Source organism: Xenia sp. Carnegie-2017, unplaced genomic scaffold (assembly GCF_021976095.1).
Source record: "Xenia sp. Carnegie-2017 unplaced genomic scaffold, XeniaSp_v1 HiC_scaffold_3, whole genome shotgun sequence".
Lineage (NCBI taxonomy): Eukaryota > Metazoa > Cnidaria > Anthozoa > Malacalcyonacea > Xeniidae > Xenia > Xenia sp. Carnegie-2017.
In genome coordinates, this window is record NW_025813493.1 from 3,206,027 (window position 1) to 3,278,115 (window position 72,089).

Here is a 72,089-nt window from a genome sequence, read left to right on the forward strand (position 1 = left end):
CGAACCAGTTGCCTGTAAGCCACATGTCTTTGTCTTTTGTGTTCAGGTCCTTCTTCAGCTCTTGAACCATAGTGTTGTTTGTACTCACTCCATGCCAGTCGTAATACCCAATAATTTAAACAAAGATTTCGAAAAACAGGATTATCTGTAATACAGTCCGGAGTATCTATTCCCTCAAATTGTGCTGAGTCTTCATTCATTGTTACAACAGCTGAACTTCGTCGGAGTCGTCCATAGGCTCGTCGCTAGAGTCTGTTTCAATCGGCTCATAAGCATATGGTTGAATCATGTTTTGATCGTTAATCATTTCTTCGTAGTTTGAAACACTGCTTCCAGAATAATTACTAGAGGAATCGTACGAGTAATCCGTATCCATTGCGCAAAATAATTTAAAAACTTAGAAAATAAAATGCAACGATGAATATGCTTATGCGTAATTTCTACTTTTGCTAGTATATTTTGTCTTATGTTGACAACGATCACCGCGCAGTGACGTCACGACGAAAAACCACTGCTGGACTGAGGCTTCGCTTGCATGTACACAATGGCGATCGAAAAATACACACATTTAAGGCAGTATTTCTCGAGTTAAATTTGAATTGGAAACCTAGGATTTCGCGAGAGAGGTAAGAACAATATATACTTTCATATGAGCGAAAGTTGTGTTAAGGTCAGACTACCCCTTTAAACTAGCATCTTGCAGTTAATGTAATATTTACTAACATTTCCTATTTAAGTAGAGGTTCGCATTTCTCTAGATATTTTCTGACGTTTTTAAATACGTTGTATGTGAGACTAATACGTTGTATGTGAGATCCTTAGTTTAATAATACAGCTGGGAATTATTTTATAATGATTTGATTCTTAAGAGAAATCCGTGCAAAGTATTACGTTGTTTTAACGTTTGTCCACAGTAAGAGATGCTCATTATGTACAAATTACTAAGACAATGAGATGCGTAACGTATGAGAGAATATTGAATGGTAACCTCTGTTCTGAACAAATCCACATGTAGAGAACTTAGTGCAAAAGACCATGCATTTACACAAATGTTTGTGAAGAAATAACGCACACTATATGCAAAAAGTTGATGAAGTGGTGGTGCACATTTCGAAGATTGTTCGATGTAGAATGTTCCTTATAAGATATTGTATTTCAAAAATAGCAAATGGTGTTTAGGATACAATACCACGGTACGACAATACAACAAGAAAAAAGCCAAATTCAGTCACGTGATGTAAATCTAACGGTAAACAACACAATTTATCTGTTCATCTACTTACGAGGTAACCAAAATTGATGGATGATTTATAACTCTGAAGAATTGAAAACATCGCCCAAAAGAAATGAGAAAGAAGAGACAATCTATAGAAAAAAAGGAAAACAAAGCTGATGTTATTTCATAAATATTTTTAAAACATACGTAAAATTAAAACATTTATTCGCAGAAAAACAAAACCGACGCCAATATGTAAGCACATGCGTGCAATATGTAAAACGTTACTTGAATAGGCTGTGTAATAAAAGCCTATAAAGGTATACATAAAACCGACCTAAATTAAATGGCGTCATCAAACCCTAAACTGACGTATTCCAAAAACTGAACCTTAAATTAACGAGAACTACGGCAGTGAAAATAAATCTGTCAAGACATACGTTCTCATAGAAATTCTCAAAGAATTTCCAAAATTTATCTTGCGCTATACTAATACAAGAGGACAATTGTTAAAAATATATACCTATCCGCTTCGTCGATAACTTTTTCAATCTCGTCTAACGTGACGTCAGTCGTTTCATTGTAAGCTTGTAAATACGCACGGACAAAAAATACCTGAAATTTCGAAGAGTTTAAGTGATATAAAAACAGTTTTTATGCAAATTTTGCATACACTAAACCTCCAGCAGCTAAACACCGAGGGAAAACCTCTACGGTAAAACACCGGGGGGGAGAACCCCTACGGCAAAACACCGAGGGAACCTCTACGGCAAAATACCGGAGGGGGAAACCTCTACGGCAAAACACCGGGGAACCTCTACGGCAAAACACCGGAGGGGAGAAACCTCTACGGCAAATCACCGGAAGGGGGAAACTTCTACGGCAAAACACAGAGGAAATACCTCTACAGCAAATCACCGAGGGAAATATCCCAACGGCTAAACATCGGGGGGGGAACCTCTACGGCAAAACACCGAGGGAATACCTCTACGGCAAAACACCGGGGAAAACTCTACAGCAAAACACAGAGGAAATACCTCTACGGCAAAACACCGACGACAAAAATCTCTACGGCAAAACACCGACGACAAAACCTCTACGGCAAAACACCGACGACAAAAAACCTCTACGGAAAAACACCGACGACAAAAATCTCTACGGCAAAACACCGACGACAAAAACCTCTACGGCAAAACACCGACGACAAAAACCTCTACGGAAAACACCGACGACAAAAACCTCTACGGCAAAACACCGACGACAAAAAATCTCTGCGGCAAAACACCGACGACAAAAAACCTCTACGGCAAAACACCGACGACAAAACCTCTACGGCAAAACACCGACGACAAAAAAACTCTATGGCAAAACACCGACGACAAAAAACCTCTACGGCAAAACACCGACGACAAAAAACCTCTACGGTAAAACACCGAGAGGAAAAAGCATTACTTTTACTAGTGAATTACCTTTTGATCATAAGAAGGATATTTGGTGACGTCTCCAGTAAAAAAGGGATAATGTGGATGATTATAATCAAATATCCATTCACTGAAATGATTACCAATATCGTATCCTCTGAATAAAAAAATAACAAATATTATAAAAATGTTAGACAAGGTAAACAATGTTTAAAATAAGAAAAGTTGAAAAGTTTTGATGAAATAAATAATTTAAAATGTTCCAAAAGAAAGATAAGCAGCCGGTTGAAAAGTATTATGGGTACAATATGGTTGTTTTGTTGCCAGCTCTCCCCTCTTGCTCAAGTGTTGACTGCTTTAAGTGAACAAACAAAACCCTTGCTATCATAATATTTGACAACTGTACGCAGCGCAAACATGAAGTAGTATTCCAGATATAGAACAAAATGTCTCCTTTCTTCCTTCCTCATTTGCAGTTTAAACGAAAATTATCCTTCTCTCTTTTTTTTCACCTGTAGTTATAACAAGAATATTCGAAATCAATCACACGAATTTTCGCCTCATCGAGATCTTCATTTGCTTTCACCAACAAGTTTCCTGTAGGTATTTAAATTATATTTAACCTTTATTAAAAACCCATAATATTCACAATAACCTAGTTGGAAATCTTTACCTGGTTGTACGTCATTATGGCAGAAGAAAACTGGTGATTGGCTGTTTTCAACCACGTGCCTAACACATCAACAACAAAATAACAATAATGTAAGCAACACTTAAATTCATTGATCCTAAAACATCTTTTGGCACATAAGTATTTTCAGTTTAATTAACTTTGTACATGGTTTGTGCATAGCATTTCAGCAGTTAATGTCTCATATTATATCATTCAATAAATTAATGATTTGTAATTATGTGAATATAAAGTACTCAAAAATCTATTGTTTTTATTCATTTAGAACTGTGTGGTTGATTGACTGTGTGTCCAAATAAGTAAGTACGTCATACAATTGCTTCCATATAACGTTCTTCTTTGTAAAAATTCTTAAGTAAAGGCTACGTAGTCCAAAGGCAGCATAATGAAAATAAACCGCAGAAAAATAAGAAGCCATTATTATTCTATCATGACGTTGATATTTGATCTTCATCTGGCATGAAGCATACATTTTTTAACATCACTGTCAGACTACTGACTAGCAGTAGTAGTAGCTAAAACAGACAAAGACAACCTAATGCATATGTATAAAAATAAGAATTCATTTATCACGTAAGTAATAAAAAAAATTTACTGTGTTTCTAAACGCGGGAAAGTTTGGAAGAAAAAATAAATTATGTGCCAAGCACGAGCACGAATTGAGTACTTTCAATGAATTTCGAGTTGCTACAAAACTTTCACAAGCATGTATTTCATTCATAAATTAAAACCAACATTAAAAAGACAAATTTAACGACATATTGTTTAAATTTTCCGTGTCCACGCAAACTACGCAATCTGCGATACTTTTGCGAGACTGAAAAAGAGTTTCTGAAACACGGGGTTTGCGAGCATTCAACCAATCAGCGCCAATCATAAATTTATTTTCAACATACCAGAAAATCAAAGACTAAGACAACTTTAAAGAGAGAAAACCGTCAGTATCATCTACTTTTCTAGCTAATCCTACATCGTACGTACGCTCAGTCAGTCACAATGTATGATCTCAATTATAATCACAAAATCATTTAAATAACCCACCTGTAGACACACTAGTTTCCCAACAAGCTCCCCCCCACACGTGACCTGTCTCCCTAGTCCCCATGACCGTTCTGTTTTTGAGTAGCTGACTATTTTCGATACCTGATATATTTGAGAATTTCATCAATGTCAAATTTATGAAAAATTTCATCCAAGATCTTTAATTTATCAACATTGGACAATTTAAGATCTTTAATTTCCTTCACAAATCTATCAAAGAAAATGTAAACTATGTACAATCGACATATTATATACTGCACAATGTGATAAAATAATAATATAAGGAGATGGTGAGGTCATTTTGAACAATATGAATTCTTGAGTATTTCTTAAAAAAAGTTTACTTCAAAACTATTTCAGATTGGTGCAAAAGATTCAAAAAGTCAAACTCACATTTGAAGTGAATCCAAAAACCAAGTTCCTTCCTTGGAGAGAGGAAGTTTTAGCTTATGAAACGCAGCAACATGCTCAGCTATTTGTTGTGATAAACGAGGATACTGGACTTCCCGACTAGTCAATGCTCGAACCTTTAACAAATTACAACACAAGTAAATTAAACTTTGGTAAACAATGCAAAAATTAATGTTGCAAAAATTTTAACTATTTAACAGTTTAATTCAAAAATTATAAATTCTTTCCAACACAAATGAGAATGAATTTACAATTTTTCTATACAGACTGTATAGTTAGTGTGAAATAATCAATATTGATTATACTACTATCAGTGGAATACAAACTCAACTGTGCTAGAACAGATAGATTTAGTTTGATATTAAAGCTGGAAAGCTAGGGCACGTTCTTTCCATACAAGCAGGTGATATATTCACTATAAAAAGATAAACTTTCCTTACATTAATCGCTGATTTTCTTTGCTACTTACATTAGGAATAAACTGTTCAAGTCTTCCTTCAGGAAATATACCATACAACTCTGGGGCCATCTTTTTTTCAGCTAAAAGGCCACAAATGATGCATTCCTCCATCATGCGAACATTGTTGTCAGACAAATCTGCATAGAATGCGCCATATAGCCAAAGCAGTGCTTTGTTCACACCATCAGGATTTGAATTTGCATATTCATATGGCAGAGAGCACAGAAACAAATGATTCGTTAATCCACCACTGTAATTGTTAAAAGCGTATTGGTTAAAACAATCACTAAAACAAACAAAACTATGATTTCATCACTTCTGAGAGGTAAGTTTATCAACAAAAGAGCAAAGATAGACAAGCAAGAGGCAAGATAGAGGCAAGATTAGAGCATTAGTTAAATAAATATACAAAATAACCCCATTCTTAGATTAATCTTATCTTACAAGATTTTTTCTTCCGGAAATTAATTTCTAAATCAAAGGCACTATTATGAAGGTATACTTTGCATATTAAACAAGAATGCTTATTTTATACTACCGTGAAATTGGCACCACATTGGGCACGACATTCAACACAACATTCATCACAACATTCAACACCACATTCAACTAAAATTTATCATTCAAAATGATAAATCGAAAAATCGTCTTTAAAACACGTTTTCCATCAAATACAACCGTAAAAAACAATTCTTAACTGTTTATTACTATTTTACAGTCCTTAACCATCACAATAAATGTATAAAAGTCAAGAAATTGAAGAAAACACTAAGATATATATTACAGTGTACTTTCCATTTCTCTTAATTAGCCTATAATTTAAAAACTACACGGTAGAATTTTTTTAAACTTGGCCAGAATATAGATAATTATATTGTCTAAAATATATCCAAAATCTGGAGGTGGCACAAAAAAATAAGTTGTAGAAAATCATCGACAAAAGTCGGATGACACGAATGCGCGTAATATAATCTTGCATATTTAAGTTAAGAATTCCTGTTCTTTAACAAACAAAGGCCTATAAATAAAAAACTACATGGTAGAATTTTTTTAAATTTGGCCATATTGTAGATATTCTTACTGTCTAAAATATATCCAAAATCTGGAGGTGGCACAAAAAAATAAGTTGTAGAAAATCATCGACAAAAGTCGGATGACACGAATGCGCGTAATATAATCTTGCATATTTAAGTTAAGAATTCCTGTTCTTTAACAAACAAAAGCCTTATAAATAAAAAACTACACGGTAGAATTTTTTTAAACTTGGCCAGAATATAGATAATTATATTGTCTATGACATATCCAAAATCTGGAGGTGGCACAAAAAATAAAAGAAATAAAATTCCTTGAGAATGTACTCTGGTATTAACTGTGAAGTTGGCACCACATTCGACAAACAGCTCTATAGTTAAAAACTACACGGTAGAATTTTTTTAAATTTGGCCATATTGTAGATATTCTTACTGTCTAAAATATATCCAAAATCTGGAGGTGGCACAAAAAAATAAGTTGTAGAAAATCATCGACAAAAGTCGGATGACACGAATGCGCGTAATATAATCTTGCATATTTAAGTTAAGAATTCCGGTTCTTTAACAAACAAAGCCTTATAAATAAAAAACTACACGGTAGAATTTTTTTAAACTTGGCCAGAATATAGATAATTATATTGTCTAAAATATATCCAAAATCTGGAGGTGGCACAAAAAAATAAGTTGTAGAAAATCATCGACAAAGTCGGATGACACGAATGCGCGTAATATAATCTTACATAATTATGTTGAGAATTTCAAGTCATTGAAAACAAAGGCCTGTAAATAAAAAACTACACGGTAGAATTTTTTTAAATTTGGCCATATTGTAGATATTCTTACTGTCTCAAATATATCCAAAATCTGGAGGTGGCACAAAAAATAAGTTGTAGAAAATCATCGACAAAGTCGGATAACACGAATGCGCGTAATATAATCTTATATAATTAGGTTGAGAATTTCAAGTCATTAAAAACAAAGGCCTGTAAATAAAAAACTACACGGTAGAATTTTTTTAAACTTGGCCAGAATATAGATAATTATATTGTCTATAACATATCCAAAATCTGGAGGTGGCACAAAAAATAAAAGAAATAAAATTCCTTGAGAATGTACTCTGGTATTAACTGTGAAGTTGGCACCACATTCGACAAACAGCTCTATAGTTAAAAAACTACACGGTAGAATTTTTTTAAATTTGGCCATATTGTAGATATTCTTACTGTCTAAAATATATCCAAAATCTGGAGGTGGCACAAAAAATAAGTTGTAGAAAATCATCGACAAAGTCGGATGACACGAATGCGCGAAATATAATCTTGCATATTTAAGTTAAGAATTCCGGTTCTTTAACAAACAAAGCCTTATAAATAAAAACTACACGGTAGAATTTTTTTAAACTTGGCCAGAATATAGATAATTATATTGTCTAAAATATATCCAAAATCTGGAGGTGGCACAAAAAAATAAGTTGTAGAAAATCATCGACAAAGTCGGATGACACGAATGCGCGTAATATAATCTTACATAATTAAGAAATTTCAAGTCATTGAAAACAAAGGCCTATAAATAAAAACTACACGGTAGAATTTTTTAAATTTGGCCATATTGTAGATATTCTTATTGTCTAAATATATCCAAAATCTGGAGGTGGCACAAAAAAAGTTGTAGAAAATCATCGACAAAGTCGGATGACACGAATGCGCATAATATAATCTTATATAATTATGTTGAGAATTTCAAGTCATTGAAAACAAAGGCCTGTAAATAAAAAACTACACGGTAGAATTTTTTTAAACTTGGCCAGAATATAGATAATTATATTGTCTATAACATATCCAAAATCTGGAGGTGGCACAAAAAATAAAAGAAATAAAATTCCTTGAGAATGTACTCTGGTATTAACTGTGAAGTTGGCACCACATTCGACAAACAGCTCTATAGTTAAAAAACTACACGGTAGAATTTTTTTAAATTTGGCCATATTGTAGATATTCTTACTGTCTAAAATATATCCAAAATCTGGAGGTGGCACAAAAAAATAAGTTGTAGAAAATCATCGACAAAGTCGGATGACACGAATGCGCGTAATATAATCTTGCATATTTAAGTTAAGAATTCCGGTTCTTTAACAAACAAAGCCTTATAAATAAAAAACTACACGGTAGAATTTTTTTAAACTTGGCCAGAATATAGATATTATATTGTCTAAAATATATCCAAAATCTGGAGGTGGCACAAAAATAAATTATAGAAAATCATCGACAAAGTCGGATGACACGAATGCGCGTAATATAATCTTGCATGTGATGAACAGTTGTTTTATTTTGTTTTGTTGTGACGTAGCGCGTGCATTTCACGTGATTGACATTTTGGGATTATCACAGAAGGAGTGTTGTTGAAAATAAAAGAATTCGAGATGTTGTTGTTGTTTAATAACGTAGTGTTTTCTTTTGACGACTTCGTTGTAAAAATAACGATTTTATCATGCAACGTGCATGACATTGCATATTTAAGTTAAGAATTCCTGTTCTTTAACAAACAAAGCCTTATAAATAAAAACTACACGGTAGAATTTTTAAACTTTGCCATATTGTAGATATTCTTATTGTCTATAACATATCCAAAATCTGGAGGTGGCACAAAAACAAATGATAGAAAATTATCTTATAATTAGAAAACGGCTATTATTTACCACAGTATTTTTCTTTCTATCGCATTTTTTACGTTGTTGACACGATCAGAATATCGATTAACGATTTCAATTTTTCTGAAAATGTTCCTCTTGCATTCTGAACCTATATGAAGTTACTTTTCTTCGACGATGAATAGTGAATTGAACGTGACTTTTGGCAGATTTTAGTTACTACGCTCTTGCCCGTTTGCTTTCTTAACACGTCATCATCATCATCATCATCATCATCAGCCGTTCACGCCACTGCTGGCAGATGGCCTCCACAACTTCTTCCACTATATTCGGTCTTTAGCTCTCCTCATCCAGGTCTTTCCAGTTTCCTCTTCGATCTCGTCTCTCCATCTTCTCTTTGGCTTTCCTCTTCCTCTGGTGCAGTTTCTTGGGTACCATTCTGTTGTCAATTTGGCCCATCTGTTGTTTTCCATTCTTGCCACATGTCCTGCCCATCTGCCTTTCATTTCTTTTGCTGTTTGGATGACATCTTTCACCCTAGTTCTCTCTCTGATTACTTCATTCCTGATCTTGTCTTTTAGCTTGATATTTAGTATGCTCCTCTCCATGCTCCTTTGTGTGACTGCCAGCTTCCTTGATTGGTGTTTTGTAAGCGCCCATGTTTCTGCTCCGTATGTCATAGATGGTAAAATGACAGTGTCCATTATTTTCCTCTTCAAACTGTTTGGGATGTTCTTCTCCTTTAGAAAGTGACTGTATTGCCCGAATCTTCTCCATCCGACATTGATTCTTTGATTGACCTCAACACTGATTTCATTTCTTGGTGTTAACATTTTTCCAAGGTATTTGTACTCCTCCACCTCCTCCAACTTCTCTCCGTCAACTGTGATCCCTCTTCTTTGCTTCCTCCTTGCGATGTCATTGCACATGATATTGGTTTTTTCTTATTCATTTTCATACCATCTTTCTTTCCTTCTTCATTCAGTTTCGTCAAAAGTTCTTGGAGATCTTCCTCTTTGTTTGCAAACAAGATGATGTCATCTGCGAATCTTAAGTTGTTCATTACTCTTCCGTTGATGTTGATGCCTTTTTCCAATGGTATTCTTTTGAAGATCTCTTCAATGGCAGCAGTGATGTTTCCTTGGCGGACACCTTTCTTTATCTTGATCTTTTCGCTCAGCTTCTCTGTTCTTATTTGCGCTGTGCCTTCTCTGTATGTTTCCTTTATGCTGTTTATGATCTTTCCTGGTACTCCGTGTTTCTCAAGTGATTGGAATACTGGGGCATGCTTGATGGAATCGAATGCCTTTTCGTAATCTACAAATGCCATGAACAGTGGTTGTTGGTACTCGTTGGTTTTCTCGAGTATTTGTCCTGTAGCATGCAGGTGGTCTGCAGTGGAGAGTCCTTTCCTGTATGCTGCTTGCTCTGGGGGTTGATGTTCATCCAGAGTGCCACTGATTCTGTTCTTGATGATTTTCATGAACAACTTGTAGATGTGGGATAGCAAACTGATAGGGTGGTAGTTTGCAAGATCTTTCTTGTCTCCCTTCTTGAAGAGTAGAATAATGATGGCGTTCTTCCACTTTTTTGGCACTTTTTCCGTCTCAATGGCTTTGTTGTAAAGATGCTGAAGTTTTTCCATTAGGATGTCACCTCCGGCCTTTATCATCTCTATCACCACAAGATCTTCACCGGGTGATTTTCCATTTTCATCTGATGGATTGCCTTCTCCACTTCGCATTTCATGATTACTGGAGTCTCTTCTGCTGGTCTCAACTGAATGTTTTGGGAGGGATTTTCGTACAGTGCCTGGTAGAATTCTGCACATCTCTCGAGGATTCTTTTTCTGTCTGTTGTTACCTTTCCATCCTTCTCCTTCAGTGCTTGAATCAGAGCCTTCTTTCCATCTCCTGTTGTGCTCTTTTTCAACCCTTTGCAACTTTCAACTGCTTCTCTGATTCTCTTGGTGTTTGCTTCTCTCATGGAGAGGAGCATACTAAATATCAAGCTAAAAGACAAGATCAGGAATGAAGTAATCAGAGAGAGAACTAGGGTGAAAGATGTCATCCAAACAGCAAAAGAAATGAAAGGCAGATGGGCAGGACATGTGGCAAGAATGGAAAACAACAGATGGGCCAAATTGACAACAGAATGGTACCCAAGAAACTGCACCAGAGGAAGAGGAAAGCCAAAGAGAAGATGGAGAGACGAGATCGAAGAGGAAACTGGAAAGACCTGGATGAGGAGAGCTAAAGACCGAATATAGTGGAAGAAGTTGTGGAGGCCATCTGCCAGCAGTGGCGTGAACGGCTGATGATGATGATGATGATGATGACGTGTTAAGAAAGCAAACGGGCAAGAGCGTAGTAACTAAAATCTGCCAAAAGTCACGTTCAATTCACTATTCATCGTCGAAGAAAAGTAACTTCATATAGGTTCAGAATGCAAGAGGAACATTTTCAGAAAAATTGAAATCGTTAATCGATATTCTGATCGTGTCAACAACGTAAAAAAAATGCGATAGAAAGAAAAATACTGTGGTAAATAATAGCCGTTTTCTAATTATAAGATAATTTTCTATCATTTGTTTTTTTGTGCCACCTCCAGATTTTGGATATGTTATAGACAATAAGAATATCTACAATATGGCAAAGTTTAAAAAATTCTACCGTGTAGTTTTTTATTTATAAGGCTTTGTTTGTTAAAGAACCGGAATTCTTAACTTAAATATGCAAGATTATATTACGCGCATTCGTGTCATCCGACTTTTGTCGATGATTTTCTACAACTTATTTTTTTGCCACCTCAGATTTTGGATATATTTTAGACAGTAAGAATATCTACAATATGGCCAAATTTAAAAAAATTCTACCGTGTAGTTTTTTAACTATAGAGCTGTTTGTCGAATGTGGTGCCAACTTCACAGTTAATACGAGAGTACATTCTCAAGGAATTTTATTTCTTTTATTTTTTGTGCCACCTCCAGATTTTGGATATGTCATAGACAATATAATTATCTATATTCTGGCCAAGTTTAAAAAAATTCTACCGTGTAGTTTTTTTTATAAGGCTTTGTTTGTTAAAGAACAGGAATTCTTAACTTAAATATGCAAGATTATATTACGCGCATTCGTGTCATCCGACTTTGTCGATGATTTTCTACATTTTTTGTGCCACCTCCAGATTTTGGATATATTTTAGACAGTAAGAATATCTACAATATGGCCAAATTTAAAAAATTACCGTGTAGTTTTTTTTATAGGCCTTTGTTTGTTAAAGAACAGGAATTCTTAACTTAAATATGCAAGATTATATTACGCGCATTCGTGTCATCCGACTTTGTCGATGATTTTCTACAACTTATTTTTTGTGCCACCTCCAGATTTTGGATATATTTTAGACAATATAATTATCTATATTCTGGCCAAGTTTAAAAAAATTCTACCGTGTAGTTTTTTATTTATAAGGCTTTGTTTGTTAAAGAACCGGAATTCTTAACTTAAATATGCAAGATTATATTACGCGCATTCGTGTCATCCGACTTTGTCGATGATTTTCTATAACTTATTTTTTTGTGCCACCTCCAGATTTTGGACATATTTTAGACAATATAATTATCTATATTCTGGCCAAGTTTAAAAAAATTCTACCGTGTAGTTTTTTATTTATAAGGCTTTTGTTTGTTAAAGAACAGGAATTCTTAACTTAAATATGCATTATATTACGCGCATTCGTGTCATCCGACTTTGTCGATGATTTTCTACAACTTATTTTTTTGTGCCACCTCCAGATTTTGGATATATTTTAGACAATATAATTATCTATATTCTGGCCAAGTTTAAAAAAATTCTACCGTGTAGTTTTTAAATTATAGGCTAATTAAGAGAAATGGAAAGTACACTGTAATATATATCTTAGTGTTTTCTTCAATTTCTTGACTTTTATACATTTATTGTGATGGTTAAGGACTGTAAAATAATAATAAACAGTTAAGAATTGTTTTTTACGGTTGTATTTGATGGAAAACGTGTTTTAAAGACGATTTTTCGATTTATCATTTTGAATGATAAATTTTAGTTGAATGTGGTGTTGAATGTTGTGATGAATGTTGTGTTGAATGTCGTGCCCAATGTGGTGCCAATTTCACGGTAGTTATTTTATTTCACGCATGTATTCTGCCTCCACCCCTGAATAAAACTAAAAAAACTTTGAACAAGAAAATATCAGACATAAGAAATATGAGACATGGAAGTTGGAAATTACAAAAAAATTAGCTGCACTTGAGAAATTTTACCCCTTTCATGGACAGACAGCAGAGAATTCTGCAATTGCAGAATTCTGTGTTTATTTGGCTGGCATAATTGCTGGAGAAATTTCTACACATTAAGATGAGCCTGGACTTCAGATGTGGCCTTTTACACACCCAAGATATCTTTTTGAAATCCATCACATTTTGCAATCTGCAGCCTTGCTAAACTACAGAAAATCTTTCATAATGCATCGAAACATATAAATCTTGAGAAGAAATTTAGTGTGGCAGCAAACACAAACAGCCCAGTACTCTTTAAAATGTTGGCAATAGACATATAGAGAATATTTTCACCTTGAATATCATTGAGAACATTTTTACCATTAAATAAATGTCGCCGCATCTAAACAATTTAGTTCTCACAGTTGCGTATTTGAAAATTGTACTTACTGAATTCGTTCAATTTCAAAATGTTGTGGACTGATTTTCTTCCATTTCCCACCGAGATATTTTCGACATAAGTTATAGCCGAAATCTTTGATCTTAGCGTCAACCATTTTTCCAGTAAGAAAATAATTTTTCAAACTACGCAGAACTTTGTAGCCAAGCATGGTCGAAACCAGCCAAGCAACAACGCAGTCATTTTAGTGATGGCTTGAGAAATGTGTCGAATTTACTCAGGAAATGACAACAATCACTGATTCTACGGTCGTTGAAGGTCGATCATGAGGTCGTTTGGTAAAATGAGGTGTAAAATTGCAAGAACTTTGCACAAAGTACATGCAACAAATGACATGTTTCAACGTAAACAAAGCTTTAGCCATGTGATACTTATTCATTCGTGCACAGAAGGCGGTCTACCATTTCCTGTTATGAAGTGACGTGTAAACTTCATCCGTCAATATCACAATATCATATCCAACAAAATTAATTGTGAAAACGCAGAGCCAAAGGACTTCTAGAAAACGATTAACATGGTAATGAAATGTGCTTTTGACTCTGAAGATGACTACCGCTAAGGTCGTCGAAACGTCAGTCAACAACAACAAAAACAGTCCTTCTCAGGACTATACCAACCTGGACGATCTACATTTACAAACATGTAACGATACTCCCGGGTTCAAACCATTTACTTGAAATGTGCATTGCTTACAGTAATAATATTAAGTAATTAACTTATCATCGTTTATTAGTAATTGTAATATTACAGATGTACTGTAACCAGTGGCGAAGCTAACAATTACTTTAGACGGTGCAGATAGATAAATTTTCCTACAACGGGGCGTGGCAATTTGGGCGTGGCAAAAAGAAATGTATTTTTTAAAAATGGGGTTTAAAAACTGTGTACAAATGAATATACATAAGGATATACCATTTTAAATAAACCAAGTGCAACAAATGTGAAATAACAAATGATTATTAAAAAATTCTTCTAGTTTTGTCGTTCAAGAAAGGCATTTGAAGTTCTCGAATGGAAATTTTCGAATTAATTTCTCGCGGTTGATGGAAATACACGCGAGATGCGAAAGGCGTTTTTCTGTCATAGTACTGCTTATCTGTTTTTTTATCGGAAATGATTAGTGATATTGGAGAATAAGGAAATTTGACGGAAACTAAACTTAACGCGTGATTATCTTTTACAATTTGCTAGCTACTTGTAAATCACAGCAAATAATTTGATAAAAAGATATTACAATTTGCACACAATCTATAGCTATTAATTTTATTGGTGAGAATGGATTTAAAGTTCAAATATATTTCATTTTTGTTGTACAATTGAATAAATAATCACTTTCATCACTTTGCCGTTTCACTTCAAAAATTCCCGCTGGTTTCCAAATTTCCGACAAACACCATCAATAACGTTGAGCGCAGGAGGAGGGCTGCCGCTTTATTTTTGTTAAAACAATAAAAAAAAATTTATCCAATCTGAATGAATGAGAAAACAATTTTAGCCAATCCGCATCGCGTTTTAGCATTCAAAAATATGACGAATGCTTAGATAAGTGTCCTAGCAAAGGTTTTGAGAAATATTTGGCACAAAACCTAAAAATATTCGCATTTTTCACATGCATGGAAATACATTTTAATGTAAAAAAACTTCAAAAATGCAGTAAAATTATTCATGACAAATGAGATGTATTTTTTCGTGGTCTTCCATGTACTTATAAGATATTTATGGTTTTGTGAAAGTGTTTATGTTAACGGTCGTTAATTTGTACTGAGAGTTGCCTACCTTGTCAAAACCATTAAGGCCATACATACGTGTAACTCACGCGAGATAGTCCACGTAACAAACATTGCATATAAATCAAGAAATATACTTACTACATAAATCGATTGTATAAAAAACATAAACAGATTTCTGGGCCGCCAAAGGTAGGACATGCAATACTGGAAAGTTTCTACATGTAAATGAAATTGAACTAATATCTTCTACAATCTCGGGAAGTAACTGAAAAATTCTCTGTTGGCCTTGTACAATTCCTCGTCAATGACATTCTATAGAGTACTCTTCTTACAACACTCCATCCGTATTTACAAATTTTGCAGAGTACACTTTAAATCTTCTTGCATGCAAATCTCTTGTGGTGATTGCTTCCTCTTCACTTTCGAAATCAGATTCCTCGTCCTAAAGCAAAGACACTGGTATGTATTTTTTCATGTCTTTAGCAAGATCATGAACATTTCCCACTTCTATATACCACTTGAGCCAACGAGCTTAAAAAGTATAAGTATGATTCATCGATATTTCTTTAAACAACATCTCCAGAAGACTCGGTTTTGTTACTCGATTGTTTTGGTATTGAAACCTCGTCTTTGCCATGGGTATAGAGCTTTTATCGTCGTCAACATGGTTGGAATCATTCGTATTTTCTTTGGTCCACGAGTCACATTCCAAATTCTCGAGTGTACGCTAGATGCTTCAACTACGTTCAATTTTATGAAGCTTTCTTCAACCTACAAATGACTTAATTACCAATAACTTAACAACGAGTTACTTAAACATACCCACGTGTTACCAATATCTCAACAAGTTACCAATAACATACCAAAGAATTACCAACGAGTTACTGCTAGCAACCTACTTTTTAGTCTACATAGCTACATTGCTTAAAGCTCAACAACATGTTTGCAAACTATTCTCAACACAGTAAAAAGTTCATCAAAAAGATATGAAGCATTTTAAAACACTAAAACGGATATAAGTCAAAATGTAAGAAATCATAGACTGCTGCAGGTGCTTTTCTTCTTCAAGGAGATAAAAAGGAAATTTATATTTTGATACAAACACGCAACATTTGAAAGCTCAGATACTGATCTTTCATTATGGTAAATAATCACGGTAACTTATTTAGTAATTTTAGTTATGCACCAGAGCGAGCTGAAGCTGGATTGCTTTTTTGCGACACGGTTTCAGTAAATACTATACCAAGTCCAATAAAAATCCATCTGCCAATCAATCAACACGAATAAAGACTGTAGAGATTTATTTTATTGTAAAGACTATAAGCAACAAATTCTACGACAAAATACATAATGTTCACTACAGATATATTCATTATAGTCATGAAATCATCACTTTATTAAAAATTTCCTGATGGTTTCATTTTCATTTCAGTGAATTTTAAAGAATATGAAAATCCTTTCCAATCTTTCCAAACAACACCTTTGTACCAAGATGCAGAAGGTTGATAATTGCCATGATAATAATACCCATTTAGGTTGGAATCATAACAATAATAATACCACCAAGCACCTTTAGCATGTACAGCGCAGTTTCCTACAACATCTGTATCGTTGTCTGAATCTTTTGTCGTAAACGACTTGTTTTTATGGGCGGATAATGAATCCCCAGCAGTTCCTAAATGGCGATAATTGTATTCAAGAGAACACACACTTAACAGAAAAGTCTTTTATAATGCTTTACATTTTGCTACTACAGTCTTACTTGAATGCTTGTGTAATATTAAGGTTTATTCAATAGACAATTGACAAAGATATTTACAATAAAGATGTTCTTTTTGCACTAACATGTTTCTCATCATTTAGTTCTTTGATTATGTAGAGAAATATTTAAAGTAATATACAAAATTCACCTGTGTGTTTTATATAAAAAGATGTTCAGATCCTTGCTCACAATTTGCTGTACACAAAGCTGAAGCTGAATTGGTAATTTATTTTAATGAGTAAATTAGTCTTTATCCTTTAATGTCTCTCTACTATTGCCTCTCCAGAAGTAGTTGTTGCAGTTTTGTAATTTAGTTGCTCTACTGGTATTTTCAAAACTGTATTCACACGACAAAATAATTTATATTTACCAATGGGGTTGTTTGTTGTATTTTATAAGTTTAAACAATATATTGTTCCTATGACAAATATTTACCAAAAAAGGTAAATCAGTTTATGCAAACTCCAACCATCCAAAGCATTTTAATTTAATGATGATATAATTTTTATCATATTCACCTTTTGAATTTTGTGCTTTAATTGTTTGTATTTGCCTATTGACTTAAAAGAATATTTTCAAAGACTCAATTGATATTTTTCATTTTCGTTCTTCACAGCAAAATAATCATATTCAGCATATTCTTTGTTTCCTGACCAGTCTCCAAGATCAACACGAAGTTTATTTCGCCTTGCAGATGTTAGTCGGTATATTTTCTCCAATCCAAGCCAGAATTCGCCTTTCAGATCACCAAAACCTTGTCTATAAGTCTTTCCAACCTTGATAGAAGTTTACATTTCCATCTTGACGACGTTGAAACACAGTCCAACCTCCACCAGATGACGTCATATAACAGAAAACCTTAGAGTAACCCTGGATCAATTTGATAAACTCCGTTCTTTTTTTCACCTTTTTTGTAAAAATCTGCACAGTCCTTCTCTTGTATCTCCTTTGAGCTTTGCTTTATTCCTGTTAGTTTGTGACATTCTTTTGAAAGCCTTGTCAAATGTTTTTCAATAGTTTTTAACATGTTTTTTGTTTTTGCTAGTTGTGCTTCGAATGTTTTCTTTTGTATGTATAGCTTAAGTAATCTTTGGCGGCATTTCGAATTCCAGAAGCCACATTTCATGTTAGGGCTGCATCTTTTCTAATATATTTAAATATACTTATATGTTCAGCATTAATGTTTTTCACATACACCAACATACATTACCTATTTTTCACTTTAATTACTTTTATGCAATATGAACACAGAGTTAAAAAACGATAAAACTAAAGCCTTGAAGGATGCGAAAGGTAACTATGACACTAATATTCAAATAGCACAGGGTGCACGAACAGAATTACATTGGTCGGTTTTAAATGCTGAAAATTTATTTCAGAAATTTTCAGGGAGAAACACCAGTACACAATTGCCACTGATGCTTTCCTGTCAGGGTGAGAGGCATTGCATCAAGGAACATTCACAAGTGGTGCATGGAAAAATCCACTCTACAAACAACTTTTGACTATTTAGAAATTTTAGCTATCTAACGAGGTCTACAAACCTTTGCAAAGCATATTGAGAACACGCACATAAGAATACTGTATGGCAACACAACTTCAGTAAACATCATAAATCATATGGGCACACGCTATTCAGACATAACTAATACTATGACAAAAATGATTTCGGAATTGTGTATAAATAAAAACATTTGGATTAGTCTTGCTCTCATCTCAGGCAAACGAAATATTGTCGCTGATTGAAATACAGTCGTTTTGATAAGAAATCCTTTTTGAATAGAAAGATGCGCAGTTTGATAACCTTTTCTTGAACATTTGCCATGAGTATATTTATATAGATAAATATTTATAGATAACAGCCTATACCAACACTTAGAGCTCAGTACATGCACGAGTCAATACCATCAAAATAAGAATTTTGATATAAATGGTATACAAAAAACATTTTATGTTTTATGATGACAGTAGCTGAAAGTAAATTATTGTTGATGTCGTGTTATATGTCATATATGAATTTTTTCATTTTTTTACCTCTATCACTTTTGATGTTGATTCAGTGATAGCTTCAGCAGTTGCATGTACTTGAGATATGACATGCACGTACTATGAAGAAGACGAAAGAATTTACATGGATTACAAAGCAACATCTATTTATTTACCGTAATTTGTCAACTAGTTGGGATAATTACTAATTTGACTGAAAATAGATCAAGTTCAACCACTTACAACAGTTTATAATGTTGTTTGTGAATGTTGTTTTGGTATTCACCTCCGCTAACGAAAGGTCGTAAATGTGTCTTCACATACAAGAGTTCTTGGCTTTTGAGAAGTGTCTAAGTTTCTTGACTGTATACGATTTTTTTCATACTGTATCAACCCTAAATATGGTTTTCAATTATTATTTGGTATAGTTATAAATATATAAAAAAATTTTATTCAAGTTGTGTGTTTCTTAGTCAAATGATTTTCGACAGATGAGAGTAGAATTATTACATTAAAGATCAGCCGGTATAAAGACGGTGGAGGTAGTAGGAGAATAGAAGTAAAACATTAGTGATCGAACAGTATAAAGCTAGGACCATAGAGGTAGGAGAATACAAGTAAAACATTAGTGATCGAACAGTATAAAGCTAAGACCATGGACGTAAGGCTCATCTTTGCTCTCATTTCCCTCTGTTTTACGATTATCGTAAATTTTTCAAACTAATAGTTCATTTTCATTCATTTAAATTCAATTTATCTTCTCGATAAAAAGCAACTTTTAAATTTATGTATAGTGATTATGAATATGTTAATTAAGGATTGTGCTTGACTCTCAATTAGAATAATATCAATAGGTAAATTGAAGACTTGTTAATAGTATTTTGTCTTTTTAAAATTAAATCTATATGTACGCTATACGTACCTTTTTTCTTAATCCGCCCGTACTCGCACGGTCAGCGGCTAATCACTACGTGAAATGTGGTTGTATCTAACATCTTTTAGTATTATCGGGCATCGCATAATAAGGCCTGTTTCAAACGTTGAATTTTGCAATTTCTCGAATACAATTTGGCGCTCGCGTTTTGCTCACAACAAAGTCTGGAACGCGATAAAGGAAAGGCGTCGTGTAATATTATTGAAAGAATAACAATCAACGTTGAATAAGGGTTGCTGCATTTTTCCAAAACAAAGTAGAAGTGCTTTTACAACAGAGATTTTTAAAATACGTTGCCTCAGACTAGTTAAAATACACAAGGCATGTTCAATTTTTTATCTTCTTTGCTTAGCTTGCGATATAACATGACAATGCAAGTCTGTAATTGTTTACCGTGTTTAAATTTGAGCTTTGCGCCATATTAAAATATCTATTTTTACCATAGATGTAGTAGTCATAGGTACGTACATATTATATGTGTGCGCGTTGGGCCATCATGATTATTCAATATGGCGGCGTCAACAGGGCAAAAGATATGTAGATTGTATTACAAAAATGAGGTTTTTCGTAGTTCTTGCCATTGTATTGTATCGAAATTTGTCCAATCAAAGTTTATTTGAAAAAGGAACATACAGCGATTATTTTAAGCATGTATTTGAGTGAATTCAATAAAAACTCGCGAAGTTATCCACCGATAACAGTTTGTGTAAAATGGTCACTTGGTCAATTCCTGCGTTTATTGCCAGAAACATTGTACTTTGTTGACATCTAGCTTTTTCAACTTGAGTAGTGTATCATGCTCTTCAAACAGAACATTCAGACAATTTTACTAGTTCATTTGTCTGCATCGATTTAACATGAACTATTTGCTAATCAGTTCAGTGAAGTTCCAAACAAAAAACTGTGAATACGAGAAAACCGATTTTTCATACGAAATTGGTCATGTAGCTGTCGTAAAAATGCAATGGATAAAAGTCATATTACAAAGAGCAGTTTAAGTACAGATTGCCTTTAAAGTACTTGCACTGACTTTTCCTTTGCATGCATATTTAATCAGTTTGTATCAGTTTCCTTTTCTTTCGATGAAACAACAGCAACACACACCTCTCAATAACGTCCATAGATTGCTTTGTGATGTTTTCTTCTGACCATGTAATTGTTGGGTTCAATAGTCCGTTGAGGATGAATTAATTTCCAGACATCCAATGCAGTTTTCTTTTGTCGCACCCTCCAAAATAAGACACTGTGTCACACTCAGTTAATGGATGGAATAATAGCTGGCTTAAAAATCTTTTAAAGCTAGGAAAGCTTGCTATTTCTTACACTGGGACATTTTTAAATTTTCTTTTCCGAGCCATAAATTATTCAAAGTTTTTCAAAATCGATAACATTCTCCAGTGAATCTATATTGAATGCAAGATAAGATATTCCGTAGAATATCAACTTTATTTGTTGTCTCAAACTGTTTCGGGAAGTAGAAGAGAAAGTCGGGGGTAATTTATTCTTTAAATGTTCATAAAGGTATTGGCGGAAGCATTTTTTCGATAGCAGCACTATAAACCACCTTGTGACATGCAGTATAAAGTATATAATTAAATCCATCTGTTTTTAAATGACGTGTGATGCTTTATGATATTGTCGTGTTGAACAAGCACTTTGATTAGTCTGCTTGTTGGCATGTTCATAGCTGCTCGATAACGATAGTTGCATAGGTTGGTTTTTGTAGTAAGTCACTCTTTGAAGTATCTCTTAGTTTGCTGGCAAAGTATGAACGCGAAACCAAAACAACAGTCAATCTTTAACAAAGGAGTTTTGGCCTTATTTTTCAAATAGATTTCTTAGTGTGTTTGTGTTTGTTTTTCTGCATCAGATCTGTGATTGCATGGTTTGAGGAGAAGTCAATAGATTGAGTGACATTTAAATGTCCAAAGAAAAGGACATTAGCAACGACTTCTTTGTAACAAATAGTTTACATTGCTACATGACGACATATTTTATTAAATTGACCTCTGTCAACTAGTGAAAGTTGAACTCTGTAATATATCAATAACTATTCGGTTGAACATTAGTAAAATTATAATGAAATTTCTTACTTTGCAGAGATCCATACATTGTAAATATAGTCAATTGGAAATTTACAAAACAGCTTTTCAGCTGCTAGAAGAAAAAACTAATTTATTCTCCCACACAAACAATTTTTGAAATTTAAATATTAAAGCAGCAGGTAAAGCGTTTCTATTATGCTGCGTAAATGCAAAAAAAATGTTTTAAGGCATCATGCATAGAGAATTTTCTAAAGTAATTTTGGATGTATGTTAAAGCATAAAAGATGAATAAATTGGGTTCATTGCTACCTGACGAAGCAAAATGTATTAGAGACATGATGAGTAAAGTACAATCTCTAAAAAGGCGTGTTAGAGCCCCATCTACGTCCTATGACTTCTCTAACTGGCTTCTCAAACCTAAAAATTCACAACTCTTGTTGACGTTGCGTGACTCAAAGAAGAGAATGAACAACTTAACTGCAATATTATATGCGTGTCTTCGTGAGAATTTCAATGCAAATTTAAAGCACGCTAATATAATTACGTCAATGGGATTAAGCTGTTGAATAATTTAAACATTAAAAAGAATTTTTTTAAGAGGTGTTTATATTTTTTTGCAATCAGTATTAAATATTCCCTGTCACACAATCTGACTCAAAAGCAACGTAACAAAAGAGACATTTCTTTGCAGATTTTTTTTCAGAAAGCGTTTTTTATTGTAGAAACTGAATAAATTTGAGAGAATGTTTTTCATTCAATGACAATGTAATATTTTTAAAACAGAATTGTAGAAAATCATTATTATTTTCAGAAAAATTGTTCAAAAGTATAATCTAATGATGTACATTTATACATATTGTACAAGTAATGGGCCCAAATAACTTAGATTTGACATTATGTTAACAAGACACAAACATACGTAGTACGCCAAAATTTATGATAGAAAAATAAAAAAGTATGTGCAGAAACTTTACTTTTATACATTCGGTGAAAACGAAAAAACACTTACCTGTATGAGGATTGTCACTTATGAAATTGTAAGTCTTAATTTTTCTCTGAAAATGTTTAGGGGGAGGGTGGGGGGAGGGGGTCGCAACCATTAATTTGTCGTTTTTTGTCCTTATTTTCCGAATCTTGAGAGAGGAAAGGGAAGTAATACGTTAAAATGAACTAAATTTGTTAAAAACATTAGAAATTAAAATCATGTGAAATGTGATGTATAGAGCTAATTATCTTAGAAACTAACGTTGTTCGAATATGATGTACTTTGGAAAGTTTATGTTAAGTTAAGTAAAAAGGGGGTAAATCATATTATAATGAGCTATAGAATTAAACAAAAGTTGCTTATAGACAATACTTCTTTTTTGCTTTATAGTATTTTATCTATGAACGGAAACTAACACCTGCAGTGCACATTTTTCTTTTAGTTTATAGAGACACTTGAAATAGTTGACCAATTTGAATAACGTCAAAATAAACATATTTCTTCCCGGGGTGTTGTTATAAGGAATTAAAATAATTTGGTCTGTTATTTTCAATGTAAAAGGTATTTCTTCGAATTGTTGAAACAATATTTTTGTTGCATATTTTTTCTGACACTAAATTTCTGCAATTACGGCTCCTTATCCAAAGTATAATTGAAAATCTTAAAAATTTGTGTCCCCGTCCACAGAAAAGTACTTGTCTTGTATTGATATCAAAATTCAAAAAGCCAATATTACTAGCACTTTAGGACAAGACAGTTTCTGCTTCAGTTATATTTTTTCTAAGCTGCTGTTTTTAGAAGAATAGAAAACGACTCGTCAGAATTCAAAAGAGAAATTTTATTGATAGCCAAATTGCCTCTTCAATGGTAAGTAATGAAAACATAAAGAAAACCTTAAATTCAGAGCCTATCACATAATTTAAGAACAATAGCTCTTATTGATTAAACTTCCTTATCAAGACCATACATTTCATTTATCATAGTCATGCTTATACGTAATCCAACAGATAATCTAACACAATCTTTATCTTATAAAATACTTAAAGCATTATGAAACATTATTGTATGTTTTTTTAAACATTTTCTATAGTTAAGAATAGCGCAACCATGCATCATATATACATAGCTGCCATTTGGTAATTTGACTAACTTAAAATTCTTAAAAACTTTTACTGTTTCGCAAATCTTTTATCATTTTATATTTATCCTTATGATGAAAACAAAACGAATTGATTGATCACAACCAATGATAAAGTTCTACTAATTGATATTTATGAATGTCTGGAAATATATTATATCATATTTCCATTGATACGACAGAGAAAATAGTAGCTACATCAAAAATATTTGAAGCAACCATCATTAAGTATTTTTGTTCTGAATGCAGATAACAAAAAAATGTTTTCCAACTATCATCGACATTTAAAAATTATAAAATATTTGCAAAGTGTTTTGCGTTTTTACATGAGAATGATAGTAAACTAAAACTTCAATGCATGTGTGATAAAGAATATTTGATCGGACATTAAAACTAAGCTTTAGGATTGAGGGAAATGATAAGGAAAGAGAGGTACATATTTCAACAAATTGAAATGGGGCAAATCATCATCAAACATCAATACAGAAGTCATTTTAAAAAGCAAGGAATGCATGCAAAACAAATGATACATTTTTCGTCTCTTGTTTATTTTGCTACAATTATTCAATATTGCAAGATTATTTTCAACAGATGGAAAACGCCTTTTAATTGTCTGAAACAAAATATTTGAAGAATTACAACTTTTTGATACTTAAAGTTGAATTCCTCTATTTAGTTCTTTAGACTTTTTTTTACATTAGCAATTCTGTCGAAATGCTCATAAATTTCATTCAATTCAGAACTTATATAATTATGAGAGTCGAACTTCTCTTTACCACTGACAGATGTTGTAAACAGAATATCATGTATATCATGTAAAATGTAAGTCGAAAATTGTGCTCTGAAAATATAAATGAGGGGGGGGGGTCTGCAACCACTAATGTGTCTTTTTTGTCCTTATTTTCTGCATTTTTGAGAGAGGAAAGAGAATGAATACATTAAAAGAAACTAAATTTATTAAAAATATGAGAAATTAAAATCATGTGAAATGGGATGTATAAAGATAATCACCTAAGAAACTAGCCTTGTTTGAATTTGATATACTTTAGAAAAATTCATGTTAGGTTAAGTAAAAAGGAGGTAAACCATGTTATAATGAGCTATCAAAATTGAACAAAAGTTGCTTATAGACAATACTCCTTTTTTGGCTTAATAGTATCTTATCTATGAGCGAAAATTAACATCTGCAGTGCACAATTTTCTTTTAGTTTATAGAGACACTTGAAATATTTGACCAATTTGAATAACGTCATCGTAAACATATTTTTTCCCCGAGTGTTGTTATGAGAAATTAAAATAATTTGGTTTGTTATTTTCAATGTAAATGATATTTCTTGGAATTGTTGAAACAATATTTTTGTTGCATATTTTTTCTGACACTTAATTTCTGCAATTACGGCTTTTTATCCAAACTATAATTAAAAATCATCAAAATTTGTGTCCCCGTCCACAGAAAAATACTTGTCTTGGGTTAATGTCAAAATTCAAAAAGCCAATATTACTAGCACTTTAGGACAAGACAATTTCTGCTTCAGTTGTATTTTTTCTAAGCTGCTGTTTGAGAAGAATAGAAAACAACTCGTCAGAATTCAAAAAAGAAATTTTATTGATAGCCAAATTGCCTCTTCAATGGTAAGCAAAGAAAACATAAAGAAAACCTAAAATTCAGAGCCTATCACATAATGCAAAAACAATAGCTCTTTTGAATTTAACTTCCTTATCAAGACCATACATTTCATTTATCATAGTCAGGCTTATACGTAATCCAACAGATAATCTAACACAATCTTTATCTTATAAAATACTTAAAGCATTATTAAACATTTTTGTATGTTTTTTTTAAACATTTTCTGTAGTTTAGAGTAGCGCAGCTAATCATCATATATACTTAGCTCCCAATTTGTAATTTGACTACAACTAAAGATAAAGTTCTACTTATTTATATTTATGAATGTCTGGAAATATATTATATCATATTTCCAATGATACGCCAGAGAAAATAGTACCTACATCAAAATACTTGAAACAACCATCATTAAGGATTTTTTTCTAAATCGAGATAACAAAAAAATGTTTGTTAACTATCATAGACATTTAAAAATGATAAAATATTTGCAAACTGTTTTACGTTTTTACATGAGAATGATAGTAAAATAAAACAGAATGCATGTGTGATAAAGAATATTTGATTGGACATTAAAACTAAGCTTTAGGATTGAGGGGAATGATAAAGAAAGAGAGGTACATAATTAAAGAAATTGAAATGGGGCAAATCATCATCAAACATCAATACAGAAGTCATTTTAAAAGCAAGGAATGCATGTAAAACAAATGATACATTTTTCGTCTCTTGTTTCCATTTGCTACAATTATTCAATATTGCAAGAATATTTTTGACAAATGGCAAATGCCTTTTAATTGTCTAAAACAAAATATTTGAAGAAGTAAGAATTTTTTTAATACTGCAAAGTTGCATTCCTCTATTTAGCTTTTAGATTTTCTTTACTTTAGCAGTTCTGTCAAAATACTCATAAATTTCATTCAATTCAGAATTTATATAATTATGAGAGTCGAACTTCTCTATACGACTAACAGATGTTGTAAAGCAGAATATCATGTATTGTTTAACGGCCTTCATTTCTGTAACTAAACGACATATACTTACAGAATTTCCATCGAGTCTGTTAAACACTGCCCAACAGATTATTTGGCATTTCACTTTGCTGGCTTAGTTAAACAATACGTCTTTCCCATTCATCTGGTAAACTGAGTTAACATGAGCAAATTTGAAATCAACCCATTTTAAATTTTTTCTAAACCGCTCTTGGTGAATTTCATATATTGCGTCATTTCCTTATAGTGGACATTGAAATGTTTTATTTCTTTCTATCCTTTCGTTTCCTAGAAACCTTACATCTAATTATTCAAAACACGTTCTAGGCGGGTGAACTCTACTTATATGAATTGTTGTAAACATGAGTCTTTATAATGAACAATTTGTCTAATCTATTGCAATAATATCCAATCATCATAAATTATCTGAAAGCAAACGTGAAAATACTTTTTTTGAAGGAAGTTTAAATGTTAGATAATTATAGAAATCCATACTTGATTTAGATAGCAAAAAAAGTTTAAGAACAAATAATTATATGATTATATTTATGATAAGCCTTTCAGAAATAAAGTAAATGTTTTACTACAAAAGCTTTAAAAAATTAGTAATCGTCCACCTTCTAATAAATAGAAAATAAAGATGATATCAAGCTCAACAAAAGCGTTTCTTGGGGCTCTCATAATCCTGTCTATTAGTGGCCAAATAGTAAATGGTAATGACGACATATCAATATGCAAGAAAAGCTTAGAGACATTAAAAGACAACGTGAAAGAATGGATGGAAACTTGCGTTGATAAAAATGGCAATGACGATACCACAACTGCATGCAAGGAAGTAAAACAATACAACAAAGAAGTGATGCAAATGCAAACAGAAATGTGTTTTTACAAAGGTATAATCTTTAGATTTGACAAATTTTCATAGTTTCTTGTTCATAGCACCAAAAACAATATTCAACAAAAATAGGTAGAAGTTGTGCAGCCAATCTAATTTCAGTTATTAGTAATATTTCTACAGTGAAAAATTCTTTAAAAAAATACTTATTCTGGTCTTTCACAAAATATTATGATCGTAAAGTCTATAAAAAATTGCATTTTTATAATCCACTCTCATCGTTGTTATTTATAGTTTTTCTATTATTTATTTAGATGTTTATCCAAAGCCATATATGATTATTATGAGCTTTGATAAAATATACTCTGTTGATTCTATTACTGGAGATATTTATGTCAGCACTATTAATGGCTCCAGTAAGAATAAATCTGACCATGCATCAAGATATAATGACATAGAAATTGATGTAGTTGAGAATGTGCTTTACTACATTGATGACAATGACATCAAACGGGGAAATCTTGCCTTGACTAGAAACGAAATTTTTGCGAAAAATGTTTCTGTTCATGATATTACAGTTGACTGGATTGGTCGTCGTATCTTTTACATTGACTCCACGAACATTATCTACCAAATTTATTTGAAAAAGGAAATTACAAGTGTTATGAGGCTTCAACCAGGCTTACAATTTTCCAGCATTGCATTTGACTCAAAACAAGGGTAAGGCTATCTTGAAATTCTTTTTAATTACTTGTAAGCGTAAAATTAATAAACTATGTCAATCTATTTGAGGGTTTTCTTACGTAAGGTAAGAGTTTTTGTTTTTAGAGATGGTGTTTTAATTTAATAGAAAAGTTGAATTTTATAAGTCCGTGTTATGGTTTGTTATTTAAAGGTATAAATAATAGAAAAAAATCGATTTTCCAGGGAAATCGAAACTCGCTTTTTCCCGAGGAAGCGAATATTAAGTATTTTATGATAGTGCTTTATGCAGTGCGGATGAAAGATATGATCTTCGCACTTTGCTGGACAATTTAAGCAATTGTCTCATGAACCCTAAAAAATTCAGGTGACTCAACGGGATTCGAAGCCATGACCTCTGCGGTGCTGGTGCAGTGCTCTGACCAACTGAGCTATGATTGACCGCAGAGGTCATTGGTTCGAATCCCGTTGAGTCACCTGAATTTTTCTGGTTCATGAGACAATTGCTTAAATTCTCCAGCAAATTGCGAATATCATATCTTCAGTTAATTAAGTAATTTGTTGGCTATAAAGAAACAAACGCCATATAGTTCGACAGATTTTTATTAAAATCAACGTCTTTCGGAGAGATTTGGCCAGCAAAATTTTAGTGCGTGACTATAAGGAACTTCAAACCAACTGCAATAATGAACACGTTTCGTGTGATTATTCAGCGCACATGCAGTAGAAAATAACATGCAGATCCTGAAATTGCAAAAATCGACAGCGATATTTATGTTGAGCAACCAAAGAGCTTTTAGAAAAAAGGTAACAACGGAGGGATCAATGTTTATATATGATGAAGACATTAAATGAAATAAAACAGAGCGGTTAGAAACTGAAATAAAATATTAAATAATTACTTTGCATATAAAACTTTAGTCAAATACTCACAGAACCTTGGCTTTCCACAACTAACAAAAAAGAAGTACAACTGCACTGTGAAACTTAGTGTTGTACATTTGATTCCATTACTGGCTTGGGTTAGCCACCTAAGAGCGCTTTTCTTTATCAGAAAAAACAATTTGCTTGAGGCCTCCATGGTAATCATATGCTTAATAAGACATGCCCTACACAAAAGATTTCAACAAATTGGGAGCATTGTTTGTTGCTATACTGTGCTCTTTTGTATACTTTTTTGAGGCAGTGTAAGAGATGTGCAACAATCTCATTACGGAATGGCAATAAAGTTTTAAAATATTCACGAATGTGGTGAACGTAAAAAACCTCAACTTTTCGTTTTGTAATGAAGATAAAAAGAACTACACACATTCCCACGTAGTTACATGAAAAATATAAAAATGGATTTTAGTTTTCAAAAATGTGGCAATTTAAAAAAACATAATCAATATATCAAGTTTATAGTTTTTCAAGCCTTCTTTTAACTTGCATTGAATGGCAGAGTATATTGAAAAGTCGAGAGCAGCAAATTAAGTGGCTGCACACTTCCTTTAATAAATCCAATCACACATCCAATCAAATCACCTGATTGCAAAATCATTCCACTAACTTTAGTTCATGCAGTGTTTCTTAGTGTAGCTTAGGCAAACGTTAGGTCTGTAGTTGCTCCACTGATGATGATTCTGAAGGTAATAATCATGTGATTAAAAAGAAATTTGACTGAAAAGCCTTGTTGAGCGAGAACTTTCTGAATATGTTATAAATAATTTAGGACTTTAAAATAATTTCCTCTTCTAACGATTCCTATAAACTCTCCATTCATGAGAGCCTTCTTATCAATAAATACAAGCCTTCACTCTTCGTGCAAGGAGGTTCCATTCCACTAAACGTTATTTAACTTCACTAAATTTTACTTACTATCATGTAATTCATTTGACACCGCCTCCTTTAGTCGTAATTCAACACCTTTTGTAAATACAATATCTTGTCTTAAAATCTCATTATAAATTATTACTTGCCTGAATATGTCTTGAGTAAGAACGAAATGTCTGTATAACTTCAATTTTACAGCTTTTGGTCTATTTTTATAGCTCTAATTAAAACTTTATGTTAGGCATTAATTGTTATCATATTACAAGAAAAAATTAAGTTTCACGAACACAAAAAGCCAAAAGAATGGCAATATATGCGAGAAAGTTTTTAAAGAGTTCGGGGCAAGTAGCAATGAACGACAAGAACACATGGACTTTACTGTTACTCAAATGAGTAATAATTTTAAGAAATGTATATGAGAATGCAAAACTGCCAGTTGCATCAAAAATTTTCGATAAAGTAAAGGCCATAGTGTTCAAGCAGTTTTTGCAGCTTGTCCAATCCAAAGATTCTAAAAAACACGAACATGACATGGCGATAGAGTCATCATTTTTAAATGATACCAATAGCGTTAGCTCCAGTGTCAATCGTCTTCTGATTTTTCAGAAAAACAATGAAAAAATTTGACAATTAAAAAGAGAAGGTTAAGATAGTTATAAAAAATCGTTTGTCCAAACAAACAGAGAAAAGTTTCAACAAAAGACAATGTTTTTGAAGCTATAGCTCTTTTAAAAACATTTGTGGATGATGATCCATCCAAGGAGCTGCAAATTTTCATGCAAGATGAAACTGAAAAATTAAGAAAGCTTAAAATTGAAATGACAAAGCTTTCTTAATTTTATATCTACATGAAATGGTGCATATCATTTACCAACACCAAATTTTCAATTCGAACAAAAATTCCACGCATCAGCTAATTTTCAGCATTATCAATTACCAACACAATTCATTCAGCAGCCACTCCAAACTACAGCATTACTCATTCCGACAATAATGTCAAACAATACCAATCATTATTGAATTGATGTGAATAAAAATAACGTATTACATTTATTATTATGTTCTGAACCACATGCATTGTTTAATTACTTCATATATTTTAGTTCAGTTTTTAAAAGAGAGATTTCAAATGATAAAGGTGATCTTTTCCTGTTAGTTACAATAGCTTTATGTTGCTATATTATCAAATTTCATAAATATGTTCCATTAAACCGTCTATATATGAAGGTAGTTCTTAATACTTTGACAACATCTTTGTCTAAACTAAAAAAGTATTCTATCTTTCCTTTCTTGCATATATTAGCTTGCCAATTGTTTATGTATTTCAGTACGTATAGAGAAAACTAATGTACAAAACAAATATTTTTATTAAGGTATCTATTCTTGGCAGAAAGTACAGAACTTTTCTTATGGTTATGGAGCATGACTGCAAATAAACATCATATTCTTTCAGTTTCACTTCAGTCAATAGCATATGATCTAACGCTTGACATGGCTAAAGAGAAGATTTATTGGCGAGTTTCAAACGGAAATATTTTTTCTTATGTTTACTACTCCCAAAATGTAATTGATTTTGGAACTTCACGAGGTCCCATGGCAGTATTTGGGGATTTCATTTATATCATGACTAGTGTTGGACGTAGTGTCGTTAGTGTCCATAACACAACAGATCAACGTACGAGACGTAAATATTTTCTTCCTGTAAACAACAGTTATCTTGATTTGGCTGTAGCAATACACAGTATCACTCCTGACAAAAACGGTAGTAAAATATTTACTTATTTAACATAATAATCTAAGACTTCAAAAAACTCCCACGCTAATGTTCATAAAATAGAAAGACGTTAAAAGTTCAAAGTTACATTGCCTTAGTAAACGGTTGTTCTTCCTTCCAAAATAGTACAAAATTTGATGAACATTAAGTTCAAAGTGCAAAGTGTCTAATTTGGACATTTTTGCCGTTTGTCTATTCTTATCAAACTTCTTGGGTGTTAAATTTAAGTCTTTATTGTTTCTTACATCATTTAAACAATCACTTGGGCTTGAAATCAGCCTTAAATAAAAAAAAAATCATGAAAATAGATTGTAAGACAAAAACGTCCAAATTGAGCATGTTGTGCAGTGAGCTTAATGTTTATCAAATTTCTTAAAATTTCAGTATATTGCAAAACAGAGTTTAAACTTTTACATCTTAAGATTAAACTAGATTTGAAACTTTTCATTTTCTTTGTGCATGCTGTTCAAATTGAGGCGATTACGAAGTACTCTCATGGTTTTTGAGATTAGTTTTTTCATTCATTTTACTTTAAATAAACAAGGCAAAGCCATGCCAAAATACATGAGCTTTGACACATTTTGTGAGAACTACTGATGAATTGATAATTTTCTGAACATCTTTCAATTATCTAACTTCTTTAGTAAATGCCTTATAGTGTCCCAATCAGCCAGCAAATTTGTTCATACACTGTAAATTTTCAACATTTATTTAATTGTTTTGTTTTTACGAAATGCGCGAACACCAAAATTACCAACATTGCATAACAAACTTGCTTGCTGGGTACGTCAACGTGGATACTGAGTGACAAATTGTGTTCTTTGAGGAAGAATATGTTTCGTTTAAAATCCCTGGTTAATTTTATTTTTAATTTTATTGATCGATATAGCGACAAGCACTTTTCACTTTCCTTTGTGTGGACCCAACACATACTATCGCAAAATTAATGTAAGATTGAACTGCACGTGTATGGAAGGATACTCAGGAGAATGTAACTCGTGCAGGAATGGTATGGATTTATTACTGTCTTTATCAAGATTTTTTATCACCGATCATGAATAAAGAGCATCTCTGTGCAGTTTTAAAACTTTGTTCTTTGTTGAGAATCCTGAGCTGTTCTCTGTGCTGTTGCTTCTGTGCAAGGAATTTGCTGCATTTACATTTTACATGTAACCACAAAAATAAGGCTCAAAGCCACACATACAAGTTCATTATTATCAATACAGTCAAGCAGGAAATTAGTAATAAATTTATGAAAAGCTTCAATACACTTAAAACTTCCTCGGCACACAACATTGAAAGTGTATGGTTCTCTAAATGACAATAGCATATGTTAATATTAACACATTTTGAGTTTCTCTACATTAAGGAGGGGGTAGGGTTAGGGTTAGGGTAAGGGTTAAGGTTAAGTTTAACACTCGTCCTGAAGTTAGTAATCTAGCCATGGCCCTGCTAACCTAGATACACCATATTAGACAGTCTTGAGTTTATTATTGGTTGGCTTTCCTAAACTAAGAATTCTGTAAATACAAACTTTAAAAAGCATTTTGACAGACATGCTTCCAGACAGGGGCTGCGGAAGTATCTCAAAAGTGGGGGGGGGGGAGGGGCACTGACCGAAAAGGGCATGTGAGTTTGCAGCTTACTGTTTTAGTATATTACAGATATGCATTGCTTCATGAATCATGATTAAGTTTCAAAGTCTGCAAAATATTGGTAGACATTCTTAGAATGCTATGCGTATTCTCTACTGCTCGGCGTGCGTGCTAACAAATTGAACTAAGATGACTACATGAACAATTTATTAAGTAATGCGATCTCATTAAAATTTCCCAAAAAATCTAACCCTACGTTCGTTTTTCAGAACAAAGTTCTTAGCTATTAAACGTAAGTCCAGTTCGTCAGTTCTGGCCTTGTTTACATGCATAACAATAAGATTATTGTAGCCTGCTGCCGTCATCGCGCTCCTGAGAAGTGTCTTGACAAGCCACTGGCATGAAAAAGATTGTTCTAAAGAGGCTGCACTCATTGGAGCAAGAAGGTAAATCTGCAAGTGTCGAACAACATTAGACATTGCCATGACAATCTGCGATGAGTTATTTTCTTCGGTTGAGAATATTCATGTTATGGTGTCAATTGATGTCACCTTCTTTACTTCTGGAAGTCGCTGCGAGATAACTCCTTCAAGAAGCTTTAACTCCGCCTTCAGCTGGTGAATGTCGAGGTCATTTTCGTAAAGGTGTTCAACTTCATCATTCAACTCAAACTTACGCCCGTTTGCTGCATTAATGAGCACGGTTTCGATGTTCATCAATACAGAATATGTTTTTTGATCGAAGCGCTCCTGTAGTGAAGTCAAGCACGCACCAATTACTTAGTTGTTTTAGCAACATTCTTCTTCAAGTTTCCTGGGTTTTCTTCAATTCCCTGACCAATATCGCTCCAACATCTCTTCTCGAATCATCAGATAATAAAACTTTCTCAGTCGCCTCTGAGTGAAATTTAGACTGAGAGTGTTTTTAAGTTTTCTCCGCACTTCCTCCAGTCAATGAATTCTCCTAGGAGAAAAGCCTTTTCACCATTATGACTGAAAGTAATAAGGTCTTGACGCATCGCTCTTTTACAGAAGTAACAGGCAATGGTGCCTTTTGTCATGCAGTATGTGCCCCATATATATTTCAAAAATATAGAAGACGGCCAAGTTCGTACATTCGACGATCCTCCTGTACTGGTTCTTTCTAGAAGTGTGCTTTATTTCTTCTAGGGTAGGATGGTAAGGATGTCGGCCTGTACAGCACAAACGCTTACAATCGAGTCCTAGCAAACATTCCGTTGACTCAATCTGCATAGGTCCTACCAATAGGGCGGTAGTCGTGGAACTTTGCAAAGACGCATACGTTAGGTTTTGAGAAGGTGTGTGAACTGGCTCGGTCGGCGGCGCGACTAGTATCTCTGAAGACGATGTAGAATCAGAATCGCCGAATTTTGGTTTGGAATGAGAATGAGGAGATAAACACGTTGATGGAGTTTCTGTAGCTGACGGCAGCATCAAATTAGACCTAGAGTCGATGTTTTGGTCAATAACGTTCTCTGCTGGAGCACTACTAAAAAAACTCGTCAGTTTTCGCATCCTTTTAGCTCTTTCTACAAGCACTTTTCCTTTTCTCGTTTTCGCCTAGCAGTTCTAGGCATTTTTAAACCGAAAAATTTTCAATTATTATGATTATGAATTGTCAACAGTTTTGTAGGACCAATGGCCTAAAAGACAATACGACGGGAGCAATGCGTTGCCGTAGAATTTATAGTCTCATGTGGATCATAAATTGCGACTTCTCATTGGTTAATTAAGTTACTGGGCGGACGTCTGCGAAGACAACCCCAATCGACAAACGCGATTTTTTATCAATTTGGGTAATCAAGATCAAAAACTAAGCTATAGCTGATTTCGCATGATGCCGACAAACTATGTTCTACTCTCGGGGCTACTTGTATCTAAGAAAAACTTCTTCTGTCAAATTTTGCCTAAAACAAGGGCATTTCTATACCATGAAAAAGGGCACTTTCATTCCAGAAAAAGGGCACATTTTTCCCTGTTGCAAAAGTGGGGGCACTTGCCCCAATGCCCCCGGTTCCGCGGCCTCTGCTTCCAGACCTCCTAGAATGAGTGCACCTCAATAATATTACATCAAATGTCTTCAACCAATGGATTGTAGCTTTATGAACTTATTCCAAGAACAGACAAATATGGCCGTTGTGCGAATACTCAGTAGGCTATGTAGGCTGAAGCTTACATTCCCGCGTTTTTAAAAGTCCTGTTCTCTTTAAACATAGTTTTTACTCTTTGCCATTCTAGATGAGATAAATGATCAAAATTTCAATAATATATCCTGTTGGAACTATACGATATACTATTATAATGCTCTATGTATAGAACTCATAAAGTAGTGAGTTTGTCTCGTTCGAAATTTAAATTTATTCTATAATGTTTACACTATGAGTAACAAAACTGAAGCAAAGGCAATGGAGCACAAGAAACGGAAACGTCCTCAAAAGTTATATCACTTAAAGTCCCACAAATTTTTCTAAGCTTACAGGCTGCGCAATTAGTCATCCGCCGCCGCTTAGTATGGATGGTATGCACTGATAATGTTCATTCATAAATATCTTGTTAACTTTCGATGTAAGAAAATTAGGTTTTACTATTAAGAATTCACTTCCTTTAAAAACCTAAATAAGCAATATTTTTAAGAGGTACAATAAATAAGGTCAAAAAATGTATGTAAATAATGGGTAATAACGTTTTTCAGTAGATGGCATTAAATTTCTACTGGGTTTAATAAAATTTCAAATGACTTTCTTACTATTCAATTTAACGCTATTAGAGTTAGACTGGAATTTTCTATTCAGACATAAAAAAATTTCATGTAAGCACACATTACAATGAAATTGACTTTATATTCTGAAATTGAGTGTATTGCAAAACAGCATCCCCACTTCAAATGTAATTCACAGTAGTCAATAATATCCATATCTTATATGCAATGCTTGTGTTCTGTAGGTTTCCAGCCTGTGAAACATGAAACAAGCAATTTTTAACAAATAATAATAATACCTAGTAATGATTTCATTCGCTTAAGAACACTTTTTCACAAAATTCAGTCATTTATCCTATCATAACAGAACCTTGAGAAACTGAATTTTTAACATTTTCAATTTAAATAGCCAAAGATTGCACTGAGGTACAAAATAATGGTAAGAACGAAAGTGGAGTTTATCAAATTGATCCTGATGGTAAAGGATACTTTGAGGTCTTCTGTGACATGACGTCATCGGGTGGTGGTTGGACTGTATTTCAAAGAAATAAAAGAAGTGGAAATACAGACTTTTATCTGGGTTGGGCGGAGTACAAACGTGGCTTTGGTAATCTTAAATCCGAGTTCTGGCTTGGATTGGACAAGATACATCGACTAACATCTGCAAGGAAAAATAAACTTCGAATTGATCTAGTAAACACGTCAGGCACTAAAAAATACGCTGAATATGAAGATTTTGTTGTAAAGGATGAAAATTCTAAGTATCAATTAAGTATTGGAAATTACACAGGTAAGAAAATATTGAAGAAAATGAGTGTTTGTGATAGCAAATTGCGTTGACAGATTGTACCTTAGGACCAGTTCATATGAGACGGGCCAGTCCGCTTATGCCAGGCTAGGTAGCTTTGCCGAGATCTCGCCTTGTATATTAGTTTACAATTTTTTTGAAATTGCGTTCATATGAAGAGCGGGCCAGACCGGCTTGGAGAGATCTGCTTGAAGGAAGCGAGATCTCGCTTCTAACGGGCTCATATAACTGCATCAATCGGGCCAGCCCGGCTGAACTGGGCTGGAAGCGATGAGACTGCGCATGCTCTTGTCTTATTTGGTTACTTAAATATGGCAAAAACTTTAAAACAACAACGTTTAATTGAAAATAACTTTGAAAATTTTATGTTATACCATTACAATAGTCGGTGGAACTCACTGGTAGCAACCAGATTGTTGAATGTCTGAGTCTAAATACAATTTAATTTTCCTAAAAAAATACAATATTTGTTGGCAGAAATTAAATACAACATTTCAGCTTGGCCAGCCCGCCTCGTGAATGCGAATACAAATTGGCCCGGCAAACTAGCTAGCACGGCTTAAGCGGGCTGGCCAATCTCATATGAACAATTTCTAAGGTCAAAGAAATGTATCGTCTGAAATGTCAACCGCAAGAAAGACCATTTACAATGCATTTGACTTTACATTTAGACAATATACAATGCATTAGCAAGATCATTTTGAAGAGCAGGATAATCAGTAACTTTAAAGACAAATTTTATTCCTCAGAAAGATAATAATTATCTAAATATTATCTACAAGCACAGCTCGTATTTCTTTAGCCCGTCTAAAAATTTACATTTTACATGGGTCAAACGCATTTAAAACAAACGAAAATGCGATAAAATTAATCATCTAAGTTTGTTTTGAATGCATTCGGCTCATGTAAATGCGACATCTGAAACAGGCTTGAGCACTTTTGCTTGTCTTTGCTCTTGTTTCTCCTATGTGTAATCCGGAAAAAGTATAACGCAAAAAAGAGCGGTTTATTTGTAATTTTTAATGATATGAAAAGATGTTTTCTTGCAAAGCATGCAAAAATGTAAGCCTGCAGCAAGAAATTTATAAAATAACAAATGTATAATTCGTCCTCTGATTGGCCGATGCGTGTGCTTGAATCAGGCAATATAAAGACTGAAATTTAAATTGCTGTGCGTTAATTTTAAACATGTCTGAGAATGAAGATGATTTATTATTATTCATATGACAATTTCTTTTGAAGTGTTGGATCGCCATATCTAAAGACTTGGGAATGTTCTTAGGTAAAAAAGCGGTGTAAATAACTCACAATGCTTTTCTTAACTCTCTTTTTATTCCTGTGTGTTTAAATCAAGCCAACAACGAAAAAAAACTGTTTAGCAAATACTCTTAATATAATATATATGCATCATTAAATGCATATAATGTTGTATATACAGTTTATTGTGAATAATGACAGAATGATAGGAGCAGTTTCTTTACGTTTTCAAAATACAAATCAGCAGAAAACTATAGAACTATTTCTACTTTTCAGGAACTGCTGGGGATGAATTATCCTATCACAATAACATGAAGTTTACAACCAAAGATTCAGATAATGATAAACTTGGTGGTGGAAATTGCGCTTTTTTCTATAAAGGTGGTTGGTGGTATAATCTTTGTTATCGTTCTGTACTAAATAGTAATTATATGTATTGGTTTGGTTTTAGTAACGTGAAAACCAGTGAAATGAAAATAAAACCATGAAGAGTTTTCATAAATATTTATAATTTCATGACAATGATCAATATATCTATCAAAACGTCATGTAAAAATATGTTTGATATGTTTGTTTATGAGCAAATATGCAAAAAATTGTGTTAATTTCATGAATTAATAAAAAATATTGTTTCAATCAATGAAATGGAGGAAATGTGAGTTTTTAACATGTTTATCTAAATGAAGCTGATGTCGTCAAATCATACTCAAAATAATTACAGTTTTTTGAGTTTTACCATGTTGTTAGCTGCCTTCTTTAAAGAGATATTTTGTAATTATTATACTTTATTCGTTATGGCATGATATGGTTTCATGTTTGTAAATGTAGATCGTCCAGGTTGGTATAGTCCTGAGAAGAACAGTTTTTGTTGTTGTTTACTGACGTTTCGAAAACCTAAGTCTATTTGACTCTGAAGATGCCTACCGCTAAGGTTGTCGAAACGTCGGTGAACAACAGCAAAACAGTACTTCTCAGGACTATACCAACCTGGACGATCTACATTTAAAAACATGTAACGATACTCCCGGGTGCAAGCCATTTACTTTATGATATGGTTTCTCACATTTAATAAGACTTGCACGTTTATATGGCATGAGCTGCTTTTTCAAAATAAACAAATTGTAAAAACAAAGGTTTGATATCTGCTTCCACTTAAATTAAAAATTTGCAAAGAGGATCGTCATGAAATGAATTGTATTTGCTTTATTGGCTTCTTTGTAACGTTAGATGCAAGTCATAATGAATAATAATCGTATATCTTGCACAATAAACTTTATTCTTTATTTAGCATCCTTCCTTAGTTAAGCTCCTTTTCTTTACAAAACCTCTTTCCTTATTCAACCTCCTTCTCTTTACAAAATCTCCTGCCTTACTTAACTTTTTTTTGCTAAACTTTCTACTCCAGTAAACTTTATACTTTACAAAACCTCCTTCTTTACTAAATATAAATTTTACTAAATTTCCGGGAGTTGTTGCTCTGTTTGACCTTCAAATCTGACCATGTAGTTATTACCATGTAGTTTCCCCTTCTTGATTGAAAGCTGTTCTAATTATCTAATTTTCAGGAAATAACGGCTTACCTATCTATCTTTAACCCCAATGCAGCCAAGTTTCTTAATATCTGTAGACCTGTTCAAAAAAAACTAGATTTTTCTTCAAGTACACCAAAGAAGCTGATAAATAAAACGTTAGACTCTGTAGCATAATTATCAATGCTGATTATCAAGGCAAATAGTAAGTAAAATTCTCAATGATAATATATGTAACGCATTTAAATGCCTGTAAAGAAAAATCCATTTATTTGTTTTCGTCCTTAGATTTAATCAAAAAAGTAAACCGGACGATACAAAATTTAATGACTGTAATCTTTGGAAAATCTTTTCATTTCAATATCGTCAATTAAACACAAACACATTGCGCGCTACCTAAATGATTTTCGTGATTTAAAATTAACACAAAACTTCATCCTTATGTTAGAGATATAAAAAACGCTTCTTTTTGCTCACATCACATCCAAAATTTATTTAATGATTTTTTAATTCTTTTTTCCTTTATGGGCTGTGGCGTAGCCAGCCCTCAATTAATTCTTTGTACGCCTTCAATTTATTCATGTTACGCCCTCAATTTATTCATGATACTTATTTTTTTATCATCAGCATCATTCGTTTTATTAAAAATTCATAGTATTATGAACAACAAAATGTTTACATGGCAAGAAGAAACTTGCGGGTTTGCTACGCCACTGATCATGTGATAGTTTCATGTACGTATATCTTTCCTTATTTCCTTATGTGTCAAATTAAACACTATTCCTGTTAATCCTATCATGCAATTTAATGCAATGTAATTTTTTAATTAGATTATTCATTTAGCTTGTTGTATCTAAGACTGTTGTAGATGTCTTATGTGTCTCGACAAAGAAACGTCTTCAATAGAAAAACCTTGATGCTACAAATTTATTTAAAAAATGCACGCTTTAAAATATATAAATATTGGGCTTACCTCTTAATGATGGAACATTATATTTATATAGAAGATAAAAGAAATGCTTGACCATTGAAGAACTGCTTTTCCTTCGTAAAACTGTTGATATTCCGTTTTCCAATGCATTGAATTTTTACGATAGGCTTGGCCTTCAATCTAATATTTTGTCAGTGTCAAGTTGACAACATATCTAAAGTTACAGCTATCTGAATACTTCTTCAATGATTAATACTTGGTTACTAAGTATGAATGATTTCAACAAAAAACCGCCATAAACTACTTTAAATGTAATATATATGTTAATTTGGATATGCATGATAAACACAAATCATAAAATTCCAAAGCTCTAGTGACATACTTTAATGTTGACAGCAGAGAACTTCGACTCCAAGAGAACATTCAAGTGAGCATACATAGAAACAGAGACTTGTGAATTCAGCGTCCACTTCGTTCAAACACAATCAACACTTTATCATTCGAGCTTTCGTGAGATTGTTCTTTGAGATCATATTAAAGCACCACATATATTGCTCTTGTAAACCAGTTAAATGCGATTTGGGTGTTTCGATTGTGGTCGTGTTTAGGGGTTTTATATTCTTGGATTGCATCCAACCTCCAGGGACTTATCGAACAATGTGCTCACCCAAGACGGCGGATGCCCACAATAACACTAATAAAATGCTTTTAAACGTGTAACTGTGTAAGCATTAGTAATGTGAACAATCATTTTATGCCCACGAAGACGAAAACAGTCACATTACAAACTCAAATAGCCGCAGTCGTTTTTAGTATGATTTAATTACATCAACTTCATTTAGATAAACATGCTAGAAACTCATATTTTATCAATATCATTGATTGAAACAATATTTTTTATTATTTCATGAAATGATTACAAATTTCTTGACTTCTATCTATAACAATTTTTTGCCCATTTTCTCATAGTAAACAACGAGTGTAAATGTTTAAGACATATTACATGACGTATTGTCATTGATATTGATCATTATCATGAAATTATAAATATTTATGAAAATTCTTCATGGTTTGATTTTCATTTCACTGTTTTTCACGTTACCAAGACCTCTCCAAAACATATCTTTGCCATTTAGGTTGGAATCGTAACATTCTTTATACCACCAAGCACCTTGCCAGGAAGCAGCGCAGTTTCCTACAAATTTGTCATTATCAGAATCTTTTGTTGAAAACGCCATGTCTTTATGATATTTCAATGCATCCCTAACATTTCCTGAAAAGTAGTAATGGCTCTTGAGCTCTATCGTGATCTGTATTTTAAAGTACACATGAACACATTTTGGTGGTAATTATTCTGATAGATTACATGTTTGTAAATGTGGATCGTCCTGGCTGGTATAGTCTTGAGCAGAACTGTTTTTGTTGTTGTTGACTGACGTTTCGACAACCTTAGCGGTAGTCATCTTCAGAGTCAACTTTTCTTCGCTAAGGTTGTCGAAACGTCAGTCAACAACAACAAAAACAGTTCTTCTCAGGACTATACCAACTTGAACGATCTACATTTACAAACATGTAACGATACTCCCGAGTTCAAGCCATTTACTTTATTCTAATAGATCTTAAAAAAGTTATTCAGAAAATTCTAAATTTCATTTTGGGTATTTAAATTTCGGTGTTTCGACGGCCTAATTTAAACACAGGACTCGACCAAAAAGAGAACTCATTGAATTTATGTTATTTATAAAATTTCTTACTCCAGGCTAACAATTTTGCATGCTTTAAAAGAAAAAATCTTTTCATCTCACGGAAATTTACTAATATATACCGTTCCTTTTTGTGCTGTCATGCTTGCACCATTCACTTCCTTGGTTATATAAAGACAAAACAAAAGAAATTGTACGTAAAAGGGCTTAAATACGAGCGGTACTTGTAGATAATATTTAGACAATTGTTCATCTTTCGCAGGAAATTAAATTTTTCTTTTAAAATTATTCTTGATAATGTATGGTGAATTTTTTAACTGTAAAGGTGGTATCTTTGTTGTGATTGACATTCTTTACGATCACTAGCAACGGAAACCCATATATTTCTTCCCCCTTTTGCAGGTGCCAAGGTCTTTCTGCAAAAGCAAACTTCGATTTAAATAATTTAAAAGTTTAAAGCAGTGCTTCAACAAGACAAAAATACTTTTTTAATAATGTATCACTGTTTGTTAAGCTCAATTATGAGTTGAAAAGTAAAAAAATACACAAAAATGCATTTTTCTAATATTACCCTATTTACAATCGAAATACAAATTGTGTCGACTTTGTCATTATTTCACTTTACTATCTTTTCAAGTGGACAACAAATAAGATACAATCTGTCTTTCAAAACTACTATCACTTGCATAATACTCATTTTTTAAACCATTTTCTTACCTGTGTAATTTCCAATATTCAATTGATATTTATGATTTTCATTCTTTACGTCAAAAACTTCATATTCAGCGTAACTTTCATTTACTGACTTGTGTACTAGATCAATTCGAAGTTTGTTTTTCTTTGCAGATGTTAGTCGATGTATCTTGTCCAATCCAAGCCAGAATTCGGATTTAAGATTACCAAAGCCACGTTTATACTCCGCCCAACCCAGATAAAAGTCTGTATTTCCTTTGTATATATGTCTTTGAATTACAGTCCAACCACCACCCGATGACGTCATGTCACAGAAGACCTTAAAGTATCCTTTACCATCAGGATCTATTTCGTATATTCCATTGTGTCTTACACTTTTTCTGTAAAGATTTGCGCAGTCTTTTCCTGGTAATACAGTTCAAAATTTCAGACAACCTTTTTAAACAAATCTTGGTTTTTACCAATAATGATACATTGCTAAATGTTTGCCCTGTGTATAATACAAAACGTTTTAGAGTAAATGGTTTCAACCCGGGAGTATCGTTACATGTTTGTAAATGTAGATCGTCCACGTTGGTATAGTCCTGAGAAGGACTATTTTTGTTCTTGTTGACTGACGTTTCGACAATCTTAGCGGTAGTCATCTTCAAAAGCGATAGTGATGTAACAAAACGTATACTTATTCAGTTCATTCTTATACCTGTGAGCGTTTTATTTTCTTGATGAAGAAGCAATTTCTTTTTTTATGTCGATACATAGATTTGATAAAAAGTCCATTTTCCTGTGAAGGCTTGTTTCTCTATACTACTTTTATTTGTTCTGTTGCTAATTTGGCAGTTTATCTCAAGATCTTTTGCATCAGATAAGAAATTGAAGCCAACACATTTCTCCTGTTGATGGCATTTCAAGGAGCATTCAATGTTATTGTGAACAGCATGAGTTGAAATTATATCTTTTGGTGATAAAGTCTCACCTTTAAAATAAAGAGCGTAACAGGATCAACTACAAAATATGTAAATAATGCACTAAAATAACAAAGTCCATTTTGTAGTCAATACATGCATAAAAAGATAAAATTTGCAAAATGAAACAAGACAGGCAGCAAAAGGGAGTACACAATTATCTTCGTTTGTCAAAAATAACCAACATCATTCATGTTCAAACGAAAGCAAAACATATTTCTGTACATTTATTACATAGACTGGGTGATAACACAATGGCAGCTGTGACATTGCCCTAAATTTGCCACACTGTGTTTTCCATATAAGCAATTATCAGTGAAGTTTTAGGTAGTTGTCACGACAACAACTACAACCAAAAGCATGCAAAAGAAAGTTAATTTGTTCATAACATGCAATCCAGAAGACTTTTGTTGCTGCTGTTTATCTATGAATGTGAATATTCTTTAAATGTCTAGCCTCTAGAATTTGAAAACCAAACACATGTATGAAATAAAGAAGACGAATTATGCAGCTAATTCTCTATTCAATCAATTGAATGCCGCATTATAAGAGTTATTTTAGATGTTATACTAAGCTGTATCTATTTTGTACTTTGGAAAACATTTAAAGAAACCAAATTAAGACGATATCACGGACGTCTCATATAAATTAAATGAATTATTTTTTCATATTGTATCATATGGAAAGTGTCCCTTTTGTTATTTAGCGAGTTTTGATTGGCGCTGAAAAATTTTTGCTGCTTCATTATTTTTCCGTTACTCTAGCTGTCAAAGCTAGATAGAAAGCTTTGTTTCAGGTCAAATAATGCCTTGGAATAAACCAACTAACCTCGTCTGCTCGGTGTTTACCGATTAATATTGAACCTCTGGCTTTTAGTAGATAACCTCGCCGTACGGGCTCGGTCTTTATCTATAACGCCCTTTGCCTGATTTATCTCGTTAAAGAGTCTAAAGACCTCGAGCTTCGTTAAAAGCTTAGCAAAAAATAGAACTCCCTCGCGTTAAGTTAATTAGTGACAAGAATGGAATATTAAAATAGAACTGTAAAAACTATAAAAGCTAAGCAACGATAAATGCACGTACGCGTTTCAAAACATATATGAGTTTTTTTACATCCACAAAACCATGTACGATGTAGTTCTCCTTTATATTGTAACATACCGTTGTCTTTTATCTTCATAAAAACACTTTGTGAACTTGGACAAGCATTATTTGATGCATTGCAAAAAGCAACTAAAAGAAAAACTACAGAAACGCGCATCAACATCTTGCATGAAAGAGAGAAAACACTTTATGTTTGAAAAACGTTTTTGAGAACATTTATATAGCCTCCGTCATAAAGAATAATGTATATTTTGTACATACAGCTGTGTTTGATTTACCTAAATTCTATAAAAAAGCACTTTCCAATATTTTGGGAAAGTTTTAAGGCTATAAAAGCGATTTATATTCAAATCCTAAAGGCGTAAGCTTGTAGAAATATTTTTGCTGGTTGATAAATTGGATAAATTGGTGTATTAGTGAACATTACCTTAAAACATTGTTCACACTAATTATATCCTATGTGATAGACAACGCATTAAGTTAAAACTACTAAGTTATTAATCATTAAGTACTCAAATGTCTTCGTTTCACATATCGGGGTTAATAATTGATTGCTAAAACCACCAGGTCTGTAATAAATAAAAACGTAAAAACTTTGCAAAATCATTTATAAATAAAGTAACTGTTAAAGACATCTTTAGACGATGTTGTTGTCTTTTGTACTGTAACATACCATTGTCTTTTGTCTTCATAAAACCACATTGTACGCTTTGACAAGCATTATGTGATGCATTGCAAAAAGCAACTAAAAGAAAAACTACAGAAACGCGCATCAATATCTTGCATAAAAAAAAAGTAAACACTTTGTGTTTGAAAAACTTTTTTGACAACATTTATATAACCACCATCATGAAGAATAAATTATATTTTGTGCATGCACAGCTGCATGTATGCTTTACTTAGATTGCATAATAAAGCACTTTGGGGCTATTTTAGGCAACCGAGCTATAAGGCCATAAATGACGATTTTTATTTAATTCTATGAGGCGTAGGCTTGTAGAAATATTTCTTTCTTGAAGATAATTGATAAATTGGTGTATTGGTGAACATTATCTTGAAAGAATGTACACATTAATTTTACCTATGTGACAAAATATATATATAGATGAGTTAGTTAAAACTTAGCTTTTTTATTATTAAGTACCCAAATATGTCTTCCTTTCACAAATTATTGTTAATAATAAATACAAAGCCAGGTCTGTATTAATTACAAACGTTTCTAGTTTAAAAATCTTTGCAAAAAACCTCATTTTCAAATTAGTGAACAGTTGTACAGACTTCTCCTGTTTTGTTTTTTTCGTTTAAAATTAATTTTGGGCTAAGTACGTACCATATATAAGGGCTTTTTTACGCGATATCTAGCTATATGATGATGGTGTTAATGTCCGGAAAATGTTTTTATTTCAAATTGGACTGAAATTAAAAAGCTTTTACCGGACAATGACGTGCTGTTTTGATAAGCTTAATGATAAGCTCTTTTACATAAACATATACGTCAATGTCAGACGTATGTGATAGTGCTCAGAACAAACAACAGATGAAGCGTTAAGTAATATATCACTAAAAAAGATAAAAGCATTTTTAAAGAAAAATATTATCTCACTCTTGAAGTTCTATAGTTTTAAAATACATAGAACCTATATGTTTAAAAGAATGTTTCAAAGAATAAAATTTCATTAAAAAGAGAGTCTAAAAAATGCATGCATATAGCTAATTCATAAGGTGATAAAAAGGTTTTTATACTTCACAGCGATTATGAAAGAACAACAAAGAAACTCCTATAGCTGGGGAAAATCCTTCAACATAAAGAATTATAATTTTTTAATGATTAGGTTTATCATTTCACGAAAAACATTAAAAAAGAGCAATCACATTTTTCTTTTCGTGAAATTGCAGTTGTGTTGCATACATTTTTTGCTATTTTTATTATTCGAAATGTTTAAAGACACCTGTCATCTTCCTTCGTTCATTTTCTTGTCCATTAGCTATAATAACGAAATTAATTTAAATTGAGACAAAATGACAAAGCGTGAATTAAACAATGACATCCAATCATTTTAAAATCATTTGCTATATTGTTTTCACTCACAGTCCTTAACATTAGTCCAGTCTCGAACTTGTGAAACGGGGAAACTGGCAGGAACTTAAACATAAGACTTACTGAACACAAACGAGGTACAAAGAAACGAGACAGAACTAATCACATTGCCGAACATCACCGAATCACAAAGCACAACATTGACTGGGACTCGGCAAAATGCCTTACTTACAGTACTGACTATAGACAACGGCTTACATTAGAAATTTGGTATACCAGCTTTGAACAAACCCCCCTAAACAGATAACAGCAATTACCGGCACCTTACAAACGACTTATTTACAATACAAACAAACGATCAACTAAAAACATTACACTTCACATTAATTCAAAATGACAATACACAATTGACAACCACACTTTTCCTGTACACACAATAGAATGAGGTAAGAACCAGCTAAAAAATACGGCTAACCTGACGTTTACTCCTCATTGAACTCTGAAGATGTCTACCGCTAAGTTTGTCGAAACGTCAGTCAACAACAAGAAAAGCAGTCCTTCTCAGGACTATGCCAACCTGGACGATCTACATTTACAAACATGTAACAGTTATTATGTTCAACATGTTTTTTGTTTTCTGACCAGTCTCCCAGGTCACCGCAAAGTTTATTTTACCTTGCTGATGTTAGCGTATTTCATACAATCCAAGCAAGAATTCAGAACTAAGATTACCATAGCCTTGTTTATAGTCATTCTAACCACAATGTTTCTGTTACTGCATTGCTAGAATATCAGTCAAGCGTTAAATATGACATGTACAATTGTTTCTTTGAGATTAAAATGTACACTAGTGTGCTACTTTAGTAAGAAATCAAAATGGCAAGGTTGTCATTTTCATAATAACGAAAAACAACAAACAGGAAAATTGAGAACATTTGTACAGCCACCATCATGAAGAATAAATTATATTTTGTACATGCACAGCTGCATGTAAACTATTCTTAGATTACATAATAAAGCACTTTGGGATATTTTAGGCAATCTAGCTGTAAGGCCATAAGAGCTGATTTTTCTTTAAATCCAGGAGGCTTAAGCTTATAGAAATACTTCTTTCTTCATGATAATTGATAAATTGATGTATTGGTGAACATTATCTTAAAACATTGTTCACACAAATTATATCCTATGTGATAGACAACTTATTAAGTTAAAACTACTAAGTTATTAATCATTAAGTACTCAAATATGTCTTCATTTCACATATCGTGGTTAATAATTGATTGCTAAAACCACCAGGTCTGTATTAATTAAAAACGTAAAAACTTTGCAAAATCATTTATAAATAAAGTAACTGTTAAAGACGTCCTGTTTTGTTTTGTGAGCTAAAATCAATTTTCGCTAAAGTCCTGCCATAATGGGTTTTTAATTACGATATCTACAGCCATAATATTTGCAATAATGCCCGAAAAGTATTTTTATTGTCAAGTGAATGCAAATTAAAGCTTTTGGGGTACAAGAAAGTGCTATTTTTATTATAAATGTTATTTTAATACACAAGTTTAATGATAAGTTCTTTTAAAAAAAACGTCAATTTCAAAGTAAGACGTAGGTGAAAGTGCACAGAACAAACAACAGCTGAAGCAATATATCACTAAGAAAGGCAAGCGCATTTTCAAAGCAACTAAATTACTTTTTCTTATAGTTTCATGACCTTGTATGATCAATTATCAAGATCCAAAATAATAGATGTGTGATTGCTTTATCATTCTACCATGGCTTAAATATTTTTGCTGCTGCAAAGATGTCGGTTTGAGCTTGTTTACATACAGGTCTAAGTTAAAAATTTGGGGTGTATTATTTTTTTGGAAAAGGTATAATAAGAGTGTTTTTCAAAAATATAGGCATAATATTTTAAACAAGTTTTGAACAAAACAGCAGAGATAATGAAACAATAAAGGAGCCCCCATAGACTGAAGTCAAGTATTGCAAACTTCAGAAGCATATAATTCCTTTCTCAATTATTAAGAAGTATAATTCTTTATTCCTTTGCCATAAACAGTGCTTTTAAGCAGCCTTCAATTGATCAATAATTTGAATAAAATAATAAAGAAAGCTTAAGATCTGAAGTTTAATATGACCACTGACCACTGTTTCGTATTGATTTCATTTTCGACAAATTAATGATCATTATGTAGTATTGTGATGATACTAATTTCATGGAAGTTTTGCATTGTCGAAACAGAAATTCTCGAAGTTCTTTTAAATCTATTTCATGGTCTTCAAACTGAACAAAAACTAAATGCTGTAATATAGTTTAAATAAGCTAAATATACTGCTCATAAGGTCAAGTGGATTTGTTTTAGCTTTGACATAAATAAAAAGAAGGAGAAGCTGAAGAGAGGAAGTAGAATCGACACCAAACGAGGATAAAACCCAAATTCAAAAAAAGGATTCCAAAACTTGAAAAATCTTGGAAATTGCGCAAGGAAAGAGTAGATATCACTTAAGTGACTTAATGGGGTATAGCATTTATGCAAAATCTATCTAGATCCTACTTAACTAAACAACTGCAGAAAAAGGTTTTAATAATAAAAATAACAATTTAGTCTTTCATTTTTACTTATAAAAAAACTGAAACAGAGTAAACAGCATTGTAGAATCTTTTGTTTTGTTTTGATAGGTGCAGACGTGTGGTTGTCAGCAACATTTCATTTTGAAGTTTCCAACGTACCTGATTAAACATTGGTTCTGACAATGGTATCAAATTCAAAAAAGCAAAGTAGCATTCTTAGGTGTGCTTACAGAAGTTGGGAATTCAGCCAGAAATAGCAAACATAAAAACATGGGAGTGCATGGTCCTTCTACAAACATGTAATGTGTAAATTCACGATGAAAATTTACATATTTAGTTGAAGCTTTAATTACATATTGGGATAGGAGGGCTTACGTATTCAAGCCAGACAAGATTATCTTGCATATCACGATTTAATGAGTGAGTTAGGCTTCAACACATGCTTTATATCTTACTTATTCAAGCCAGACAAGATTATCAATTATACCACGACTTAATGAGTGAGTTAGGCTCCAAGACATGCTTTATATTTTAGTTATGAGCAAATGGACATATTCCCAAATAGACATGTTCTTAAATGGCTCGCCAAAGCAAATTTACTGATTGAGTTGGTTTCCTTTCAGTAGTTTGCAAGATGTATTTAGCATAACTTCAAGAATTCGCTGGCTATAATTATTTAGAAACAGCTCTTTACGCTTGCAATTGATGGGAAGTATTTGGATACATCACGTACGTAAAATCATAATGATTGTTTTTTTTAAAGATCATGCATAAAACCTGTAATTAGTAAACACTCATTTATCACTCACGTTAGATGTATGATCATATTCCCGAGTTCCAGGACAAAAAATTTCACAAGCTCCACAATCTTGTCAAACTGCTCGTTAGCTACATTCAGCCTCATGACTACTGACTCAATGTCATGCAGACTTCTGCCCTCCTGATCACTACAAAAAGCCAATTTTTTACCTCATAGAAACAGCTACGTATTCGAAACGTCGTACATACAGAAAATGATACTCAAGCAACTTTAAACTCTAGAGTTTATCTTCCTCATCATACGGTGAAGAGTTTAGATTGCCTCACATTTCAATCAGTATCTTTCTCTGTTAGCCTTTGATTTCACTGTCAAATCTGGACGACTATACGATAGAGGAAAACTCAGTTAGCTTGAAGTAAATCGATGTGCATGGAAGCAAAGCTACCATGAAATTACCGAGCAAAATATATGAATTTTTAATAAAGTTGAATACCAAAAACCATCGCTATGGCAACCTTGCTATTTGTATAGACTATATAGTTAAAAATTTTCGGGTTAAACCAACCTCTAGGGAATTGTCGAACAATGTAGCTCGCCCACAATGGCTAGTGACCACAATTGCATGAATGTAATATTCTTTTGTGTTTGACAACCAACATGGCGGCCATGAAGTCACATGAAAACAACCTATAATGTAAGTATTTCCAAATAAAACTGTTGTGCAGTTTTTCACAGACATGCAGACAGCAAGTCAGGGCAAGAATGGAAAAGATATTGTCAAAAAATATTAATTAACAAGTGGCAGTTATACATCAACAATTGCTAGTAGAAAATTTTACTATAGACTCAACATTTCAAATAAAAGAGTTTTGAACAAAAACTGCTTTTCTGAACATTGCTATTCTGCTCAAAGTAATTGATGAAGTTAGTCTTTTAATATCTACAAATTATTTTGATCATATTGTTCCGTTAATCATATTCTACTCTAATTTACGAGCCTAGTTTAAATTATCTAACATCTTTAAGAGATAGGCGAGAAAAGGGATTTGCATTTGTTATACATCCCTCTGCAGTTATTAATTAAATCTTTTAATGGTTAAATATATAATTTCAGAAACACTGTAGTCTTATTTCTAAACAAAAGGATTGAAATAGCACAACTGAATGAGAGTAGTATCAATAAAGTTTTATGATTAGTGACTAACGTAATATTTTTACACAAAATGAGAAAAAAACAGCATCTTTTATACATTAAAGATTACTTTATGAATTTTATATAATTAATGTAACTTTTTTGTTGACTGGAGCTACTTTCCATTAGCCATAGATGGTCTAAGCAGTCGTATCTGTACCCTATCTGGCTTATTGTCAAAGAAAAAAATTTGTTCCAATATTTTTTACTTTAAAGGCTGCAGTGAAGTCAAATGCCTTTAAATAATCTTTTCCACATTATTTGGTATATTTTTGCTATTTTTCATGATGTTTTCAATAGCAGTAAGAACGTTTTTTTAGTTCTTTAAAGAAGCATCGAATTTTCCATGTATTTTGAGAAACACTTGTATAATGTTTTGATTCAACAAGAAAAATCGTTTTCCCTTTTGCACAAAGGAAGCCTTAATTGTCATGCTCATTTTTCATGCGTAGCTAACATGCCCTAAGTTGTAAGTTATACTAAGAAAAATAAGGCATATTCCATTCTTTTATCTCCTATATAAATATAATGGACCATCATTAAGAGGTAAGCCCAATTCTTATATATTTTAAAGCGATCATTTTTTAAATAAATTTGTAGCATGAAGGTTTGCCTATAATAATCAGCAATGTTAGATGCTATCGAGTCTAACGTTTTAGTATCAGCTTCTTTGGAGTACTTGAGGAAACATCTAGTTTTTTTAACAGGTCTTCAGATATTAAGAAACTTGGCTGCATTGAGCTTAAAGATAGATAGGTAAGTCATTATCTCTTGAAAATTAGATAATTAGAACAGTTTTCAATCAAGAAGGTGAAACTACATGGTAATAACTACATGGTAAGATTTGAAGGTCAAACAGAGTAACACTTACCGGAAATATAGTAAAATTGATACTTAGTAAAGAAGGAGGTTTTGTAAAGTATAAAATTTAGTGGAGTAGAAAGTTTAACAAAGAGAAGAAGGTTGAGTAAGGCAGGAGGTTTTGTAGAGAGAAGGTTGAGTAAGGCAGGAGATTTTGTAAAGAGAAGAAGGTTAAGTAAGGCAGGAGATTTTGTAAAGAGAAGGAGGTTAAGTAAGGCAGGAGATTTTGTAAAGAGAAGAAGGTTAAGTAAGGCAGGAGATTTAGTAAAGAGAAGGAGGTTATAAGGCAGGAGATTTAGGAAGAGAAGGAGGTTGGTGGGGTTTGAAAGAGAAGGAAGGGCAGGAGATTTAGAAGAAGAACAGGAGATTAAAGAGGGAAGAGAAGGAAGGAAGAAGGGTGGAAGGGGAAGGAAGAGAAGAATATTAAGTAAAAGGTAGGAGGACTTAGTGAAGAGAATTTCAAGGACAAGTATGATTGAAGAAAGAGAAGGAGGTTAAGTTATGAGATCTTTGTAAAGAAGAAGGTTACAAGGCAGGAGGACGAAAGAGAAGGAGGTTAAGTAAGGCAGGTTTTAAAGAGAAGGAGGTTGGCAGCTAGGAGATTTAGTAAAGAGAAGAAGGTTATAAGGTTAGGAGATTTAGAAAGAGAAGGATGTTGGAAGGGTAGAGGATTTAGTAAAGAGAAGAAGGTGGCAGGAGATTTAAAGAAGAAGGGGCAGGAGATGAAAGAGAAGAAGGTTGGTAAGGTGGAGATTTAGTGAAGAGAAGGTGGATGAAAGAGAAGGCAGGGAAGAAGGAAGAGATGAAAGAAGGAAGAGGAAGAAGGTTAAGGAGAAGAAACAGTGGTGAAGAAACAGTGAAGAAGAAGGCAGGAGATTTAGTAAAGAGAAGGAGGTTATAAGGCAGGAGATCTTTTGTAAAGAGATGAAGGTTAAGTAAAGGCAGGAGATTTAGGAAGAGAAGAAGGCAAGGCTGCATGAGATTTTGTAAAGAGAAGGAGGTTAAGTAAGGCAGGAGATTTAGTAAAGAGAAGGAGGTTAAGTAAGGCAGGAGATTTTGTAAAGAGAAGAAGGTTAAGTAAGGCAGGAGATTTAGTAAAGAGAAGAAGGTTAAGTAAGGCAGGAGATTTTGTAAAGAGAAGGAGGAGTAAGGTGGTGAGATGAAAGAGAAGAAGGTTGGTAAGGTAGGAGATTTTAGAAGAGAAGAAGCAGTGGATAAGAGAAAAGGTTGTGAGATGAAGAGAAGAAGGAGGAAGATGCAGGAAGAGAAGATGAAACATTTAATGAAGAAGAGAAATGGTAGATCATGGAATGAATGGAAGGAAGAAGTAAATATGGATTAATGGATTCTTTGAATGTGGAAGCAGATATCAACGTTTTATAATTTGTTTATTTTGAAAAAACACAACGTGCTATATGAACGTGCAAGTCTTATTAAATGTGAGAAACCATATCATGCCATGAAGAATAAAATATAATAATTTTAAAAAATATCTCTTTAAAAAAGGCAGCTAACAACATGGTAAAACTCAAAAAGATGCAGTTATTTTGAGTATGATTTGACGATATCAGCTTCATTTAGATAAACATGTTAAAAACTCACATTTTCTCCATTTCATTGATTGAAACAATATTTTTTATTACTTCATGAAATTAACACAATTTTTTTTGCATATTTGCTTATAAACAAAAATATATTTGCATGACGTGTTGAGAGATATATTGATCATTGTCATGAAATTATAAATATTTATGAAAACTCTTCATGGTTTAATTTTCATTTCACTGGTTTTCACGTTAATAAAACCTTGATAAGCAAGATTTTTACCATTTAGGTTGGATTGATAACAACCATTATACCACCAAGCTCCTTTGAAGGAAGTAGCGCAATTTCTTCCATCATTATCATTATCTGAATCTTTGGTTGAAAACTTCATGTTATTGTGATAGGATAATTTATCCCCAGCAGTTCCTGCAAAGTAGAAATGGTTCTATAGTTTTCTGGTTATTTGTATTTTAAAAACGTACAAGACATTGTTCATATCATTCTGTCATTATTCACAATAAGCTTTATACGCAACATTCCATGCATTTAATGATGCATTTATATTATATTAAAAGGATTTGCTAAACAGTTTTTTTTTGTGGTTGGCTTGATTCAAACACACAGGAATAAAAACAGAGTTAAGAAAAGCATTGTGAGTTATTTACACAGCATTTTTACGAAAGAACATTCCCAAGTCTTTAGATATGGCGATTCAACACTTCAAAAGAAGTTGTTATATGAAGTAACAATAAATGATCTTCATACTCAGACATGTTTAAAATTAACGCACAGCAATTTAAATTTCCGTCTTTATATTGCCTGATTCAAGCACACGCATCGACCAAACAGAGGACGAATTATACTTTTCTTATTTTATAAATTTCTTGCTGCAGGCTTACATTTTTGCATGCTTTGCAAGAAAACATCTTTTCATATCATTAAAAATTACAAATAAACCGCTCTTTTTTGCGTTATAGTTTTTCCAGATTACACATAGGAAAACAAGAGCAAAGGCAAGCTAAAGTGCTTAGACCTGTTTCAAATGTCGCATTTACATGAGCCGAATGCATTCAAAACAAACATAGATGATTAATTTTATCGCATTTTCTTTTGTTTTTAATGCGTTTGACATGTAAAATGTAACGTTTTAGACGGGCTAAAGCCGAGCTTTGCTAATAGATAATATTCAGATAATTATTATCTTTCTGAGGAATACTATTTGTCTTAAAGTTACTGAATATCCTGCTCTTTAAAGCGATCTTACGAATGCATTTACATTGTCTAAATGTAAAGTATAATGCATTGTATATTGTCTTTCTTGGGTTGATTTCAGACGATACATTTCTTTACCCTTAGGGCGGGCTTTCAGGCTGAAATGTTGTATTTAATTTCTGCCAACAAATATTGTGTTTAGACACATACATTTCACAATCTGATTGCTACCAGTGAGTTCCGCCGACTATTGTAGTGGTATAACATGAAATTTTCAAACTTATTTTCAATTGCACATTGTTGTTTTTAAAGTTTTGCCATATTTAAATAACCAAATAAGACAAGAGCATGCAGTTCATTTCTTCCAGCCCTGCTTAGCCGGGCTGGCCCAATTGATGCAGTATGAGCCTGTTAGAACCTCGCTTCCATCAAGCGCATCTCGCCAAGCTGGATCTGCCCTGCTCTTTTCATATGAAACCAATTTCAAAAAATTGTAAATAATATACGAGGCGAGATCTCGGCAAAGCTACCTAGCCTGGCATAAGCAAACTGGCCCGTCTCATATGAACTGGTCCTAAGGTACAATCTGTCAACGCAATTTGCTATCACATACACTCATTTTCTTCAATATTTTCTTACCTGTGTATTTTCCAATACTTAATTTATACTTAGAATTTTCATCCTTTACGACAAAATCTTCATATTCAGCGTATTTTTTAGTGCCTGATGTGTTTACTAGATCAATTCGAAGTTTGTTTTTCTTTGCAGATGTTAGTCGATGTATCTTGTCCAATCCAAGCCAGAATTCCGATTTAAGATTACCAAAGCCACGTTTATATCCGCCCAACCCAGATAAAGTCTGTATTTCCATTTTTATATGTCTTTGAATTACAGTCCAACCACCACCCGATGACGTCATGTCACAGAAGACCTCAAAGTATCCTTTGCCATCAGGATCAACTAAGTATATTCCATCGTGTTTTACACCTTGTCTGTAAAGATGTGCGCAGTCTTTTTCTGATGGATATAAAAACATTAACTAACACAAAGAAATTAAATGAAAGAAAATGTTATTACTGAATAAATATTACTCCTTACTCGAATCTAATGTCTTTTCTAATTTGAAAATCATTCTTACCTCTTTTCGAGTTATTTGTAAGTTCTTCATTTTCCATGTAAAGTGTTTTCAATTGTTTTCAAGACTTTTAACTCCGTTTGATATTGCCATTTGTGCTTCAAGTTTTTTCATTTTGTGACGAAAGATCAACCATTTTCAATTCAACTTTCTTGATTTTTGTTGTAATTTTACCAATTTATAAGTTTGTGTTTGTCCTATTAATTTTGTTAGCGTTAACTTAAATGTTTGTAGATGTTTGTTATGGTTTGAAGATCCTGATATGTTTGAAGCGTTTTTATTTGTCCGTCTATTATTGCAATTTGTGTTTTCAAAGTTGCATTGTTTTGACCGGATTTTATGGTGCGTTTCATGTCATGGCTGAATGTTGAGTAGAAATCTTTTAAATAATCTTCCTTTTCATTTGTTAATCTCACTCTGCAAAAGTAAGAACATTAAAGTGAGTCATGGAAAGGTTTTCAGATGAAATATTTCACACTGTAAACAAGGAATCGAGGCAGACTTATATCAAGTACATACATGACATAGCTAACAACTTACTAAAAATGTGTAATGCATATGTCTTATTCTCCCATACACAAATTTAAACAAGAAAACTTTGGCTTTGAGCTGATTTGAGAAATCCTTAGTTAATCATGTTTGTATACTTTCTGAGCATTGAATATTAACTACAACTCGACAACTTGTACTAAAGGTTATTAATATTTAAAAAGAAATACGCCATAGAAGCGTTTCTAACACAGTCTTTTTGGCGTTCAACAAAGCGCATTAAACATTTCCAAGTTCTTAGTACTTTACACTAAACCATAGCTTACCCTTGAATATTAACAACAATGCAGCTAATTGCCACCAATGCAATTAATAAATCTCACCATCTTGTCTCGTCTCAAATGTCTTACAAGTAATCACTTCAGGTTGAGATGAAGATCGAGGCTCTTTATATATATGTGTGTGTCCAGCATAAATAAATTGAGAGGATAAAGAAGCTTTGCATATTTATACAGACTAATTTGTTTCAGCATATAATTGAACTAATTTAAATAGTTTAAATATGTTGAACAGTTTGTACACATAGCCACAAACTGGACATTGTTTTAATTTTAAAGTCGAATTTACTCAACTTAGAAGAAGTTTAGAAAAATTGACTCAAAAACTTAAAATCGGTAGTTTAGAAGATTGCATTACAAGCATTTCTCTTAAATAAATGGCCCTTATTTCCATAATTTCAAAAGACGATAGATGATTTCTGACATTTTAAAATGAAATGACGAGCTTTAACGTAAACATATCGGCATGCTTACCAGTAAGACGACGAGGTGATTAATATTACAGGATAGGCAAGAGGCGTGACATCAGTATGCATTGAATTGCGTATTATGTTAGATGACAAGAGTTAAGAGAGCTTGTTGAGGTTCGGTTTGTGCTTGATGTGAAGTTTCAGTTTGTTAGAAAGAGAGCGTGGTGTTAAGATGAAAACATGAATGGTTGTAGCTGATTTTGCAATGTGGTGAAAGAAGGCGTTTGCAGCCATGTGAGTTTGTCGGAATGTGTACGGTGAGATGAGTTGTACCACCACGCACGGGAATTACATCTCGCACATGAAACATAAACACGCAAAGATTTTAGTAGAAGATGGAATACTGTTTTTAAAAACAGATCTTTTATTTGCAGGACGAGAACAAAATTGATTTTTAAGTCGGGTTTTCGTGCCCAGCCATCTCCGTGTTTTCTTTTGCCGAAAGGCGTGCGAGCGACAATGTAAGAGTCAGTATGCCTGGTTTGTTTGAGTTAGTTCACCGATGCATGCGTGTACAATCGATGATCATGAACGCGAATCGTTTTCAAAGCCCGATTGTGTGATTCACGTTCAGCCGCAGCCACAGCCGATTCTGTGATGTAATCATGAAGAAAGTTTTGTAAGTCTCCGTTCAGGGATGCGGCGTGCAACCGTTCATTGCCGCATTTGAAATTCGAAAGCTTCTCTTTAGCGACTAGAAAGCGCAATATTGTCGCAAGTCGTGGTCACCAGGCCAGGTTTACACGCAAGTAGCTGATTGACCATGTTGTTTAATCAATTACGATAAGTCACGAAGAGATTGGCAAAATGGTGCCGTGGAGAATTATTGTCAATTTCAGTCGTTCGTCATAGCAGCTTGCCGGGTGGGTTTAGATGGGCGATGCTGAACAATAGTTTGTCATATCAGCCGATGGGGTTGTTGCGCAAAGTTTTATTTATATACCATACTGTTTATGGAATGCCAGGGCAGTTTGACATCAAGCAAATGATATTGCCGATGTTCATGAGCTGGAATGATGGGGCGAAAGAGCTTAGTGGTAATGTTAACCAGGCATAGTAATCTGTTAGGTCTGGCCATGGAGTTAGGAGGTCATAGTTCAGTTGAAGAGCTGAGCTGTTGATTCGAATGTGCCGCTTTGTCAACATTCTGCCTTTTGAGCTCCTAGCGCTGCAGTTTCAGCTCGAGAGTGGGTCCTCATTCAGCAATTCAAACTTGGAGTCCCATCTTGTTTCAAACCTCAGGGTCCTTATCTAGTATTAAAACCCCAGTAATTTAAGTCAAAATTGGCCAGACAGTGACCCCAACACTCTCTCGAGAAGCTAAACTACAGCGCCTCTTTAGGAAACCTTCAAAACAGGGCTCTACGTGACAACAACAATCTATTCCAAGATCTTTCCCTTCAGGCTCACAATCCAAAGGTTCTATGGCTCCTAAACCCATAAACATGCAGACCACAAAGCACACCACCTCCACTCAAGACCAATAGTCTCATCCATAAACTCTACAACTACAAACTATCGAAATACTTATGCTCGTTACTAGCCCTTTAGTTCCCAACGATTACACCACTAAAGACTCTTTCACCTTGTCGACGAACTAAACAACCAAGACATCAACAGCAAATATATCGTTTCCTTTGATGTCAAGAGCCTTACTAACATTCCACTAACTGAAACAATAGACAATGCACTCGACTTATTATTTACACAACAAACCCAACTTCCACATCAACAGATATGACTTAAAACAATTGTTCAACATCGCTACATCACAAACCCACTTTCTCTTTAACGAACACTTTTATGATCAGACTGACGGGGTGGCAATGGGTTCTCCACTGGCACTAGTATTTGCCATAATCTCTTCATGGGCTATCATGAAAAGAATTGGTTAATAACTATGACGGATCAAACGTACTTTTACAGACGTTACGTAGATGATATTTTTGTATATTTGACAACGAAAAAACGACGCCCATTGTCTTTAATTATTTAAACCTTACAACACACAAACATTACCTTTACAGTAGAAAAGAACACGACAATAAATTGCCTTCCTAGATACTTATCAATAAAGACACAACTTCAGACAAATGCATAACTTCCGTCTTTCACAAGAAAATCCTACACTGGACTCTAATGAACTTTTTTAGTTTTATTCACGTAATTATAAAACAGGACTTATAAAACTCTCCTTGAACGCATCCACAGAATCAACAATACAACAAACGGCTGCGAAAATGACACATAAACACACTAATCGAAACTTTAAAACGCAATTTTTCCTGTCCATTTCATAGACAAAATATCCAACATTCAACGACAAAATACAATCGTATCAATGCTACCTAGATGAACCTAACCAAAACAAACCAAACACATACTATTTCAAACTTCCTTACATTGGCTCATACTCACACCAATTTCAACAAAAACTACGGAAGTTAACAAAACGCTTCTATGTTAATTTAAAAAATCACTGTCTTCATCCTACAAAATAAAAAAATCTTTTAGTTTTAAAACAGTATTCCATCTCTACTAAAAATCTTGCGTGGTTTATGACCATGTGCGGGATGTAATTCCCGTTACGTTGGTGAGACAACTGCCATCTCTCCACACGCATCAAAGAACACACACATTCCGACAAAACTCACATATTTTTTAAACACCTTCACACTTCACCACATTGCAAATCAAAATACAACCATTCATGTTTTCGCATCTTAGACAATCGCCAACTCTCTCTTTTTCTCTTAAACTGAAAGAAGCGCTATACATCAAAAAACTCAAACCAGACCTCAACAAACAAATATATCACATCAATACTATATTTAACCTGTAATATAATATCTAACACTAATTTTGTAATTTAATACACTTAACGATAATCACATACATATATATATATCCTGTAAATAGTTAATCACCTTCATTCGATGTACTGAAGATGGCATAAGCATGCCGAAACATGTTTACGTTAAAAAAACTCGTCGTTCATTTAAAATGTCTGAGGTCTTTATTTATCATAAAACAACAACACTAGCTAATTAACATAAAATTAATGAATAAAGACTTATTGTGGTATTGTGGTAACAAGCTGTTAAATAAGTTGTACTTCATTGATAGCTTGCTTGCGATGTTATAGATTTTTAAGAAAATAATTTAAAAATAAGAAAGAGTTATAATCAAAGCACAAGGCTTTACACTGAGTGTTGTTTTTTGCTAAAAAAAGAACCGAGATCTTAAAAAATTTCCAATTAAATGCTCTTCATGACGTCACCCTATAAGGGAGCGACATCCAAAACAAGGCTTGCATTGATATAAAGACTGTTTATTAAAAATTGGTGCAATTAAAAAGCTTTTAGCAGTATCCTTTGACGATTCTAATTTCATCATTTGAATAGGATCTAGCAAAACGTGTGTAAAAGAGCACGTATGCTGGATGTTGTTGACGTAAAGAAATAACTAGGAAACTTAATAAAATACGAGGTATTTGAATATCCCTTGAGATTTTCTATATAACTCTTTCAAAGAAGTAATATGCTTAAGGTTTCTATATTTTTATTATTCTATATTAACCTCTGAGTGAAGAGAATGAGTTCAATCTTATAATTTTGTAATTTAGCTGTGTCAAGTCACAAAAGAAGAGCTTCTTTTGATTCATTCAATACTAGTTAGATCAATAAAAATAAGAAGTTCCTTTTTTTGGTTGGTTAACGACGAGGAATTTCCTCTTTTAATTCGGTCAATACTAGGAAAGAATGTCCGTTAAATGAGAACTCGACCTTATGACAACATTACTATCAAAGCTGCGTTAGTATGCAAAGGTCGCCATAGTTTGAAAATTTTACATCAGCTACTTTCTTTTTGAAGAAACACGTAGCTATTTAAATGCGCTTGTTGAAGTGATTGGAGACTTAGGAGCGTGGAGCGCCATATACGTCAGAGGAAATTACTTTTTACGTCATATCATCAAAAAAATTTGAGCTTGCTGTTTACAAAGTTAAAGTTATGTTCAATGGTTATGTTACACAGCATGGCATTTAAAAACAATAAAAAACACGTTTTTTCTTGATAATTTTGAAAGTGATATGGAAGGCAATCCAACAAACATCATTCGTAATAAATTAAATGGTTTGAACCCGAGAGTATCGTTGCATGTTTGTGGATGTAGATCGTCCAAGCTAGAAGAGTCCTGAGAAGGACTGTTGTTGTTGATGTTAACTGACGTTCTGAAAACCTTATAGCGGTAAGCCATTTCAGTTTTTAGCCTGAATAGTCGGCTAATGAAGATCAAGAAGGTTACCAGTCAATTGAGAATAGGAATTTGAGTATGTTGATCATTAGCATTAACCAAGCATCAACAGTTGATGACGAACCATGGCGCGCCATTCTTCAATAATAAGTTAAAAATAAGAGTAACGTTGACAGATGTTTTGATTTCTAAAGAATCCATGTAGTTTGTGGAAAGTACTCTAAAAGCTGACTTTTGACCGGGCATGGTGCAATAAATTTTAAAGTCTTTGTTTCCTGTCGCTCTCATTCAACTTTATATATGGAAGTCAACATTCTTTGTTTGACACTCCGTTGTCAACGTCGTAAATGTTCAATTATGGATAGTAACAAGAAATGCTTATGCTATTAAGAAATACCAAATGGATGTGACAGATTGTGCATGGAAGCCGTTGAACAACATAAAAACAAAAAATACTTATAAACATTAGTCCGCGTCTCTAACAATAAAAACAAGGTTGACATTGATATATAAAGACTGTTTGTTAAAAAATGACGAGTGGCGCAAAATCATTGAACCTTTTGAAACGATATACTTTGCATGATAATTCGAAATTCATCATTTGAACAGTAGCCTGGACAATGAGAATATTTGGACTTTTCGAGCTCAAAATTTAAAATAAACGGACCTATATATCCTTATAATACAACGGTATCTGTGGTTCCAGTTCACTAATTGCACTTTGCATGATTATATCCGGCATCTATCGACCTTGATAAGATAGTTTTTACGCGAAGATTACAACTCTTTAAGTTTCTATCAACATGTTGTATGTTTCAGTTAATAACTTCATGCGCATTTAATATAAACGACAAGTTTTTTGAAAATAGACATGTTTCGACATCTCATGATGCCATCTTCAGTATGAGTGAAATAATAAGTGTACAAGGTTTATATAAAAGTAATATGATACATAAATTACAACAATAAAAAGGAAATAAGATAAATTAGTTGGGAGCGTCCGAGCGTATTATAAACTTGAACTTGAACATTGAGGTCAGGGTTAGTTTGGTTAATGTGGAGTGCTTCTTTGATTTTAAGGGTGAATGAGGTGTCGGCAGTGTCGATGATTTTGAAGCAAGAGGGTGAATATTTGGTTTTACATGAGTGAGATTTAAGAAGGTGTCGGTAGATATGAGAGTTTTTGTCTGTTGTGGTATGTTCCCTGATTCTGGTGGATAAATGGCGCGAAGTTTCGCCAATGTATCGGGAATTACATCCCGCGCAATTGAATTCATATATCACCATAGATTTAATTGAATCAGAGATTGGGTCTTTGAATGAGAAAAGGTTTTTGATTTTAAATGATGTGAAAATGACCTTCTTACTAGATCCGCCTTAGTATACTAAAAACACGCTTCTTGGGATTTTGGAATCTTGTTTAATGTTTTCGATTTGTTGGTATACAACACTTTGGAGTGTGTCTAACTCTTGCAAGTCACGGGTAGGTTTAAAAAACTTTAATTTGCATTGAAAAGTTCGAACAAAGTTTTTGCTACCTGAGCTCTCGGAAATCTCTATTTCCATGTATGCTCATTTGAATGTGCTCTTGGTGTCAACTGAACAATCAATCATCCAAGAATCACTGTAGATATATGGTGTTAACTTGAAAATCACAAGGTATTATGACATCGAAGAGCTATATTGCCTATTGTAAAAATTCAAATGCATTGAAAAATGATATACTTACTTAAGCCATGAAACAGCACAATATACATTAGTGGTAAGGTGTAAGTATACTTATAATATACGCATTTTGTAAATCCTGTAATTATAGAGAGATGCAAGGTTGGATCAGCGCCCACAGTCAAAATAAATTATAAAGAAATTCGATCAAGCTATACGCAAGTACATCTCACCCCGCCGATTTTAATGATTTCTCAATTCTCTCTTCCTCCTCCGACAAATATGACCTTATGATTCATGAAAGCCTTCTTATATCCAAACTTAAACCCTCTCTTAACACCCAAGGCAACTCAATCCCCCTTCACCTTCTTTAATATACCGCCATTCTCACTTAATTCCGTCATCTAAATTTCCTACTCCTCTCACATGTAATTTAACACCCCATATTATATGCTTGTATTAAAACCTCGTGTATATACGCAAGTATGTTCTTTGAATAAAGTGCAACGTTAAAATAATTCGACGTCTGCCGTAAGAAAAACCGGCTACCACTTTCACAAGTGCACGACGGACAAGTTTGTTTTGCAATAATAAGTTTTGAACCATTACAAAAGTTTCGTCGAAATAAAACTTTGATTATATATATTTGTTTTGACTGAATATGTAAGAGCACCTAGATCCAATCAGACTTTAACATGCATGTTCTCTGTTAGATAGTAGGGAGTTTTAGCAGAGCCTACGAGTACGACTACGAGTACGATTTACGTCATTTTGGCGCAAAAACATTGTTGCGACAACAAAAACACGTAGCCGTCATCAATCTGAGTACGATGTTTTGTAAAAAATTCGTAGTCGCGACTACGATGTCTTTTTAAGCAAAGAAAGTAGGTATATTTCTTCATTCTGTAAGAAATTAGTTTACAGTACTATTTTCGAGCATCCAGGCTTTAATTTAGAACTCTTTTTGAGCGCAGATGTACATTAAAAAGGAAAATATGACCTGCAAAACTTTCATGTATTTCGTACGCAAAGTGAAAGGTACACAAACAATAAAATAGTGTAAATATATCGTACATAAAACTTAAAATAGTGAAGATTTTTCAGTCTAAAGAGTCCTATATTCTCGCAAAACCAGTATCATCGATTCTTTGATATCATTATTGTCAAATAAAGCCGTAGCTGCTTCGCAAACGTCGGTGTTTTACACAATAAAAAGGCTCGTTCTGTTGTTTACAACTAAAGCAAAATTTTGACGAAGCGACAACGACAACAAACATCCTCGTGCCATTCCCTTACACGGTCAAATTTCGTACTCGTAGTCGTAGTCGCACTCCTGCTAAAACTCCCTAGTAGCCATGCCAACATACCAAGCTTCATAACATTCAAGATTTACTTGAATACAATTAACTCGTGTAACGCTAACGAACCACTTATTTGCAAAAGATAAACAATTTGTAATTATGGAAAGTGTAAGTTATACACATAATCTAAACATAAGTTATAAGCTGGGTGCTTAGAACTTCAAGTGTATGTATATAAGTCCTGTTCATATGAGCCGGGCTGGCCCGCTTTACCGAGCTTGCCCGGCAGTAGCAACATCTCATCTCTTTTAGTATTTACATATAATTTTAAATTTGATTCATATGAGCGAAGGGCTGGCCCGTTTTGCCGGGATGTCGCTTAAACGAGGCAGGATCTCGGCATAAATGGGTTCATGTGAATGCACAAGGCGGGCTAGACCGGCATGCCGAATTAAACATCATACTAGTGCGCATGCTCATAAAATTCAATGCGATGCAAAATACAAGGCAAGCAAAAGAACAACTTTCGGTGGACCATAGACTAATGCATAACATCATTGAGTTTCTTTCAGCTTATAAAAGTAACATAAAGTATAGGGATTTGGACTTTTATGCTGCCTGCGTAAATAATTATTTCTGTACTTAGTCGGGCTAGCCCGCGTCATGTGAATCAAATAATAAACTGGCCCTGCAAAGTCGGCCAGCCCGGCTCACATGAGCATGCCCTAAACTAATAATAATTCATTATTTATTTACATCACATTTTTTTGACTTAAAGACACCCGTCATACTGAGGTAAAATTTACTCAACAAACGTATCTTTAACTTCATCGATCAGATGCCTTTATTTTAACAGTCGGCGTTGATCTAACGGCAGTATAGAAACAAACAATACTTCCACTTTATAGAAATTTTTGTGTAGCGCATATCTTATTACGCATGTAATAAGCATAGTGGCAGCCAGTAATTTGCATTTTCTGACCAATAGGAGCACTGTGATGGCCAGTCGCAGCCAGTAATTTAATTAAATATACAGCACAAAGTTACACGGTAAAGTGAGACTACTGTTTCTTTCTATAGACCATTTGCACCTACGTCATTAACATCTTAGCACTCGTTGCAAAGGCGCATCTGGAGGACAAGCATCAGCACTGACAGGCTGACAGCACATGCATATGTTTTGAATATAGTATGGCAAATCTTTTTCCGAAAACCGATAAAGCCAAGAAAGGCTTGCTTTCTGGCTACACGAACTCATTTGGTTCTGCAGACTGTAAAGAACAGTAGTCGGTAGCCAATTTTGCAGCATTTATAATTATAGGATTTACAAACTTTAGATATATTATGAGTATAACTTACATTCTCCCACCATTGAAGAACTGCTTGTCCTGGTAAAACTGTTGATATGTTGTTTTCCAATGCATTGAATTTTTACAATAGGCTTGGCCTTCAATCTAATATTTTGTCAGTGTCAAGTTGACAACATATCTAAAGTTGCAGCTATCTGAATAATTCTTCAATGGTTAATACTTGGTTATTAAGTATGAATGATTTCAACAAAAAACCGCCATAAACTACTTTAAATGTAATATATATGTTAATTTGGATATGTACGATAAACACAAATCATAAAATTCCAAAGCTCTAGTGACATACTTTAATGTTCACAGCAGAGAACTTCGACTCCAAGAGAACATTCAAGCGAGCATACATAGAAATAGAGACTTGTGAATTCAGCGTCCACTTCGTTCAAACACAATCAACTCTTTGTCAATCGAGCTTTCGTGAGATTGTTCTTTGAGATCGTATTAAAGCACCACATATATTGCTCTTGTAAAGCAATTAAATGCGATTTGGGTGTTGCGATTGTGGTTGTGTTTAGGGGTTTTATGTTCTTGGATTGCAGCCAACCTCCAGGGACTTATCGACAATGGGCTCACCCAAGACGGCTGATGCCCACAATAACACTAATAAAATGCTTTTAAACGTGTAACTGTGTAAGCATAAGTAATGTGAAAAATCATTTTATGCCCACGAAGACGAAAACAGTCACATTACAAACTCATAAGGCCGCAGTCGTTTTGACTATGATTTGATTACATTAGTTTCATTTAGATAAACATGTTAGAAACTCATATTTCATCAACATCATTGATTGAAACAATATTTTTTATTATTTCATGAAATGATTACAGTTTTCTTGACTTCTAGCTATAACAATTTTTTGCACATTTTCTCATAGTAAACAGCAAGTGTAAATGTTTAAGACATATTACATGACGTATTGTCATTGATATTGATCATTGTTATGAAATCTTAAATATTTATGAAAATTCTTCATGGTTTGATTTTCATTTCACTGATTTTCATGTTACCAAGACCTCTCCAAAACATATCTTTGCCATTTAGGTTGCTATCATAACAATGATTATACCACCAAGCACCTTGGCTGCCAGTGGCGCAGCTTCCTTCATATTTGTCATTATCATAATCTTTTGTTGAAAACGCCATGTCTTTATGATATTTCAATGCATCCCAAATATTTCCTGAAGAGTGGTAATGGCTTTTGGTGTTAATTATTCTGATAGATCTTAAAAAGTTATTCAGAAAATTCTAAATTTCATTTTGGGTTTAAATTTTGGTGTTTCGATGGCCTAATTTAAACACAGGACTAGACCAAAAAGAGAACTTATTGAATTTATGTTATTTATAAAATTTCTTACTCCAGGCTTACAATTTTGCATGCTTTAAAAGAAAAAATCTTTTCATCTCACGAAAATTTACAAATATACCTTTCCTTTTTGTGCTGTCATGCTTGCACCATTCCTTTCCTTGGTTATATAAAGACAAGACAAAAGAAATTGTACGTAAAAGGGCTTAAATACGAGCGGTACTTGTAGATAATATTAGACAATCGTTCATCTTTCGCAGGAAATTAAATTTTTCTATTAAAAATAATCTTGACAATGTATGGTGAATTTTTTAGCTGTAAAGGTGGTATTTTTGTTGTGATTGACATTCTTTACGATTACTAGCAACGGAAACTTAAATATTTCTTACCTACTTTTGCAGGTGCCAAGGTCTTTCTGCAAAAGCAAACTTTGATTTAAATAAATTAAAAGCTTAAAGCAGTGTTTCAACGAGACAAAAATACTTTCTTAATAATGTATCACTGTTGTTAAGCTCTATTATGAGTTTAAAAGTAAAGAAATACACAAAAATGCATTTTTCCAGTGTATGATCCAGTGTAATGATATGATCCAGTGTAATGACGCCAAGGCGCGAAACTTTATAAGATTATTCAACTACATAATGAAAATCATGTTAAAACCACGAGAAGTTAAACTTGAATCCTTACTTCATTAGTATTTTCTCTGATAGCATAATTTTTAATTTTGTAAATATGCATTAAAGATGAACTTTAAGCGAAAATCTAAAAGGAAAGAATTCTAAAATTTGTCACTTGATTCCAATTTGTACTATCACTACTATGGTATGGCGTATGGGTGAAACATGTTTTACTGTTGGTTGACAATATTAGTGATTAATAAAGCAGGGATGATTTTCATATTAAAATTTATAATTTTTATTGCCTATTATGTTATATTTTTTAGATGTTGATCGTCCAGCTTTGTGCAGTCCTGAAAAGAATTCTTGGTGTTGACGTGTTACTTGATTCTGATGATCAAAGGATGTCAAAATGTCAATCATTAACAACACCAACAGTCATTTTCAGGACTGCTCGAACCTTGAAGATCTACATCTACAAGTATTTAGCTTTACTCATGTTTTATTTTTCACCATCATCTCTTGTAGGAAAGGGAGAAAAAATGTTAATTATACTGATATGAGATCCAATTGTGAAAGTGATGGTAAGGTATTGTACGTACAGTGATCTCATAGCTACGTAGCTATTAATGAAAATTATAATTGCTCTGTTTTACAGTAAAGTATGTGGTTATACACTCTGGTTTACATAGGTAGGAGAAGGGTGCATTTTATATTGTATCAGTTTACATGTACCTACATAGACACTGTTCAAAAAAATACTGATGCAACAAATGTGAATGTAGGCCCCACAATCATTTACTGACTGCATGATTGATCTAGTGCACTATTAAACATTTTACATTGTTTTATTGTAAAAAAGTTGAGATTATTAATTTAGTAGATATGCAATAAATATGTACGGGGATCCATACTTTACTTCCTTTTCAATGTCATGCCTGCATGTTTTATAGATTTCTCTTGTTTTAAATTGCTAAGTTTTTGTATTTATGACTTCATGATATGTTTCAGATGATTTTGAAGTTGATTTTGAACCACAAACAAAGAAGGCGAAGCATAAAAAGAAGGAAATGAACAAAGAGAAGAAAGGCGAGAGAAGGTGTGACCCAAAAATAGATTTTTAATTTTTGCTAAAGGGCATCATGCTGTTTTACACAGATATTATAGTAGATCTCTAATCCTTTATAAGCCTTTGTTTTGCCTTGTGTAATCCAATGTACACACTAATTTCTTCAATGTGTGATACAACAACGTCATGAGATTTTTTTTCTATTGTAAGGCCTTTCGTTCGTGAAAAGTTGCACCAAAGAGATATAGAAAAAGCAATTGAAATGTCACTAATAAATACACCTTATGACAGAAAGGATAATGATGTTAGACAAAATGAAAGCAGTCATATCAAAATAAATAGTGAAGGTATCGGTATGTAAAATTATAAATGAAACTGTGAAAAGTGATTACATCATGAAAGAGGAAAAAAGGTTGGGAAGCTGCCCTAATCTACGCAGTAATGAAGTAAATCCAATTCAAACAATGATTTTAGAACTTTTAAAGTTTTTCATTGTTAAACATTATATAATGCTGTCTTACATTGACCTCAAATTCACAATTTTAGTAAGACTCTTTTTCCCCATCACAAAGTCCTTAATTTTAAACTCATAATGTTTACAGAGTAATCAGTCAAAAGCACAAGTTTTGAAAATGAAAACTTTGTTATACTGTCCTAAATGAGGACAGAGAAGGATTTTCTCAGACTTTTATAAACTAGTCACCACTCTTAGTGGTCTGAATTTGACTGTTGAATTTAGGCACATAGTAGCATATATCCATCAATCACAGTTATAACTCGGTAACCTTAAAATTAGGAATGTTTAAAAGTGTGGACATATGAAGGTGTGTAAGGATGAAGGTGTGTATGGATGAAGGTGTTTATGGATGAAGGTGTGTATGTATAAGGGTGGATATTTATAAAGTTAAGGATGTATCAAGTTGTGGATGCATGAAGGTTTGAATGTATGATGGTGGGGATGTATGAAGGTATGGTGGGGATACATAAAGGTGGAGTGGGTATTTATGAAGGTGGTGATGCATGGATGAAGATAGTGATGTACATATGAAGATAGTGATGTGTTGCATGTAGTACTACTTTTAATGGTGTGATGAGCTTTCTAATTGACTTTTTGCATGGTATTATAGTGTGCGATTCAAAATGAAAATACATGATCATTATTATGTAAGATGCAGTACCATGTACATATAATGCTGATTGCTCTCTTACTCATTTAATCTAATTAAGATGATGATGCACGCGACACCTGCGATGCACGTGACACCTGCGATAAGAGTAGTGCTAAAGTGAACAAGATTCATGACAATGATGTCGAAAGTGATTCCAATGAAAAGAAAATTGTGAACCTGAAGAACGGCAAGAAAATGTCTGGTGAGAGTCATATGTTTTCCGGTAGGCTTTATTTTTGTATTTATAAAAATTGTCATTGATTTCAAGTGTCCTATTTGCATATAATGAAATTACCAAAATGCAGTTGGCATGATTATACAATCAAAATATCATAACAGTTTGATACATACGTAATTGCATTTGCTCGGAGCTTGTCTTTCGTGTTATTCTTATTAGTTTTTCTTCTAAAGACTGCTTATAATAACAAATTTTTGATACACATTTGTTTTACAAAGGGTCATCCGACTACAAATGCACCCCTGTTGTTGGTACAAAGGAGAAAAAGTCATCACCTATAAATTCTTCCAAAGAGAACTTTGGACCTTTGAAAAATGAAGGGAAAATTTCCACATTTTCATGCGTTGGTACAAAGGAGAAAAAGTCATCACCTATAAATTCTTCTAAAGAGAGCGTTAAGCATATGAAAAATGAGGGGACAATCTCAACATTTTCTTCACCTAAACTGTTTACAAACAAAACCAGCGGTTCTTTTTGATTTAAAATTGGCAGGTCTGCATGTCTATCCTACGACTTAAAACTTTTGCCATTAACCTTATATGATGCCCAAGTATTGACATGCAAAAACTGGTATTTGCGATAGATTTCAATTGTCTCGGTTGCCTGTTTTGACCAAAACTCCCCAGTGATCTCAAATATATATGCATGTTCTACTTTGGTTGCTCCTAACAGTCGATTCATTTCAATTGAATTCATGATCCACGTTTAGATATACTAAAAGCATAGAAACCTACATTGTCTTGTATTTTTAAGCTTTTGTAAGTTACAAGAAAAATATGCATGTGTATATGTCTTCAAAGTTCCTTTGTCGACGCATCCTTGTAAAAATCTCACTTTTGAAATATGTTTTTCCATATCTGTACATTATCATACATTAGGGCATTGTCACTCGCTTAAAAAATATTTTGGGATAAAGAAACAAAAGTCTCAACCTCAGGGCCAAAATATGTCAAAATGTCATTATACGAAGTTTGCATTCTGTACAGTTCTTGCTCGCTGGGTTAGATTGTCCATCTTCTAAATGTGTTTTTCTCGCGATATGACTCTAGCCAGTCACGTGCTGCTTTCATTGATGAATTCATTGGTCCCTGTCCGCCCACGTATGCGACTTTACCTTCTTCAATGGCGTAGAGTCTCTCAGGCAACGCCCCATAGGCCACATTTCCATTGCCGTCCATTGTATCTACCATTATTTGACATGGAAGATTGAGTTCTTGTAGCTTTTGCGCGGCTTTCCATCTTTCATA

At 33.3% G+C, this 72,089-nt stretch overlaps 4 protein-coding genes and 4 long non-coding RNA genes across 10 annotated transcripts in view; 4 read left to right on the forward strand and 4 right to left on the reverse strand.

The window, feature by feature from the left end:
- Positions 1–1,271: 1,271 nt before the first annotated feature.
- Positions 1,272–13,983, reverse strand: LOC124454908 (choline/ethanolamine kinase-like). Its single transcript, XM_047005661.1, has 9 exons — positions 13,621–13,983; positions 5,250–5,490; positions 4,763–4,896; positions 4,472–4,579; positions 3,311–3,369; positions 3,150–3,234; positions 2,686–2,794; positions 1,740–1,831; positions 1,272–1,365 (listed from the first exon to the last, which is right to left on the reverse strand). The coding sequence occupies exons 1-9, from the start codon at positions 13,779–13,781 to the stop codon at positions 1,272–1,274; spliced, it is 1,083 nt and encodes a 360-aa protein (XP_046861617.1). The 5' UTR covers positions 13,782–13,983.
- A 7,140-nt stretch (positions 13,984–21,123) lies between these two features.
- LOC124454324 lies at positions 21,124–22,216 on the reverse strand. Its single transcript, XR_006951400.1, has 2 exons — positions 22,136–22,216; positions 21,124–21,270 (listed from the first exon to the last, which is right to left on the reverse strand). It is a non-coding gene; the product is annotated as an uncharacterized LOC124454324 (long non-coding RNA).
- A 5,785-nt stretch (positions 22,217–28,001) lies between these two features.
- On the forward strand, positions 28,002–31,803 carry LOC124454909. The gene is made up of 3 exons (XM_047005662.1): positions 28,002–28,378; positions 31,546–31,686; positions 31,773–31,803. The coding sequence occupies exons 1-3, from the start codon at positions 28,002–28,004 to the stop codon at positions 31,801–31,803; spliced, it is 549 nt and encodes a 182-aa protein (XP_046861618.1).
- On the forward strand, positions 31,804–36,686 carry LOC124454325. Its single transcript, XR_006951401.1, has 3 exons — positions 31,804–31,934; positions 32,836–32,955; positions 36,669–36,686. It is a non-coding gene; the product is annotated as an uncharacterized LOC124454325 (long non-coding RNA).
- A 165-nt stretch (positions 36,687–36,851) lies between these two features.
- On the forward strand, positions 36,852–38,924 carry LOC124454326. The gene is made up of 3 exons (XR_006951402.1): positions 36,852–37,049; positions 38,601–38,705; positions 38,776–38,924. It is a non-coding gene; the product is annotated as an uncharacterized LOC124454326 (long non-coding RNA).
- Positions 38,925–51,949: 13,025 nt separating this feature from the next.
- Positions 51,950–68,468, reverse strand: LOC124454688. The gene is made up of 3 exons (XR_006951569.1): positions 68,385–68,468; positions 61,497–61,506; positions 51,950–51,961 (listed from the first exon to the last, which is right to left on the reverse strand). It is a non-coding gene; the product is annotated as an uncharacterized LOC124454688 (long non-coding RNA).
- Positions 61,778–71,629, forward strand: LOC124454686. Of its 3 annotated transcripts, XM_047005465.1 has the most exons (7): positions 61,778–62,106; positions 63,483–63,595; positions 68,895–68,950; positions 69,378–69,465; positions 69,646–69,788; positions 70,663–70,827; positions 71,061–71,629. In XM_047005465.1, the coding sequence occupies exons 3-7, from the start codon at positions 68,926–68,928 to the stop codon at positions 71,318–71,320; spliced, it is 681 nt and encodes a 226-aa protein (XP_046861421.1). In that variant the 5' UTR covers positions 61,778–62,106; positions 63,483–63,595; positions 68,895–68,925; the 3' UTR covers positions 71,321–71,629. The 3 variants fall into 3 exon arrangements, with proteins under 3 accessions (XP_046861421.1, XP_046861419.1, XP_046861420.1); XM_047005463.1 differs by lacking the exons at positions 61,778–62,106; positions 63,483–63,595 and having other exon boundaries at positions 68,697–68,950; XM_047005464.1 differs by lacking the exons at positions 61,778–62,106; positions 63,483–63,595 and having other exon boundaries at positions 68,697–68,950; positions 69,646–69,782.
- The window catches only part of LOC124454910 (thyroxine 5-deiodinase-like), a 1,359-nt gene continuing 766 nt past the window's right edge, over positions 71,497–72,089 (reverse strand). The window contains 1 exon segment of the mRNA XM_047005663.1: positions 71,497–72,089. This exon segment is cut by the window's right edge and continues 36 nt beyond it. Within this exon segment, the coding sequence (XP_046861619.1) occupies positions 71,844–72,089 (246 nt within the window). The 3' untranslated portion in view covers positions 71,497–71,843.

Excerpts from the sequence above, each read along its gene's own strand:
- LOC124454908 (XM_047005661.1), bottom strand. The coding sequence starts at position 13,781 with ATGCTTGGCTACAAAGTTCTGCGTAGTTTGAAAAATTATTTTCTTACT. Across the intron at positions 2,795-3,149 it reads TATTCTTGTTATAACTACAG|AGGATACGATATTGGTAATC; the intron begins GTGAAAAAAAAG and ends TTTTTTATTCAG. Across the intron at positions 1,366-1,739 it reads GTTATCGACGAAGCGGATAG|ATTGTCTCTTCTTTCTCATT; the intron begins GTATATATTTTT and ends TTTTTTCTATAG.
- LOC124454909 (XM_047005662.1), top strand. The coding sequence starts at position 28,002 with ATGAGCTTTGATAAAATATACTCTGTTGATTCTATTACTGGAGATATT. Across the intron at positions 28,379-31,545 it reads GCATTTGACTCAAAACAAGG|GTATCTATTCTTGGCAGAAA; the intron begins GTAAGGCTATCT and ends ATTTTTATTAAG. Across the intron at positions 31,687-31,772 it reads GCTAAAGAGAAGATTTATTG|TATTTGGGGATTTCATTTAT; the intron begins GCGAGTTTCAAA and ends GTCCCATGGCAG.
- LOC124454686 (XM_047005463.1), top strand. The coding sequence starts at position 68,779 with ATGTCAATCATTAACAACACCAACAGTCATTTTCAGGACTGCTCGAAC. Across the intron at positions 68,951-69,377 it reads ATCCAATTGTGAAAGTGATG|ATGATTTTGAAGTTGATTTT; the intron begins GTAAGGTATTGT and ends GATATGTTTCAG. Across the intron at positions 69,466-69,645 it reads GAGAAGAAAGGCGAGAGAAG|GCCTTTCGTTCGTGAAAAGT; the intron begins GTGTGACCCAAA and ends TTCTATTGTAAG.